Source organism: Pelodiscus sinensis, chromosome 21, assembly GCF_052426305.1.
Source record: "Pelodiscus sinensis isolate ZL-2025 chromosome 21, ASM5242630v1, whole genome shotgun sequence".
In the NCBI taxonomy this organism is placed as follows: Eukaryota; Metazoa; Chordata; order Testudines; family Trionychidae; genus Pelodiscus; species Pelodiscus sinensis.
Window position 1 is genome coordinate 9,701,887 of NC_143072.1, and position 62,288 is coordinate 9,764,174.

Genomic DNA, 62,288 nt, shown 5'->3' on the forward strand with positions numbered 1-62,288 from the left:
CACAATAAAACATTACACTGGATTTGCCTAGCAGAGCATTGCCTCATGGGACTTGTAGTCAGGCCTGCCGATGGGGGCTGGGAGAAAGGGCAATTGCTCCAGGGCTTGGTGACTACTGCAGCAGCGGCCGGAGCCGTGGGCCCTTTAAATCACTGCCAGGGTGCCAGGCAACACTCTCTGGGCAGGTCGGAAACTGGCTGCCTCCAGTCCCGCCCCTTCTGCCCAAGACTCCGCCCCTTCTGGGAGCACCGAGGGCCCAGCATGTCTGTCAACTCCTCTGCTTGTAGTTCAAGCCCCCATTCTGTCTTGTGGGCTTTACCAAGTCATTCTTCCGCTCTGGTCAGTGCTGATTGGGCCTCAGATGGAGCATTGTGTCCAGTTCTGGGCACCGCATTTCAAGAAAGCTGTGGAGAAGTTGGAGAAGGTCCAGAGAAGAGCAACGAGAATGATTAAAGGGCTAGACCAGTGGTTCTCAAACTTTTTGGGCTCCGGAGCCCTTTACATGCGTAAAAATGTATGAGGAGCCCCAGCGGTCCACTCATTGTATGTGCTGTACTTATCGATGTTTCCAGTTTGTCAGCCTCGCGGAGCCCCTGGAGATATCTCGCGGCGCCCTGGGGCTCTGCGGAGCACAGGTTGAGAAACACTGGTCTAGAGAACATGAGCGATGAAGGAAGGCTGAAGAAATGGGGCTTGTGTAGTTTGGAAAGGAGAAGACTGACAGGGACCAGGAGAGCGGTTTTCAGGCATCTACAAGGGTGTTGTTGTGTCGTTTGGAGTTTCAGAATAGGAAGAAATCAGTGGAAAGGCAGAAAGCTGGAGTAGTTGCAAGTGTCCATTTTATTGCATAGCACAGAACTAACTAGAACAAGCCCAAACCAGCTGGGCTGACCCCAGTGACAACTCAATTACTACAACAAGATCTACATCTACAACCCAATATACAACAGGTGTCACAGAGAGGGGGAGGGGAAATTGTTCTCCTTGGCCTCTGAGGACAGGACAAGAAGCAATTGGCTTCAACTGCAGCCAGGGAGGTTGAATAAAGCCACATCACTGGTCCAGCAGTGCGAGGCCAATTGTGTTATTTACGGGCAGGAGGAGTCAGGTTACCTGGGCCCGCTCCCATCACAAAGGTGAAGGTTATTTAATTAATGAGACCCTCTCATGCACCGTCCTCTCGCCCACGGGAGTCTTGCAGCAAACTCTGCAGGGGAAGAAGTCACTGTTCACCAGAACACACCGACACCAGCAGACCCAGCAGCTGGAGGCTGGAGCACATGGCTTGGGAGGAGAGGCTGAGGGAGCTGGGCTTGTCTAGTCTGCAGCAGAGAAGAGTGAGGGGGGATTTGAGAGCAGCCTGCAACTCCCTGAAGGAGGGCTCCCAAGAGGCTGGAGAGAGGCTGTTCGCAGTGGTGGCAGATGGCAGAACCAGGACATTAGGTAAAACTTCCTGCCTGTCAAGGTGGTTAAACACTGGAATAAGTTGCCCGGGGAGGTTGTGGAATCTCCATCTCTGGAGACTTTTAAGAGCAGGTTGGACAGACACCTGCCAGGGGTGGTCTCAGTGCTTGGTCCTGCCGGGAGGGCAGGGGACTGGACTTGATGACTCGCGAGGTCCCTTCCAGTCCTAGCGTTCTATGCTCTATAACCGGCAGAGGATGATCTCACCCATGATGCAATGTTGATTTCCCTCTGACCAAGTTCTCTATAGTGAAACCAGACTCTGGTTCCATGACAAAAAACGTGGTCCAGCCATGGACACTAGTCCACCGGGGAGCAATCGAGGGCACCAGATTCTTAACTACAACTGCCATGCGGCAACATGCCCCAATGAGAAACCAAAATCCGAAATCTTTAGGGTCATTCAAGGAACCAAAGTCAAACGCCGCGGATTCTCTTTCTTTCACTTGATGGGGGAACAAACCAGGGAGTTATTTGAAAATGGAGGTTTATTGGAATTTCTGCCCCATGAAAATGTTGCCATTCCAATGCTTTGTTCCGACTTGGGATGAAAATAAATGTTGCGATTTGACATGGGCTAGAAAGTCTCAGTTTCACTCTGACCCTAACCCAGCTTTTCTCGTCTGGAAGAGCTCCCGGGAGGGCAGAGGAGGTTAAGGAGGAAAATAAAACATGGCCCCCAAGCTCTGAGCAGAGAAACTGTTGCAAAAAGTATTACGTCTCAGAGGGGGAGCCGTGTTCGTCTGTAACAATGAGCCGTCTTGTGACACCTTAGGGTGTGTCTAGACTACAGGGTTTTGTCGACAGATACTGTCGACAAAGCTTCTGTCAACAAAGAGCGTCTAGACTACATCCAGTTCTGTCGACAAAGCAAGCCGCTTTGTCGACATAACAGTGTGGACGCAAAGGGCAGTGTAGATGCAATAATGCCTTCTATAGACAGAACTCTGTCAACAAAAGGCGTTATTCCTCGTAGAATGAGGTTTACATACGTCGACAAAACTGCTGAGTTATGTCGACGTTATGTCGACATAACTCAAAGGCAGTGTGGACGCAGGTCTAGTTTTGTCGACAAAAGTCCACTTTTGTCGACAAAGCCCTGTTGTCTAGACACACCCTTAGAGACTGACAAAAACATGGAGCATCGCAAGCTTTTGTGAGTAAAACCCACTTCATCAGATGGGTTGGAGTGGCTCATGCATTTGCCCATGGAAGCTGGTGACACTATGTATCGCTGTTCGTCTCTAAGGTGCTGTGGGACAAAAAGGACTAAGGGCCTAGCAGGGCTCCTATCGAGGGCTGTGAGGAGGGTCAGGAAGTGCGAGGACGGAAAGGCATCAGTACGTGGGGCCGGTGGGCTACAGAGGGTCGGCAGGAGGATCTGACAGAGAATCCTCCGGGGTGAAAGACCAGCAGGAAGGAAATCGGCTGGGCTCTGCGGGGGAATTGCTGAGGGTGCATTTGGGAGAGGGGGCGATTGGTTCTCCACAAAGCCCCGCTCGCTGTGACATCTATTTCGCACTGCACAGGTTTACCACGAGGCAGGGACGCCTGATCTGCGCCAACCCCAGCGATGCCTGGGTTCGTGAGTACGTTACCAGCCTGTCGTGAGCACCACTTCTGGCGAGGGGCCTGGCAATGGGCCATTCCCGCCGGTGCCCCTGTGCTGTGCTGCAGGCACTGAACTGTCGGCAACAGCCATGGAATAAAGCCACATCCCTGGTACAGCAGCGCGAGGCCAATTGTGTTATTTACGGGCAGGAGGAGTCAGGTGACCTGGGCCCGCTCCCATCACATAGGTGAAGGTTATTTAATTAATGAGACCCTCTCATGCGCTGCCCTTGCTCCCAGGGCCAGAAGGGAGTCTTGCAGCAAACTCTGCAGGGGAAGGAGTCCCAGAGCACACTGACACCAGCAGGCCCAGCAGCTGGGGGCTGGAGCACATGGCTTGGGAGGAGAGGCTGAGGGATTTGGGCTTGTCTAGTCTGCAGCAGAGAAGAGCAAGGGGGGATTTGAGAGCAGCCTGCGACTCCCTGAAGGGGGGTCCAAAGGGGCTGGCGAGAGGCTGTTCTCGGGGGTGGGGAACAGCAGAACAAGGAGCAATGGGCTCAAGTTGCAGCGGGGGAGGTCTGGGTTGGAGATTAAGAAAAGCTGTTTCCCTAGGCGGGTGGGGAAGCGCTGGGCTGGGTTCCCTGGGGAGGGGTGGAATCTCTATCCCTGCTTGACAAAGCCCTGGCTGGACTGATTTCGTTGGGGCTGGTCCTACCGTGGGCAGGGGACTGGACTCGATGCCTCCTGAGGTCTCTGCCCATCCTGGGGTTCTAGGATGCTGGCGCATCTATTGAGAGAACCCCCAAGTGGTGATGATTGACACCCAGAGGAGCCAGCTCTGCACTCCTGTCAGGGGTGGGGCCTCAGAAAGAAGGGGCGGGGCTATGCCATCCAGGTGGCCTGTTTGCCCCTCCCCTCAGACCCACCTGGCCCTCTGGTGGCCATTCTACAGACACTGTGGCAGCAGCGGCCGGCAGCCCTTTAGATTCGCTGGGCCCTGGGACATCTGCCCCTTTGCCCGCCCTTGTCGACGGGCTGTGGGTCCCTGAGCCCCACCGGATGCTGCTCCCACAGCTGGTCTATACACCGATCCAAAGGCAGCGCGTCTCTCCTGTCTGCCCTGTCTAACGGCAGCTCCAGCCACCGCACCTGGCTCGGCCGTGGTCGCCGCGACTCGAGATGCAAATCCCTTCCCTCCACGTGGGCACTAAGCTCAGGTTCCCCCGCTCCCCGGGAGTGATGTGCCCAGAGGGGCGCATGGACGTGCAGTTTGGAACAGGACACGGGTTTGCAGTGGCGAGAGTCATTAGCCACTGAAACCATTTACCTAGGGGTGGGGCTCCACCACTGGCCACGTTGGAATCAGGACAGGCTGTTTGTCTAAAACATCTGCTCCCGCAATGACTGGGAGGAGGCGGGGCTGGGCGGCAGCCCTCTCTCCTCTGCCACAACGCTCTGAGAGGCCCTGGCCCAGGCGTTTTGCGCCGCGCCCGGCGCTGGTGCAGCCCTGTAGGGACAGCGGCCTGCGCTCCCAGCACAGCTGAGCGGAAGGGGGCCAAAGTCACAGAGGGGCACTGAGAGCCACGGAACCAAACTGAACCCTGGGTATCCGGGAGCCCACGTCTAGCACCCCTGGGCCCTGAGTTCCTGCACCGGGAGCTGAGGCTGGGTGCGGAGCTTTGGGAGGGAAGGAGCCGTTCGGAGGCAGGGAGGACGAGGTGGGGTCTCAGCTTTCCTTACGCAAGACCCGCGCCTTGGAAGAATGCTAGGACACTGCTGAACGCCACCTGGATCGTGCCGCAGGCACCCTGGCTTCCCCGGGCCCCTGCCTCCCGCAGTGCCCAGGGATGGGGCTCCAAGTGAGCTCAAGCTGAGGGTAAATAGTGTCAATCCCCCTGGAGTGTGTGTGGGGGGCAGGACAGGCTATGGGAGAGCTACCGGTGCACTCACCGAGCTGCTAGTCCATGGGCCCCTCTGCGCTGGTTGCTCAGTTCGGGGCCCAGGCTGTGCGGACTCTGCTCTACACACGGTTCATTTCCTCATGGGGCTTTCCCCGACCGTCCTCACTGCAGAGCGATCCCCAGGGAACTTCCCTTCCAAGTCCTCCTGCCAGGCCGGGGCTCTGGTCCCTGAGCTTTGCCTCTGCCGACTGGAGGTCACCGCTGTCCGCACACCACACCTGGGCCCGGCATCACAGTCTGGGAGCTGAGGGTACGTCTAGACTACAGGCTTTTGTTGACAGAAGCTTGGTCAACAGACACTGCTGACAGAGCTTCTGTTGACAAAGAGCGTCTAGACAGGCAGTTCTGTCGACAAAGCCGCTTTGCCGACATGACAGTGTAGACGCAAGGACAGTGTAGATGCAATAGCGCCCTCTGTCCACAGAACACTGTCGACACAAGGCGCTATTCCTCGTAGAATGAGGTTTACCACCGTCGACAAAGCTGCCGCCTTCTGTCGACGTTATGGTGACAGAACTCGGCGGTAGTGCAGAGGCAGGTCTAGTTTTGTCGACAAAACCCTGTTGTCTAGACATACCCTGAGGGTCAGACAGGCCCATCGGCTCCTCATCTGACTTCCCATCCCGCGGGCAAAGCATCCCGTGGCCCACAGTTCCCCCCCACCCCAGAAACTGCTGGGCCTGCTCAGAATGCCTGCACACCGGGCCGCTGCATCCCCCAGAGCAGAGCAGGGCTCAGTGGTCCGGGCTGGCCCAGGCTGCCCCTGCGTGGCCCCCCGCAGACAGGGCCTAGGGAAGGGGGTTCCATTGCGGGGCGTAAGAAATGGACGGGGTCAGGTCTCTGAGAATCAGGGAAACAGGGAGACACCGGGGAAAGGGCCAAGTGGGCTGGACCCAGGGTCCCTCCAGCCCATCACTGCCTGCGGCCGGAGCCAGGCCCTGGGGAAGGAGTCAGACCCTGAGGCAGCTGACGTGGGATGCTCCGTCAGGCCCAGGGCTCATCCTGCCCCGGCAGTTCGAGGTTGGTTTAAACCCGGTGCCAGGCACTTTGGAGCGCAAGGAGAGAGAGGCAGCACTTCACGGAGAGGAGAACATTTTTATTCCTTGAAACCAGCAAGTGGCAGCATGTCAAACAGAAAGCTGAGGGTGGCTGGTCCATAGCCCCCCCCCCCCCCCGGCCCCCGATAAATATCAGGCCAATAATCTTACTGCATGAGCTGAGTTGTATCTGTTGTCCTAACGCGCTTCTCAGACGTGCAGACAGTGTCACGCAGGTGCAAGCCGGGGCTACTTCCCCCCTTCCTGGAATGCGACCGCCTCTGGGTAACGTCTCTGGGTGACCGCCACCTGCTCCCAAGCTGCACAGAGCTTAGAGCAGCAAGGGCAGGGGAAGCCCCGTAACCATTTGAGACCACAGAGGGAAGTCAGGGAAATAACTGAAATGGCATTTAGCCAGGCGAGGAAGAATAACACCAAACTTTTCAACTGCACTTCCCATCAGACCTCTTCACCAGAGAGGTCAGACTCATTAGCTATTTCACAACTGGGGAAACTGAGGCACCAAGCAGGGCAGTGACTTGCCTATAAAGCCCGGTATCCTGAGTCCCAATCCAGTGCTCTAACTGCTAGGTAAGACTGCCTCACAGGCAGTTACATCTATGGGCCATAGGATTTTTAAAGCCCATACGTGCTCAGGGCCTTGTTTGTGCCAGAAAGGAGGAACATCGAGAGCAGCAGCGAGTCTTTCACATTATAAACACAATAGCTGAGAAGGTCTCTAAAGTGCCAGCTAGCCGTGGAAGCGCAGCGGCGGCGTGGGAGTTCCTTGGACCGCGCAAGAGCCCCTGGCGTGGGCAATGCTCCAGGACGTGCGCCAGGTCTCCAGCAGCCCCTCACTTCATTTCCAAGTAATTCACGTAATCCTTGACCCACTTGGTGTCCGGGTTGGCGCAGACTTGTTGGTTCTTTCTGGTGACAAATCTGTGCAGAACGAGAGAGACGGGGGGTGAGAACACTCCTGGGGGTGGAATTTGCTGTGGAGTAAGCCGGGCCCGGGGAGTTGGATGCCCCCTTTGTCCATGGCCATGGTTCCCTGTTCAGGACTCCTCAAGGGCTTCAGCCCAGACCCCAAGCCCATGAATCCCAGGCCTCATGGTACCTGACTGCCCCGTGGCCTATTAAACCACGCCAGGGCTGGGAGCCCTCTAAAGGTCTATTCAGAAAAACACCCCAACGCCAGCTGCTCACAGATCCAGTCCCCCTGGGGGGGAGACTGGAAATTGTGGCCTGTCTCAGGTCAGCCTGGTTCTCTGCTTATTGCACCCCTGGGAGAAGAGCCTGCAGCCTGACCCAGCAGCGTTTGGCTGCAGTGGGGGGTCACATCCTGCTTTCCCCCTTGGGCTCTGGCTGATCCGGGGAAATGCTGTGTCAGGGCAGCGGATCTGATCCCCGGGTTCAGTGCAAATCCGAGCACCTGGCATGACAGCTACATGCAGAGCAGTAAGCGGTGGGGGCCAACCCTCTGGCCAGGCGCGTTTACACAGGAAGTGAGTCCCGTGTGGACGCTAATTCCAGTTCAGTTTAAGGCCACGTCTAGACTCACAGGGTGTGTCTAGACTACAGGGTTTTGTCGACAAAAGTGGACTTTTATCGACAAAACTAGACCTGTGTCTACACTACCGCTGCGTTCTGTCGATAGTAAGTCGACAGAAGGCGGCAGTTTTGTCGACGGCGGTAAACCTCATTCTACGAGGAATAACACCTTGTGTCGACAGAGTTCTGTGGACAGAGGGCGTTATTGCATCCACATGCTGCTTTTTCGAAAGAGAGCATCTCGACTCTCTCGAAAAAGTGGTTTGCTTTGTCGACAGAACTGGCTGTCGTCTAGACGCTCTTTGTCCACAGAGGCTTTGTCAACAGTATCTGTCGACGAAGCCTGTAGTGTAGACGGACCCCCAGTGCTGGGGGGAATGCAGAGAGCTCTCCTGTCGGCACAATGAAACCACCTCCGCCCGCAGCAGAAGCTCCGTGGGCAGGAGCAGCCCTCGCACCACACGTGCTTATGTCAGTGTAAGTTGACTCACTCGGGGGCGGACTATTCATAGACTCATAGAACCCCCGGGCTGCAGAGACCTCAGGAGGCATCAAGTCCAGCCCCTGCCCAAGGCAGGACCAACCCAACGCAAACTATTCACACCCCTGAGCCTCATACATTTTGCCAACCCAGACTGTGGTTTGCCAACACAGCCTCACTCCACGTCAAAGCAACATAAGGGCCCCCAGAAACTGCCGCCATTGAACACACTCACCTTTGTCTGCACTAGGTGTGAAATGGCGCTTACAGCACAGTTAACACCCTCGCTAGCTTCCCCAGGGCTTGTCTACAGGGGAGGTTTCACCTGGAGAGTTCTCCCTCCCCAAGGGGATACCCTATCCCCCTCAGAGCCGCCTTTTCCCAGCTTCCCTCACGCCCCTCCCCAGGCCACATCGCCTCCCTGGGAAAAGCCTCTTGCCCCGGAATCAGAGCGGCCCCGCAGGGAGCTAGAGGGTGGTCCCAGGGGTAAAGGGCACTGGCAGGCCGGCGAGGCCCCGGTACTTACACCACAGCGGGCTGGGAGCACTTGCCGCTGGTGTAGAAATAGTCCTTCAGGTGGCCCTGGGGGGGCTTCCGGGAGGCGTAGCCGAAGCAGCACACGGACGTGTCGGACCCCACTGAAAGAGATTGACCGTCTGGAGGTGAGGGGCGCAGAACAGGCGTCCCCGCACAACCGGGGTGGCTTGTCCCTCCCGCAACAGCGGGGCGGCCCCGTTTCCACACCACACACCGAGCCAGGCTCTCAGGAAGGGGAGCCCAGCCAGAGCCGTTAGCCTCCCCTGAACTCCAGCACCTACTCCACACGAGACAGATTCGACGCCCACCCCATCCCCCTCCCAGCCCCCATCTCCAGGTCCTCCAGTAAACCTGGCAAGAGCCAACTGATAATCCCAACAGCCCTGTGAGGAGACACTGAACCCAGCCTGCCGGGGGCTCCCCTCCATCCCAGAGGCAGCGAAAAGGCCACCACGCCCAGCGGCATTCAGGCTTGACAGGGGCGCTCGACCTGGGCAGAGAGGCGGGACTCACGTGGGGCGGCGGAGGCCTGGGAGCAGAAGGCCGCGACGAGGAGGATGGTGAGGGCAGCCACGGAGACCTTCATGCTGCTTTGGGGTGAGCCGCAGGAGCAGAACCAGGGCAAGGAGTCCTGCTAGACGATGATACTGGCCTGCCGGGCAAGGCCCTGGTTTTATAGGGGAGCAGCGAGGGTCCCAGCCTGCCCCATGACGTCAGCTCCCCGGCCACGATGCGCTGTGGGGAGCAGGGGCGTGAAAGCTGCTGCACCTCACCTCAGGAAATACAAGAATAGTCTTTGCAACCGGCTGAGGTCAGTTTCAACATCGCGGGGGGAAGGGAGGGAGGGGACACGGGCGGGGAGGGCTCCCCAAGGCAGGATATGAAGCAATCACTGCCTGTGTCACTGCAGGCCCAGCATCGAGCGCACCCTCGGGCAGAAGGGCTGCTCCTCCAGAGCACCATGTCCACCCTGGGGCCGCCCAATGGCCCATCTCGCCCAGGGCCGGCCGGTGTCCGTGCCCCAGAGGGAGGGAACAGAACAAGGAATCACCAAGTGACCCAGCCCCCGTCCCCCGTTCCCAGCCTCCGACAGGCTCGGGACCCATCCCTGCCCAGCAGGCTGGCCCGTTATAGTCTGGGCCTTTCCAGCGCCCTCTCGCCGGTTGGGGAGGGGGGAACCCAAAGCACCACGCTCCTTTACAGGCAAATAGACAGAGCCCTAGAGAACGGGAGGGGATAGAGGACTGGCCTGATCAGGCGTCTGTGACAGCCTCCCCCCTTTCTCTAGGCAAGAACTGTGGGCCACCTGCAGTTCTAAGGCTACATCTACATTGCATCCCTCTTGCGTAAAAACCTATGCAAATGAAGTGCGGATTAACATACTTCCATGCTTCATTTGCATGATTAATTAGGGGCCATTTTTGCACATAAGCCTATTGTGTAAAAAGGCCCCCTAATTAATTATGCAAATGAAGCACAGCAATATGCTAATCTGCGCTTCATTTGCATAGGCTTTTGCGCAAGAGGATTGCAATGTAGACGGAGCCGAAATGGACAAGCCGGTCATGGCGACCTACCCTGGAACCAGGGGCAGCCTGTCAATACAGGCGAACGAGACGGTCGCCAAGGGCGCCAAGATAAACAGCCGTTGAGGGCTTTGGAGGCGGGGGCTCCAATCGCTTGTTCCGCCTAGGGTGCCAATTGCCGGCAGCTCGTCTGGGGCCACGCCTGCCTGGAACACTCCCTCCACCTTCCTTGCCACGCCACCAAGGGCGTCTCGCCCTCCCCCAGGTCTCTGTACTGCCAGCCTCTAATTCCGCTCCTGTCTCGGGGCTGCTGGCCTGGGCGAAGCGGCGTTCAAAGCATTTCCTCCCCTACTTCTTCGGACACCTTGACCCTGGGGTCGTGTATCTGCATGGGGGGCACGCCCTGAACACCGCCCCCACCTCATCTCCCTAGTAGGTCGCCCCGAGACAGGCCCCATCTGTGCTGGGCGTCACCCGGGCCTGACTGGAAACTTGGGCCCGTCCGTGTACAGCCCAGACCTTGAATCTGGTGTGGAAGCTGCAGCCACAGTCTAGTCACAGTCCCCAAGACTTTCCGGGCTGATTAGTGACGGAAGGGGGCCTCAGTTGGGGGGCTCAGCGCGCCTCTCTTCAAAGGCAGCCGGGGTTTCAAAGGGCGGGAGCTGAAAAAAGCCCCCGTAAGGTGTCTGAGGCGGGGAACCCGCGTGTCGACACAGCCAGCAGAGTCACAGAAAATTCACAGGGGGCCAAACCGCAGGGTGGAAAAAAACTCCAAAAATTGGCTGTCTAAAGAGAAGTCTTGAGTAAGTGCTAGGAAGCCACAAGGTGCACAGAGAGACAGCGCAGTCTAATGGGCTGAACGCAGGGTGCTGGGGACCTGGTCCTGCTCGGTCACTGGCTTGCTGGGGCATGTCCGTGCCTCAGTTTCCTCCTTCTCTGCTTGGCTGTTCCAAGGGCCAGGAAGGGCGGGAGCGTGTCTCTCAGGGAGGCTGCTGCGGTAAGGCACAGTGACGACCCTCCTGTGGAAGGAACGCTTCACTCCTCCCGCGTCACGCCAGCGCTGTGGGCGCAGCCGTGAGCAGGGGGAAGTGCTGAACCTTCCGCCTGTGGTTCCCCACTGCTAGTCAGATGCTGAAAATAGGAGAGCTGGAGGGGAGCAGAGGCCGGGGTGGGAGGGCGTGAACCCAACCGGCTGTTTATAGCCTCCTCCTCGGAGCTGCCAGGCCCTGCCCCAGCAAGCGAGGAACCTCCAGGCGGAGGTGAACGGACTGAGAAAGGGATGGAAAAGAGGAGCCATGACGGCGGTTTGGCCTGGCCCCAAAAGCTTCCTTCGGAGGAAGGTGATCTGCCTGCCGGGGCGAGGGGCTGGTGTGCCCGGGCCAGGCCGTGCACCTAGCATAAGGGGAGCATAAGCCGGCTCCTGCTGGCCTGGGACCGTCCCAGCCACAAGCTCCCCCAGGACACCAGCTACGGGTCTGGGGGGACCGAAGCCCCTGAAATTTGTAGCGGGCCGCTGCTTGCTCTTCCCCTCCCCTACACCTTCAGCCCCCTGCCCCCAAGGCCCTGCCTGGGGAGGGGAGGGGCGGGGCCGAGGAGTGAGTGACCCTCTCAGACAGTGATGAAAGGGAAGAGCAAACAGCATCTTGGGGGGGGGGGCTTCAGCCCCTTGCCCTCCCTCAATAATGCCCTTGCCCCCCCATGCAAACCCCTTACACACACCTATCCCAGCCCCCTGCTTGGGCCCCTCCTCACACCCCCACCCCTGACTCCTGCACCCCCCCCACACCTAGCCCTCTTCTCTAAACCCTCCCCACAGCCCCAGCCTTGACTCCTGCAGCCCCCTACACCTCCAGCCTCCTGCCCTGAGCCCCTCCTCACACCCCCAGTCCTGACTCCTGCACCCCCCCCACCACAGTGCCCAGCACTGATCCCCCCCCCCAATGCACGCTCACATTTCTTATGGGAGCTGTCGTATCACATGCACACGCACACACACCCGCCCTGAGGGGGGGCGGTGATAGGACAGCACCTGTAAGAAAAGGAAGTTACTTCCCCCTCTGGTGCCGAGAGACCCCAGCCCCCCACTAAGAGTACGTCTACACCAGCCCCCTGGTTCGAACTAGGGAGGCTAATGGAGGCATTGGAAGTTGCAAATCAAGCCTGGGATTGACATGTTTGAAATGTACCAGTCCGGACTAACGGCCCCCGTCTACATGCGGCAGGAACCCGGTAGTTCGAACTGAAGCCCTAGTTCGAAGTAGTTAAACCTCATTCCAGGAGGAATAACGGGTAGTTCGAACTCGGGGGCTAGTGTAGACGTACCCTAACGGTCCACAAAGAGCTTGAACAGACCCAGCCATCCTGCCCCCCAGCCCCTGGCCTCTTCCCCAGCCTGCTGTCCCTTTCCTGGGCCTGGGCTGGGTGCTCTGCTGGGGGACCCCCTCTCCTGCTCTGCTGGGGGAGCCAGTGCCAAACCCTGCACCTCACCAGCTGCTTGGCTCCCTTCCCCCGCCTGGGGTTTGCCCCACACCATTTCCCGCCTCTCTCCTCACGCTGGGGGGCTCCCAGCCCCTCCCTCACCGCCTTGCCTGGAAAGCATTTCTGCCTCGCCCTCTTCCCTATGGCTCCCTCCTTGCTCCCAGCTTTGGCCTGGCTCCCCCCGGGCCTGCAGGGGCCATCTTACCCCTGGCTGCAGAGGGGAGTGCGCTGAGCAAGGGGAACTCGGGGAGCTGCGAGGGAAAGGCCCAGAGCAGATGCTGGCTCCTCCCCGCCACACAAGCATGACCCTGGCATGAGGAGGAACTTCCCAGAAATTGAAAGTCAGTGGCTGAGTGTCTAGCTCAGGGCTGGCTGGGCGCCAGCGCCCGGCCAAGGGGGAAGCGCTGTGGGCCAGGAGCTAGTGAGGAGCAGAAGGTAAGGGGCTGACGGGGGGCTCTGCCCTGGAACGCAGACCAGACTCCACGGAACGCAGCAGGCACAGAGAGTTACACCCCACGGCAGCTCCGGGGACGTTACTCCTGATTTACACCAGCGCTAGCCGGGAAGAGTGTGAACCAAAACCAGCCCCTCCAGCACGCCCCTGGGAGCCCTGGAGGGGAGAGGGGAGACAGAGCCAGCTGGAACTGGCTCCAAGTCCTGGGCCATCACACTCTCCAAAGCCACCAGCTGGAGGAACCGGAGTGGAGATCAGTGCTGCACGGGTCCGGGCCGACAGCGGGAAGGGGTCAGCTGTGGGTGTGGGGGGAAGACACAGGCAGCATGTCCGCTCTCCTCTGCACAGGTCTGGGCCGACAGCGGGAAGGTATCAGCCGTGGCGTGGGTGTGGGGGGAAGACACAGGCGGCATGTCCGCTCTCCTCTGCACGGGTCTGGGCCGACAGCGGGAAGGTATCAGCCGTGGCGTGGGTGTGGGGGGAAGACACAGGCGGCATGTCCGCTCTCCACTGCACAGGTCTGGGCCGACAGCGGGAAGGGATCAGCCGTGGCGTGGGGGTGGGGGGAAGACACAGGCGGCATGTCTGCTCTCCTCTGCACGGGTCTGGCCTCTGCTGCAGCCTGGGTCCATTTCCGGTGCAGGCTGAACCTCTCCAGTCCAGCACCCTTCTGCTCCCAGGCCCCTAGAAGAAGGGGAGAGTCCCAGGGATCCAGCAGCGACGGCAAAGGGTCTGAAGAGGTCCCAGCTCTGGTTCTGGGGCTACCGCTCATCCCCCCCGAGAGGAACATGGAGGTCTCCGTGGCTGCCCTCGTCCTGCTCATCGCAGCCTGCTGCTCCCAGGCCTCCGCCGCCCCCAGTGAGTCCCGGGGCTGCCTAGGTCTCAGAGCCCCTTTGGATGTGTAGGGAAGGGAGAAGCACCAGTCTGGTGCTGTCACACTACGGGCCGAACCTCCCTAGTCCAGCACCCTCGGGACCCAACCGGTGCTGAACCAGAGAGTTTGCCGGACCACGGGCAGTCAGTGTTGTCTAGCAGCATCAGCAGCACTTCCCCTGCTTGTGGGCTCTTGGCAATCACTGAGGGGTGTAGAGCTAAAGAACAGCCCAGCACCCTGAGAGCCAGGACTGGGGGCTGCAAACAAACTTTATGGGACTGCAGGAAACTTGGCCATGCCCAAGAGGACACCCAGCGAGCTCACATCAAGCCGGACCATGGGTGGTGCCGGGCTAGAGAGGTTCAGCCTGTAACCTACTTCAGGGGAGATGTGAACGAATCCAGGAACGCAGCCAACACGACGTTTCTAAAGGTCAGCGCTGCTCCAACGGGGCATGATCAGCCTAGCGAGGAGCAGGCGCAGGGGGAGGCTGCTCAGGGCTGTTCTGCGGAGGGTGCTGATCCCCGAGAGGCCCCTATACTGTCGGGTGCAGTGAGGTGACGATACAGGGCGGGGCATGTCCCTGGGAAATCAGGATCCCAGGTCCACACAAAGCGACAGGGAAGCTGGGCTCACTCCTCAGGGCTGCCCCCCCACGTGTGGCGCCATCTCCCCCGTGGCTCCGATGCAGAATCGGGGCCACGGGGGGACTGGAGCCGAGCAGGGGAAAGCCCTGGTGGGCGTAGCAGCCTGTGGGCTGGAGACAGTGAGCATCAGCGGAAGGGTGACAGCTCACACGGCTGTTTCTAGAGATGTCAGTGCAGGGTGGATGGAAACAGCCCACGAGGGAAACCACCGAGCTCCCCCCAGAGTGTGAAACAGGACGTCAGTCGAGAGCTCTCAGGGCTTTTCTGAGACCTCGCACAGAGACCTGGCCTGGCCCCGCCTGAGCCTTCCCTCCCGGCTTTCCTCACTCCCCTTGGGGCAGCGGGTCCGCAGGGCTCTGAAGCGGGGGCAGGTGTTACCTGCCAGCCCCTGGCCCACGGGACATTGAATTCCAGTGCACTTTAAAATCCCTGCTGTTTGTTATTTATAAGGGGAGGGGGGTCGCACTCAGCGGCTTGCGATGCCAAAGGGGATCCCAGACCCATTTCCCGAAGGGCCTCCTAGCACCTTCCGCCCACAGACCTGCCAGCCCCGGCAGGCGCCCGCCCCAAAGACGGGCCAGCCAGGCATCGGCCAGAGCAGCACGGGGCGAGGTGGCATGACGGCTGGCCTGGAGCCCCGCCTGCCAGCTCACACAGGAGGAGGCCAGGCAGTCTGATGGCTTGGGGATCGGGCAGGAATGGCCCTTTGATTTACAGAACTTGGATTTTCGATCATTTAGAACCCAGCTCTTCGGTCCTGTGTCTGTCTGACCCGCCCGCAGCACAGGGGCTCTAGGAGCTACCTAATTTCAAACCATAAACGGCCTCGTTACTCAGATTGGAAACCGAGGCACAAAGAGGCCAAGGAAGGTGCTAGAGAGCAGCAGCAGAAGCATGAGTGCAGCCTGGAGCCTCGCAGGGCAGGTGCTATCAAGGGCATAATGACCATGTGCACCAGTCTGTGGGTCTAGCCGCAGTCCCCAGCCATGCACTGAGGTGCACCCGTTCGAAGTGTGTATCTAACTAGCTAACCTGAGGCCTGCGCCTGTAGTTCTCGGAGGGCAATGCAATGTCCCTTTAGTTCAGTGCTCAGGAAATACACGTGGAGCTCCTTCCCGGGAAGCCTTCCCTGGTTTGTTTTCATGTTTCTCTTCATGTTAAATCCAATTCATTCAGGCTTTTCGCATTTGGGGGAGGCAAGCAAATCCGCACAGCGTCAGCACGGCCAGAATTTCTGACTTTCCAGTAAGTGTTGTCCATAAGAACAGCTGTCAGGAAGCTGGCTGGAAAACTGGGTGTGTGTGGAAAAATTGTGTCAGCTCTTGGTCTTTAAAGGAACAGCTGACAGGCTGTGGAAGGCAGACCCTTTCTGCAGAACAGCTAGTTTACTCAAAGGCCCATTTTTCATCTGAAATCAGTTTGGACGGAACACGTCAGCCCTGCCTTGGCGACCAGGGGGAACGACGTGTTGTGTTGGCAGATTTTTCTAAGAATGAACTTTTCATAATTTCCTTCTGTGCTTACCATTGGTTGACAGGTTAGCGTCACTGTCCTGGGGTTTCTCACTGAGACCTCTGGTGGAAGGAGAGCAGGCAAAACCCGCGCCCAGAGCTGGTTGCTCTACGGTGGGTTATGGAAGAGGATGTCAAAAAGGTTTTATAACAAGAATCTGGATGCTGTGGCATGGCCATCAGGTTCTCTGTCTTCCCAGGGTGATGAACACCTGAGAAAGTGTCACTGGAACCAGTCAGAAATGATTTGTGGATGAAAAATTGGGTTTTCAACCAAATATAATTTTTTGAGGAAAATTTCAACTTTTTATTTAAAAAAAGAAAACCTGAAAAGTGTTTGGCTAAAACACCCCAAACTGTCAAGGGTTGTCAAAAAAGGTTTTGAGTTTTGGGTCTTCAACAGGAAATTGGAATTGTCCCCAGGAAAAACCCATCTCCCCATTCTCCAGGCAGCCGCACTGGCTACAAATAAGCCATAAAAAGGAGGGCCCCTGGTCTTGCAGAAATACCCCCAGCGCGTCCGGGCCAGCCCCCCGCCGGATGAGCTGTTGTGCTCCCAGGACACGGCAGGCGGAGGGTGTGACGGCGAGTCGGGGTTCCCTGGCCCTGCACCCCCATCGCAGCAAGAACAGACTCCGCCAGCCGGTAGAACAGGGGGGTTATTGCTCCTCCAGGACACAGCCCAGCACAGACGTGACGTGGCTACAGGAGTCAGGGCCAGGATGCCTCAGCCCCCTGAGATGGGTCCCAGGGCAGGGTTTGGGAGCGAGGAGACTTGGGCTGGAACCATGAAGGAAACAGACTAAGGAGGGGCTGGAATCTAGGAGCCCTGAGGAAAGAGCCTCGTTATCAGGTGTCTGGGCTAATACCGATGTGGGTGAGTCAGTGGGAATCTCCCATCACAGTGCAGGGGAACCCCGGGTGACAGAGCAGACAGCCCCCCCCCCCCCACACTGCGTCCCAGAGGGTTCGCCCGAACGGCCCAGCTCCTCGGGCTGTGCCAGGCGGGTGTCCCTGGGCCAGGAGGTGGGTTTTAGGAGCAGGGTAGCTCCTACTCTGTTCTGGCAGCAGCCGATCAATCTGTCCCTGTGCTGGCCCAGCAGAAACACACAAGAATGAGAGGGTTGCCTGAACCCGTAGGAGGTTCCTGCCTCTCCTTCCCCCCCAAAGTCCCCAGGAACCACCCCCTATGAGGGTGACCCCCAGCATCAAGGCTGTGTGAGGGTGGGATGGCACAACCCCCCCCCGGGGGACAGGCCTTGCCTCCACCCCCACTCTCCCCCACTCCTCCTCCCCTTTCCCAAGAGTCCCCCTTTTCCAGCCCTCCACCCCCCCAGAGGGAGTGTATCCCGAGAGTGCCTTACCTCCATAAAGACAACCCCAATGGTGGATTTGCCCACGCCAAGCTGGTGTCCCACTGAGCAGTAGCTGTCAGGGGTGGCGGGCTTCACAGGACAATGGCGACCCGCTTCTCCAGGGGGTGGCGGGCTGCAGGTGGGTGCTCTGTCATCGGAGGGCAGGGGCAAGCCAGGCACACAGCCCCAGGCAGGTGGTCCCGCCAGTCGGAACTGATGGTCAGCTTGGAAAATCGCCTCTGGGCTATGGGGCACGGGGCAAGGGCCTTGCTCCCGCATCCAGGCAGAGGTTCTCAATGCTGAGCTCGGATTGCAGCTGGGGCAGGACCGTGACGCTGTGCTGAAAGTGCTGCAGAAGCTGCAGCAGGGCGGAGTGGGCCCGTCGCCTGCCCAGGGGCAGCTCTGGCTCCATGGCAAAAAGAGACAAAAATACTGTGGCGGCCAACAAAGCTGGGCAACCAGAGCACACCCTGCAGAGCTTTGCTGTCCCTCGCAGGGGTGGCAGCCCGCAGCAGAACGGCCTTCAAACGCGCCTCTCAGAACGCCTCAGCCAGCAGCACCCGGACGTAACGGCTGCCCTCGTGCCCAGCCAGAAGTGGTGCCGGGTGGCCTGTCACGCGAGGGAGCATCCAGTGAGCGTGGGCACTCGTCCGAAGGAAGCCTGCCGTCTAGACGTCCCCTCAGTCACACGCCCATTCACCTGGGCTCCCGCAGCCGCCGGGCTGGGCGACCCTCTCCGAGCGCACGAGGCCACAGAGAGCTTGACCGGTCTGAAAAACAAAAATAGCAGCAAAAATTATGGGGAGAGGGTTGACGGAGAGAGGGGGGGTGGATCACCTCGCACCCCCCCAGAATTTCTTCATGCCCCCCCAGTTTGGGAACCCATGAGGGAACCCCCCAATTGTGGCAGGCACACTGTGAGTGTGGGCTGCAGCCGAGGCCTTGCCGCTGGCAGTGGTAAGCCCTAGGTTAGCAGCTCATTGACTTTAGCCAGTGGACATGCTCCGCTGCCTCAGGCTGCATGGCTAGGCTCGGCCACCCAGCGCGATTCCGTAGCGATAGAACCCACTTCCCCCCTTGGCTGAGTCCTGCTCCCCTCGCCGTCCTCGGCGCGCTTTGGATCCCCCCTCTCCAGTGCAGCCGCCCTTTCTCGGGGGGCCCCTCCTCTCCAGCGGTGAGACAGCCCCTTCTCGGGGGACCCCTCCACTCCAGCGGTGGTGAGACAGCCCCTTCTCGGGGGGCCCCTCCACTCCAGCGGTGGTGAGACAGCCCCTTCTCGGGGGGCCCCTCCACTCCAGCGGTGAGACAGCCCCTTCTCGGGGGTCCCCTCCTCTCCAGCGGCGGTGAGACAGCCCCTTCTCGGGGGTCCCCTCCTCTCCAGCGGCGGTGAGACAGCCCCTTCTTGGGGGGCCCCCTCCTCTCCAGCGGCAGTGAGACAGCCCCTTCTCGGGGGTCCCCTCCTCTCCAGCGGCAGTGAGACAGCCCCTTCTCGGGGGACCCCCTCCTCTCCAGCGGCAGTGAGACAGCCCCTTCTCGGGGGTCCCCTCCTCTCCAGCGGCAGTGAGACAGCCCCTTCTCGGGGGACCCCCTCCTCTCCAGCGACAGTGAGACAGCCCCTTCTCGGGGGACCCCCTCCTCTCCAGCGGCAGTGAGACAGCCCCTTCTCGGGGGACCCCCTCCTCTCCAGCGGCAGTGAGACAGCCCCTTCTCGGGGGACCCCCTCCTCTCCAGCGGCAGTGAGACAGCCCCTTCTCGGGGGACCCCCTCCTCTCCAGCGGCAGTGAGACAGCCCCTTCTCGGGGGACCCCCTCCTCTCCAGCGGCAGCGAGACAACCCTTTGCGTACCATTCGCAGGTGGGTGGGGAGACGGCCGGGCGTCATGTCACGCCTGGGATTTTAAAACTGAAAACTGCCACACCGCCGCCGCCACCGCGCACAGTTCGCAGACCGGCCCCGCAGAAGTTAGGGGAGCAGGGGCAGGGGCAGGGGCTTGGATGGGCTGGGAGAGGAAGGGGCTTGTGCGGAGGGGGAGGGAGAAGAAAGGGGAAGGCCCCAAGAGGCAGGGTGGAGGAGAGACACATGCCAGGGGGCCAAGTACAGACAATGAGGGAAAGGGCAGGGGGGAGGTGTCAGTAGGAGGGGGACAGGGTGATGTGGGGAGACGAGAGGGGAAGGGCATTGGGGGCTGGAGGGGAAGGTGCTGGGAGAAGGCTTGGAAGAAGGGGTGGGCATGAGGAAGGTGGAGATCGAGCAAGACCTGTGAGGGCATAGAGGGGCGGGGGGGGAATAGGGGCAAAGGGTGGTGAGGGGGTGGGCATCAGGGAAAAAGAGGGCAAAGGGCGCAGGGGCAGCAGGCACCAGGGGAGATGATGGAGCAAGGGGAGGAGACATGGCAGCAGAGAGAAAAGGGAAAGGTTTATAAAATATTTATTAATAACTTGGTCTGCTGCCCACGGCCAGTTTGTTTGCGCCACGCGGTGCAGTTTGGGTTTATGTGGGGATAGACACGTGGCCAGCGAGTGGGAGCCAAAACAAAAGTAGCCAGTGTAACGATCTTCTGTTTTAGTAGTTAAATTCTTGGACTGTCATTGCTCATGAAAAGTGCTGTCACATGGGTAGAAATGGGGTAAATGTTGCATTTTATTAATATCAGCAGAACTGACTTAAATGGGGCCTGTGTGTTGTGTGTCTTGCCTTAATCTTTGTATTCATGCCTGTCAGTGTGAGAGAAGCTATTTGTATATATTTGCTTGCATATGCAACCACACTTACGTTGAGGCCCTCAGCATGTTCTGTAAGTATCAGTGTGGCCCCCGGGGCTTCCAAAGTTGAGTTGCCCTAGCTCATCCCTGACAGTGTCTGTCTAACCTGGTCTTACATATCTGCAATCTAAGCCCATTGCTTCTCATCCTAACCTCAGAGGCCAAGCAGAACAATTTTTCTTCCTCCTCCTTATGATACTTATAGATACTTGAAAGCTGCGCTCATGTCCCTTTTTGGTCTTCTCTTTTCCAAGGTAAACAAGGCCAATTTCTTCAGCCTTGCCTCATATCTCATGCTCTCTAGACCTTTCATCATTTGTGTCGATCTTCTCTGTACTTTCTCCAGTTTCTCCACGTTTCCTGAAATGTGGCGCCCAGAACTGGACATGATACTCCAGCTGGGGCCTAATGTAGATGGCTCATTCCCTGCCTAGGGGATGTGAGACTGGGCGGGTTAATTTCCAATCCTCCTGTTTATTCTTTTCCTAAGTCAGGAGGGCACAGTAGTTCTGATGGGGGTTGGAGAGGGGACGGAACCAAATCCAAGATGAATGAGCCCTGGGAAGTGGGCCCATTGAAAGGAGATGGAACCTGTGGATGCCTTGGGGGCAGCAGCAATGGCCTGCTTTGGGAAGCCCCGTCTTTGAAGGTGAATGTGGCAGCACTGAGACACCACCCAGAAGCAGGCGCCACAGACACTAACTGCAGATTCATGGGACGGCTCTCACAGATCTTGCACATGCATAAGATGATAGATCTGCGGGGCATTGGTGTAGTGAGGGGGCCGGAGAGGTCAGTTGCCTCCAGGAGAAAAATAATATAAAATTTAATTAAAAATAGATGTCACACGTTTTTAAAAGGAATACCATATCTCCTGCCTTTTGTCTATTTTTGTCTCTTTAGGCCCCCAGTTAAAATTTTCAAAAGCACTTGAGTAACTAAAGTCATTTTTGAAAATTGAACTTGGAAATCTAAGCTCAGATTTTCAAAGGTAATTAAGCTCCTAAAGAGACAGTTGTCAATTTGGATCCTTAAAGATATCTATGGGCATGTCTACACTACAGCACTAATTCGAACTAACTTAGTTCGAATTAGTTAATTCGAACTAAGCAAATTCAAACTAACGCATCCAGACTAAAAAACTAGTTCGAATTAGCATTAGTTCGAATTAACTTTGATAGGTGCTACACAGGCAAACTGCTAGTTCGAACTTAATTCGAACTAGCGGAGCACTTAATTCGAACTAGGTAAATCTCATTCCACGAGGACTAACGCCTAGTTAGAATTAAGCAGTTTGAATTAAGGGCTGTGTAGCCACTTAATTCGAACTAGTGGGAGGCTAGCCCTTCCCAGCTTTCCCTGGTGGCCACTCTGGGCACCACCAGGGAAACTCGTCTGCCCCCCTCCCGGCCCCGGAGCCCTTAAAGGGCCACGATCTGGCTACAGTGCCCGTGCCAGGTGCAAGCCTGCCAGCACCCAGACAGCAGACCCTGCACCTGGCACGGCACGAACCAGCTACCCGCTGCCACCCAGCCCTCCGCCTCTTCCCAGGACCAGGCTGGCAGCTCCCGGGAGCCTGCCCAGGTCCGCAAGAGGCGGGCGCCCGCCTGGTCTAGTGCGGAGATCGTGGACCTCATCCACGACGTCCACACTAAGCACAGGAAAGTGGCCGGCTAGGGCAGGAGAGCTGCCAGCCTGGCCACCCAGGAGCAGGTTTGCATGAAAATCAGGGTGGTCCAGTGAGACCCCCGACCCTGAGCCCTGAGCTTACAATGGCCATACTGGGTCAGATCAAAGATCCATCTAGCCCAGTAGCCTGTCTGCCGACAGCGGCCAACACTAGGGACCCTGAAGGGGATGGACCGAAGACAATGACCAAGCCATTTGTCTCGTGCCATCCATCTCCAGCCTTCCACTAACAGAGGCCAGGAGCACCATTTCTACCCCCTGGCTAATACCACTCCATGGACCCAACCTTCATGACTTTATCTAACTTCTCTTTAAACTCTGTTCTAGTTCTAGCCTTCACAGCCTCCTGCAGCAAGGAGTTCCACAGGTTGACTATTTGCTTTGTGAAGAAGAACTTTCTGTTATTAGTTTGAAGCCTGCTACCCATTCATTTCATTTGGTGTCCTCTAGTCCTTCTATTATGGGAACTAATGAAGAACTTTTCTTTATGCACCCTTTCCACACCACTCATGCTTTTATAGACCTCTATCATATCCTCCCTCAGTCTCCTCTTTTCTAAGCTGAAAAGTCCCAGTCTCTTGAGCCTCTCTTCATATGGGACCTGTTCCAAACCCCTGATCATTTTAGTTGCCCTCCCCTCTCCCACCCTCTCTCTTCCCCTCTCCCACCTCCTTTTCCCAGTCTCCCCGAGTTTTGTTCAATAAAGAGAGTTTCAATAAAGAGCACCTATCAAAGTTAATTCGAACTAATGTCTGTTAGTTCGAATTAACTTTGTATTGTAGACATACCCTGAGGGAGTAAGGGAATTGCAGGAGGAGTTGGTGGTGGTTCAGCGGGGCAAGGCTGCTGCAGAGCCAGAGAAGGGTGAACTGCTGCTTAAGGAAGCTCATAGGGAGGAGAGTCCTGGCAGTGCTTGTAGCAAGCAGTTCGCTGTGACTGAGGGAGGTGACAATGCCTGGCTTGGAGAAGGCATTCAGGAGAAAGCTCTGCCTGTAAAGGGCAGCAGCTTGGTGTGTGAGGCACTTGTTTCAGTGCCTGCTGGACAGAATTTGTTTGTTAACAGTGACTCCACTGACTTGGGTTTAGAGAAACCCAGTGTGGATGGTGCGGGAGAGGTCTCAGAGGGACTGAGGCAGGGACAGCCAGAGAATTGGAGCAGGCTGATAACCCAGTGACTGTGTGACCAGCTTGCTGGGGAGTCAGTGTGTATGGAACAGGATTATTCCCAGGTGAATAAGGAGAGTGGGAAGTTAGTGTCTCAGATTCAGGAGAAGGACTGTGTAGCTAAGTCTGCAGAGCAGAACAGCTGTGTGGTCACTCTCCCTAGGATGCAGGAGATGGCGATTAAGCTCCCATCTCTGGACACGGTGGACGCTCATAATCAATCAGGGAAGTTGACATCTGGTTCCATGTGGAGACAGAGGTTGGAGGTGGACAGAGGAGAGACTTGGGAGTCTACAGCTTACTGCTGTTACCCCACTGAGTGGGGGAAGGGGGAGAATTCCAGGGCCATTGTGAGCCAGGGAGTCACGCCCAGCCAGCCCTTTGTCTTGGTCAGGCCAGAGGTTTCAGGCCTGGAGCCCAGAGGACAAGGGGGAGGGGCAGGACTTGCTTTGACAAAGAAGATTTGCAGTCTGAACCTGAAGGGCCAAAACTGCAATGGTGTGGGGCCAGAGAAGGGGCATGATGGAGAATTTCAGTATACACCTGAGATAGAATTGTTCTTGTTACTGATGTTAATTCTTGTAACCAATGTATTATTGTTGCAGACAAATGTAAATGTATACAGTGTGCATGATCTTATGGAAATACCACGTAATCTGTCTGGAGATGTACCAAACGACAGACAGAAATGTAAATGTACACGTAATGTAAAGGGACATTGTGATCTTGCTATTTCATGGTTAACACTTGTAAATGGTCTTGGAACTTCTTACAGGACAAGAAGGGTTCCAGCCAGAAGGTCCTGTGTGAGAAGGGAAACTGAGGCACGCCACCATTTTTGTTTTTGTGGCTAAATGCAAAAATGCCTACATGATTTGGGGTGAGAATACCTGCATTCACACAGTGTTAATTGTTGTTCAGAGAGTTGCCAGAGCTGGCCTGGATAAATTCACTATTTTCTTCAGCTCAGGGCAAAATCACCTGACACACTTATGGATCATGCCGTAGAAGCAGACCCAAGTAGCTGTGGTTTTTACCAAGTTCTACCTTGGGTTGGTGAGACAGTGCAAGGACATGGTTGTCAAAAGGGCAGACCTTGCAATAATGAAGCCTGTTTTAGGCACACTGGGTTCTCATACTCTCATTCAGCTCTGTACTGTTGTTTCTGCCATTGGGTTAGAACACAGAGCCAAAGCATGGGGAGGCCTGTGATGCCCTCAGTGATGTTACTGGCATCACTTCCTGCATCAATTTTGCGTTGGGGGTGTCACGTTACTGGATTTTGAGGGGAGCAGCCAGATTGCTGCTACATCCATAGGTGGGGGTGTTGGCCCCAGAAAATGGTATAAAAGGGGCCATGTGGGGTGTTGAATAGAAGCTCACTGTCTGCTAATCCTATGGACGCTGTTTATGTGTTTGTATAATATCTATGTGTGCAATTGTAAGCATGTACTTGTGTGGATACTGAATATTTCCCTGCATATGGTTGAGCATTGGGCAGGGCCCGGCCTATGGACATGCTAATCAGCAAGGCCCTGTGGGAGAATGGCACTCAATGGGCCAAGGTGTGACGTAGTTGGGGTACCTGGCTGGTTTCTATGCTGCTGGCTCTGGGGTAACCCCCACTGGCTGCTGTGGGTACCACGACCCAGCAAAACAGGATGAGTCACTATGCAAACGAGTATGGCCAGCCACCCCCCATGGAGAGGAACAAAGGAAGGTGGAATGCTCCCCTGGCTGAGGGGCAGGGCTGGAAGAGGGTGAGTTAGTTGGTGTCTGGGAGCATGGAGGAGACAGCCTAGGGAAGGGGCTGGAGTTTAGGGGCCCCCATCTGAAGGGGGCCTGAGGCATCCTAGCCCAGCTCTGTGACCAGCTTACATCTGTGCTGTGCTGTATCCTGGAGAGGCAATAAACTTCCTCTATTCCACCGGCTGGTGCAGTCTGTTTGTGCCATTTCGGGGTGCAGGAGACGGGGGACCCCCAACGCGCCGTCACACAAGGACACACCTAAAGAATGAGTGGTGACTCATACCTAAGGGATACCAGCAGGGAACACAGGGATTGGCCATGGGCCAGGTGACCTGCTGTAGCCAAGAAGAGACCAGGAAGGAGGGATAAATAGGCCATGTGGTGGACTCCATCTTGGTCTTCAGCTCAGCACTTCATCCCAGAGGCAGCAATGCAGGGATCCCAGAGCCAGAAAGACCTGTGAACCCAACCTGATGCTAGGATGCGCAACAAGCACTCTTAAATCAGCAGCTGTAACATCTCTGCTAGAGCCTGCATCGAGAACTGGGAGATTCGGTGCATGTAACATACTATCCTTTAACAACCTTACTCTCATGCTTTTCTTTCTTGTAATAATAAACCTTTAGCTGTTAGATGCTAACGGATTGGCCCAGCGTGATATGTGGGTAAGGTCCAGAGGGCAAATTGACCAGGGATCTGTGGCTGGTTTCTTGGAACCGGACAGGACTTGTTCGGGGTAGGTGGAATTGGGTGCTAGGACCCCCCACCTGTGTATGAGGCCCAGGGCCATCTGAGGCACGGATTTTGCTGGGGTGTCGGAGGGGTTTTGCTCGTGAGGCTTCAGGCAGGCAGCTAAAGTGCTCTGTGGGACTGGTTTGTGGCCTGTTCGGAGAGGTCACCATTCTGGGGGCTGTAAGGAGCCCCGGATTTGAGCAATTCGCCCTGAGCAGATGCCCTCAGCTGTACCCAGACACGGCCCGGTCCGTCACACCAGTCTCCCCGGGTTTTGTTCAATAAAGAGAGTTTCTATTTTTGAACAAACGTGTCCTTTATTTTGTACATCAGGAAGGAGGGCTAGGGAGGGGTAAGTGGAAGGAGGTGAGGGAGGAATGGGGTACGAGCCCCAGATGGGGAGGACTGGGCTGGCTCTGCGGGCTCCTCGGGGTGGAAGCTCTCCTGCAGCCCCCCGATTGACCCCCCCCTCCCGGATGGCAGCCTGTGGCAAGTGCAGCCGGGCTGATGGCCGAGTGCTGTGATGTGCCAAGTGTGGGCACTCAGGGAACTCCAAGCCAGGACTGCTTTGCAAGCGGGGAACCCCTGAGAACTGTCTGTCCGGGGTGGGGGTCGGATCCCTTTAAGCACAGCCCTCGGCTAGCCTGAGACAGCAGCTCCACGCTCTAAGTCCTAATCTGATACCCTGCCAGCACTGCTTCTGGCCAGCCTTAACCTCAGTTCAGGGTCCACTCAGTGTGGACATACTAGTTCAAATTAGCAAAACGCTAATTCAAACTAGCTTTTAAGTCTAGATGCGCTAATTCAAATTAGCTTAGTTCGAATTAGTGCTGTAGTGTAGACATACCCATAGAGACAATGGAGAATGGGGTGAGTCCGTGACTAGGGTTAATGACTGGTCAGGGTGACTGACTATTATCAGCCAGTGGTCTGAATGAGCTATCTACTGCCACCTGTTAATCAACTGTAGGAAAAGGCTTCATGAGCAGACCTTATTTATATAGACAACCTACTTTGCCACAATTAAAAAACATAGCAAGAGACCTAAAAAAGAGTCACCGTGGCTAAAAAAGAGTCACCATGTAAAAGAAGCAGTGAGGGACAAAAAGGTATCTTTTAAGAAGTGGAAGTCCAATCCTAGTGAGAAAAATAGAAAGGAACATAAACACTGTCAAATCAAGTGTAAAAATGTAATAAGAAAAGCAAAAAAAGATTTTGAGGAACAGCTAGCCAAAAACTCAAAAAGAAATAACAAAAGGTTTTTTAAGTACATTAGAAGCAGGAAGCCTGCTAAAAAGCCTGTGGGTCCCCTAGATGATCGAGCTATAAAAGGAACAATCAAGGACGATAAAGCCATTGCGGAGAAACTAAATGATTTCTTTGCTTCAGTCTTCATGGCTGAGGACGTTGGGGAGATTCCTGAATCTGCACCGTCCTTTGTGGGTGATGAATCTGAGAAACTGTCCCGGATTGAAGTGTCATTAGAGGAGGTTTTGGAACAAATAGAAAAACTTAATGTTAACAAATCTCCGGGACCGGATGGCATTCATCCAAGGGTTCTAAAAGAACTTAAATGGGAAATTGCTGAGCTATTATCTGTGGTTTGTAACCTATCCTTTAAATCGGCTTCCGTACCTAATGACTGGAAGGTAGCCAACGTGACACCAATATTTAAAAAGGGCTCTAGAGGCGATCCTGGCAATTACAGACCGGTAAGTCTAACTTCAGTACCAGGCAAATTAGTTGAAACAATAGTAAAGAATAAAATTGTGAACCATGTAGAAGAACATAATTTGTTGGACAAAAGTCAACATGGTTTCTGTAAAGGGAAATACTGTTTTACTAATCTGTTAGAGTTCTTTGAAGGGGTTAACAAACATGCGGATGTGACGGACCGGGCCGTGTCTGGGCACAGCTGAGGGCATCCGCTCAGGGCGAATTACTCGAATCCGGGGCTCCTTACAGCCCCCAGACTGGTGGCCTCTCCAAACAGGCCACAAACCAGTCCCACAGGGTACGTCTACACTACAGCGCTAGTTCGAACTAACTTAGTTCGAATTAGTTAATTCGAACTAAGCTAGTTCGAACTAGCGCATCTAGAACTAAAAACTAGTTCGAACTAGCGTTTTGCTAGTTCGAACTAGCGCGTCCACACTGATTGGACGCAGGGGGGCATTTAAGGGCAGCTGAAACCGGTTCTGGCAGGGCATCAGGTCAGCAGTTGCTTTGTGTGGCTGCTGTCTGAGGCTATCTGAGGCTCGTGCTTAAAGGGACCCCCCCTGGACAGCCGGTTCTCAGCTTTTCCTGCTTGCTTGCCAACCTCGCCGAGGGACAGCAAAGCGTCGGTCTCTGTGCCCGTCTGTGTCGGTGCTTCCCTTCGGGGGGGACCGCCGCAGGTGGCAACATGGAGCCACGGCTCGCCCTGCACCTTCTGGTGCACGTTCTGGACTTGCTGCTGCAAGCCTGCCAGCAATGGCTCGAGGCTGCCTGGCACCACCTGGGGAACGTCAGCCCCCTGCCTCTCCGCCTGGCCGCCCTGGGGGCCGTGGAGGAGCCGCGGCGGCGCCCCGGCACCGGCGTGCCCCGCCGCATCTGGCGTCTGGACACCAGCAGCGACTGGTGGGACCGCATCGTCCTGGAGCGCTGGGACGACCGACAGTGGACCCAGAACTTTAGGATGAGGAGGGACACCTTCCTGGAGCTCTGCGAGTGGCTCGCCCCTGCCCTGCAAAGAAGGGACACTCGCATGAGGCCCGCCATCCCCCTCCAGAAGCGGGTGGCCATCGCCCTCTGGAAGCTCTCCACGCCGGACAGCTACCGATCCGTCGGGAACCAGTTCGGCGTGGGGAGATCCACTGTCGGAGCAGTGCTCATGCAGGTACGGCGCTCGTCGGCCACCGAGCCGGGGGGGAAGGGGGCTGCGAGGAGGGGATGGGCCGCCCCAGGGACAAAGGGGGGGGCGGGAGGAGGCGAAGGCGCCCCGCACCGGAGGGGTCGGGCTGTCCCGGCCGTACTACACGCCGCCAGGGGGGTTGCTTCCGGGAGTGGGGCGCGGGGCACTGCCAGGGCACGCACGCTCCCAGCCACCCGGGCGCCCCACTGATTGACGCTTTGCTGTGTCTCTCTCCGCAGGTGGTCAAGGCCATCAACCGGGTGCTGCTCCGCAGGGTGGTCCGCCTCGCCGACCCGGATGCCGTCATCCGGGGATTCGGCGCCCTCGGCTTCCCCAACTGCGGGGGGGCCATCGACGGGACGCACATCCCCATCCGTGCCCCGGAACACCAGGCGTCCCGGTACGTGAACCGCAAGGGGTACTTCTCCGTCATCCTGCAGGCCGTGTGTGACCACCGGGGACAGTTGACGGACATAAATGTGGGCTGGTCCGGCAAAGCACACGACGCCCGGGTGTACCGGAACTCCTCCGTGTGCCAGCGGCTGCAGGACGGGACCTTCTTCCCCGACCGCCACATCAGGGTCGGGGACGTGGACATGCCCGTCTGCCTGGTGGGGGATGCCGCCTACCCACTGCAGCCCTGGCTCATGAAGCCCTACACGGGACACCTCAATCCCTCCCGCCAGGCCTTCAATAACAGGCTGAGCAGGGCCCGCATCGTGGTGGAGGGGGCCTTCGGGCGACTGAAAGCCCGCTTTCGATGCCTCCTCACCCGTCTGGACCTGGCCGAGCACAACATCCCTCCCGTGGTGGCGGCATGTTGTGTGCTCCACAATTTGTGTGAGCGGAAGGGGGAGGCTTTCTTGCCAGCCTGGATGGCTGAGGCTGACCGCATGGCTGGACACTACGGTCAGCCCCGCACCGCCGCCGTCCGGGAAGCCCAGCGGGGGGCCATCCGGATCCGGGAAGCCCTGCGGGACAGCTTCCAGGTGGAGGAGGAGGAGGACTGACCTCTCCCTGCATGCCCCACCGGGGCCTTCTTCCACCCTACCCCCCCCCTTCCCCTTTCCCCTCCCTATCTACTGTACAATAAAGACACCTGTTTTTCCAACAAAAATGTCTGTTTATTTCAGAGAACTGGGGTGGGGGAGGGAGGAATGAAGGTGGGAGAAGGGAGGGGGAAACCTGGGACGAGGGAGCTGGAAGGGGAGGGGAGGGAAGGGAGGAAGGGAAAGGAAAGCTCAGGGGTGGGAGTCTGGGTGCCTCTCCCGTCTCGCCACACTGCGGGTCCGGGGGCGTCGGTGGGGAATGGTTGTGGAGGGGGGGGCAGAGAGGACAGGGGGTGTGGAGGAAGCAGGAGCGGAAGCAGGAGCGGAAGCAGGAGGAGCAGGAGGAGCAGGGGGAGCAGGGGGAGCAAGAGGGGGAGCAGGGGGAGCAAGAGGGGGAGCAAGAGGGGGAGCAAGAGGGGGAGCAAGAGGGGGAGCAAGAGGGGGAGCAGGGGGAGGAGGAAATGGAAAGCGGTCTAGCAGGCTCTGGAGGTGGCCTCGCAGGGCACGGCCCTGCTCCTCCAGGGCCTCCAGACTCCTCTGGCGCAGCCTGAGGTCCTCCTGGACCCAGTGGTCCTGGAGACGGAGCTGTCGGTCCAGGAACCGGAGATGCCGCCTCTGGTAGTCCTCCTGGTTCCTGGCTGTCCTGCTTGCCCGGGCGCGGGCGGCTGCTGCAGGCGGTGTGGTGCGCCCTGCAGTCCCCGGTGCTGCAGCTGTGGTGCAAGAAGACCAGCGGTCAATTACCCCAGGGGCCCAGGTGTGTGAAACCCAGCTCCCCTCTGCAAGGCCAGGGCCCCTGCAGGATCCCCAGCTGCTGCTCCGTAGTGGGCAAGGCCCAGGCGCACGGTCCCGGGGCTCCCTCTCGCCCCAGCCCCCCGTACACATAAGGGGAACACGAGGGTACTCACAGGTGGACGCCTCCCCGGCCTCTGATGATGCAGGCGAGCGGCTCTGTGGGGTGCCTCGGGGGTCCCGGGTCCTGGGAAGGCTGGCGGCAGGCTCCTGGCTCTCAGAGCCCTCTTCCTCCTCCTCGGTGTCCAGGAGCGGTCCCTCTGCCCCGGGGTCAATCACGTCCCGGGGGGCAGGGACGGCATGAGGCCCCAGGATGCGGTCCAGGGCATGGAAGTGGGGGCAGGCCTCCGGGTCAGCCCCTGGCAGGCAGGCCCGGGAGTAGGACTGCCGCAAGTCTTTAATCTTGCAGCGCACCTGCTCCCGGCTGCGCTGGTGGCCCCTGGCGGCCAGGCTGGCAGCCATGCGTCCGTAGACGGCCGCGTTCCGGTGGCTAGTGCGGAGATCGTGGACATTTGAGGCTTCCCCCCAAACCTCGATGAGGTCCACGATCTCCGCACTTGACCAGGCGGGCGCCCGCCTTTTGCGCCCCCGGGCAGGCTCCCGGGAGCCGCCAGGCTGGTCGTGGGGAGCAGTGGAGGGCTGGGAGCCCTCGGATGGCTGGCTCATCCTGTGGCAGGTGCAGGCTGTGCAGGCACGGGTGCTGGCAGCCTTGCAACTGGCACAAAGTGAGTAGCCAGCCCGTGGCCCTTTAAGGGCTCCGGGGCCGGGAGGGGGGCAATAGAGTTTCCCTGGTGTTGGCCAGAGTGGCCACCAGGGAAACCTGGGAAGCCTTAGCCTCCCACTAGTTCGAACTAAAGGGCTACACAGCCCTTAGTTCGAACTAGCTAGTTCGAACTAGGCGTTAGTCCTCGTAAAATGAGGTTTACCTAGTTCGAACTAAGCGCTCCGTTAGTTCGAATTAAGTTCGAACTAACGGAGCGCTAGTGTAGCGCATAGGAAAGTTAGTTCGAACTAACGTCCGTTAGTTCGAACTAACTTTCTAGTGTAGACATACCCACAGAGCGCTTCAGCAGCCTGCCTGAAGCCTCCTGAGCAAAACCCCTCCGACACCCCAGCAATATCCGTGCCCCAGATGGCCCCGGGCCTATACACAGGTGGGGGGGTCCTAGCACCCAATCCCACCTAACCCGAACAAGTGCTGTCCGGTTCCAAGGAACCAGCCACAGATCCCTGGTCAATTTACCCTCTGGATCTTACCCACAAATCACGCTGGGCCAATCCTTTAGAATATATATCTAAAGGTTTATTATTACAATAAAGAAAAGCATGAGAGTAAGGTTGTTAAAGAATAGTACGTTACATGCACCGAGTCCCCCAGTCCTCGATGCAGGCTCTAGCAGAGATGTTACAGCTGCTGGTTTAAAAGTTCTTGTTGCACATCCTAGCATCAGGTTGGGTTCACAGGTCTTCCGGCTCTTCGATTCCTGCAATGCTGCCTCTGGGATGAAGTGCTGAGCTGAGAACAAAATGGCATCGACCGCATGAACTCTTTATACCTCCTTCCTGGCCTCTTCTTGTATGCAGCAAGTCACCTGGTCAGAGGCCAATCTCTATGTTGCCTGCTGGCTGCTCTCAGGTGACAGCCCCCATTCTTTGGGTGTGTCTTTGGCCCATCAAGTGCCATTGTCCTACAGGGCCTGGCTAATTAGCCTATTCATAGCAATGCTTAACCACATTCGGAGAAATATTCAGCTTCCACACAGATTACAGATTCCTACCTACACACATAGACATTATATACTCACATAAATAGCGTACATAAGATCAACAAACAATAAGCTCCCATTCAATACCCCACATGGCTCCCTTTTATACCAATTTCTGGGGCCAACACCCCCACCTAGGGGTGCAGCAGCGATCTGGCTGCTTCCCTCCAATTCGGTAATGTGACAGCAGACAAGGGGGATCCAGTAGATATAGTATACTTGTATTTTCAGAAAGCCTTTGACAAGGTCCCTCTCCAAAGGCTCTTGTGTAAATTACATGGCCATGGGATAAGAGGGAAGGTCCTTTCTTGGATTGAGAACTGGTTAAAAGACAGGAAACAAAGGGTAGGAATAAATGGTAAATTTTCAGATTGGAGAGGGGTAACTAGTGGTGTACCCCAATGGTCAGTCCTGGGACCAATCCTATTCAACTTATTGATAAATGATCTGGAGAAAGGGGTAAGCAGTGAGGTAGTAAAGTTTGCAGATGATACCAAACTGTTTAGGATAGTCAAGACAGAAGCAGACTGTGAGGGACTCCAAGAAGATCTCACCAAACTGAGTGATTGGGCAACAAAATGGCAAATGAAATTTAATGTGGATAAGTGTAAAGTAATGCACATCGGGAAAAATAACCCCAACTATACGTACAGTATGATGGGGGCTAATTTGGCTACGACAAATCAGGAAAGAGATCTTGGAGTTATCGTGGATAGTTCTCTGAAAACTTCCACACAGTGTGCAGCGGCGGTCAAAAAAGCAAATAGGATGCTAGGAATTATTAGGAAAGGGATAGAAAATAAGACCCAGAATATCTTACTGCCCCTGTATAAAACTATGGTACGCCCACATCTTGAATACTGTGTACAGATGTGGTCTCCTCACCTGAAAAAAGATATTTTGGCCTTGGAAAGGGTTCAGAAAAGGGCAACTAAAATGATTAGGGGTTTGGAACGGGTCCCATATGAGGAGAGGTTAAAGCTACTGGGACTTTTCAGTTTAGAAAAGAGGAGACCGAGGGGGGATATGATAGAGGTCTATAAAATCATGAGTGGTGTGGAGAGGGCTGATAAAGAAAAGTTATTTATTAGTTCCCATAATAGAAGAACTAGAGGACACCAAATGAAATTAATGGGTAGCAGGTTTAAAACTAATAAAAGGAAGTTCTTCTTCACACAGCGTGTTGTCAACCTGTGGAACTCCTTGCCAGAGGAGGCGGTGAAGGCTAGGACTATAATAGAGTTTAAAGAGAAGCTGGATAAATTCATGGAGGTTAGGTCCATAAAAGGCTATTAGCCAGGGGATAGAATGGTGTCCTTGGCCTCTGTTTGTCAGAGGCTGGAGACGGATGGCAGGAGACAAATCGCTTGATCATTGTCTTCGGTCCACCCTCTCTGGGGCACCTGGTGCTGGCCACTGTCGGTAGACAGGATACTGGGCTAGATGGACCTTTGGTCTGACCCAGTACGGCCGTTCTTATGTTCTTACAAAGATCAGTAGACACACTTGCTGTGTCAAGGTGATCAATTTTGGCTCTTTTGGGTTGAAATTCACCTAAGACTTGGAGCTGGGAGAATGAAATGTTGTTATCCATATTGTATGATTAAAAGACCTGAACTTAATATGACCTGGCTTAGGGTCTTCCATAACTTGAACACTAAGCAGAAGATGGTGAGTCACATCTAACTGAAAGTCACAGAAGATGGAAACAGGTTTTATTTCTGGTGGTGTAGTGTCTGTTTGGGAGTCCTCAATGATATCTGACACTTTACATCCAGGCTGTGTCTACATTGGCATCCCTTTCCGGAAAAGGGATGCTAATGAGACACCGTGGATTTGCAATTCCGAAGGGGATTTAAATATCCCCCGCGGCATTTGCATTTACATGGCTGCCGCTTTTTTCCGGCTTGGGGTTTTTGCCAGAGAGAAGCGCCAGTGTAGACGCGATTTTCCGGAAAATAAGCTCTTTTCTAGGAGATCCCTTATTTCTACTTTCAAGTAGGATCTCCCGGAAAAGGGCTTATTTTCCGGAAAATCGCGTCTACACTGGCGCTTTTCTCCAGCAAAAACCCTGAGCCGGAAAAAAGCGGCAGCCATGTAAATGCAAATGCCGCGGGGATATTTAAATCCCCCGCGGATTTGCAATTCCAAAGTGTCTCATTAGCATCCCTTTTCTGGAAAGGGATGCCAATGTAGACACAGCCCTTGTCTTGTCTCAGTGATGGCTTGAGCAAAACTCATTGATAAAATCTTGTGTAGACTGACCTTGGACTCAACATGCAGGCAATATGTGTTGAAGGGCAGTGCAAAGGAGGCAATGGTGGTGAGGTACCATATTACCTAGTGAAATCATTAGTGCTGAAATCACTAAGGACTGGAATCTGACCCCAGAACTGACACTCTTAACCAAGACTCCATTTTTGCTATTTAAAAAGTAAATCAATGTAACAGAAAACTGCAACGCTCTCTGGTAAGTTTTTAAAAATCAAACTTTAAACTTCATAGAAAAGATTGGATAGTTTGACCTACACTTAAGGCAACTGATTTAATTTTGTGTACAATTTTGCATAATAAAGGATGGCATTTTTTTAAAATGTTCAATTATATAGATATACATTTTGATCAGATCTACTTGATGTGATAGTTGCGTGTGGCTGTGGTTTGTTGTGGGGTTTGTTTGGTTGGTTTTTTTTGCCCAATAAAAAATCCTGGGGGGGAAGGGGGGGGGGGGCCCACCAAAACAGTTCGAATTGGGCCCCGCACTTCCGAAAGCCGGCCCTGGTAGTGAGGGATGGCAGAACAAGGAGCAATGGGCTCAAGTTACAGTGGGGGAGGTCTAGGTTGGAGATTAGGAAAATCTATTTCCCTGGGCGGGTGGGGAAGTGCTGGGCTGGGTTCCCTAGGGAGGGGTGGAATCTCCATTCCTAGAGGTGTTTAAGTCTTGACTTGACAAAGCCCTGGCTGGGTTGATTGAGTTGGGGTTGGTCCTGCCTTGGGCAGGGGGCTGGACTCGATGACTCCTGAGGTCTCTTCCAGCCCTGGGATTCTGTGATTCGATGACCACGCCCTGCCTTTTCCTGCCATGCTGCAGCCTCCTCTCCAGTCAGGAATGCTTCTCTTTGTTGGTACTTGTGCATCGTGACCACATCATTCCTTAGCCTTCTGCGGAATAAACTGAATAGCCCGAGCTGCTCTGATTTCGAGCCATTCCTGGAGCTCTGCCTGAAGCCCAAGCAGTCACCTCTATGAAGCAGGGCGGCCATTTTGGGGCTGACCACAGCCTCTTTTTGCAAGGTGGCCTCCCAGAGACTAAGGCTGGGTGAGGGACATGTGAGTGCCTCATGCAAAACACCGGGTGCTGATGATGTTCTGCCTCTGCTGCATGCATGGAGAGCGAGCACCCCAGTCCCAGCATGCCCTGCGGCTGGCTGTCCCCGTGACGCACCATTGCACGTGGGGAAGCCATGAGCAGAGGTGACGATGGCCTTATACAAGGTGCTGAGCACGTGTCAAGCCCCTTTGTCTCCCATGGCAGGGAATGGCACTTGGAGGCATTTCCAGAACTGGGCCATTGTCACCGTGGGGCAGCTAGCGTGCACCTCACGGCTGCTCGAGAGACGACCAGGGATGACGGATCCAGAGGGCAGGCGTATTTTATAAGAAGCGAGTGTCAATAATGGATTGGACCCAGTCCAGGCTGAAAATAAACATTTCACTTCTCTGCCGCCAACATCCCATTTTTCAATCAGTTTCCTTCCATTTTACAAAACCCAGAGCCAAACCGCGTTTCTCCTTCCCGCAGCCCCGCTGCCCGGCCAGGCTTTCCTGCTTTCCAGCTTTGCGCAACCCACAAGGAGGCAGCGCGGTTTGCACTTCCAGAAACGCCGATGATGCAGCCTCTCTCGGAAACGATTGGGGAGTAAGAGGAGGAGTCCTGGGCCCGTCTGCGCTTCACACAAACTATTCTGGGACTTCCTCCATCCCGGCTACTGCTTGGCTCTTCTGCAGAAATAGCCTAATTGCCCCATGCCGTCACCTCCAGAGTACACTGGAATTTCCACAGCTGGGGGCTCCGCCCCCCCACCCCCCGCTTCCAGGCCCCTATAAGAAGGGGGAGAGTCCCAGGCATTCGGCAGCGACAGCAAAGGGTCTGAAGAGGTCCCAGCTCTGGTTCTGGGGCTACCACTCATCCCCCCCCAAGAGGAACATGGAGGTCTCCGTGGCTGCCCTCGCCATCCTGCTCATCGCAGCCTGCTGCTCCCAGGTCTCCGCCGCCCCAAGTGAGTCCCAGGGCTGCCTAGGTCTCAGAGCCCCTTTGGATGTGTAGGGAAGGGAGAAGCACCAGTCTGGTGCTGTCACACTACGGGCCGAACCTCCCTAGTCCGGCACCCTCGGGACCCGACCGGTGCCGAACCAGAGAGTTTATCAGACCATAGGAGGTCAGTGAGAGGTGGTTAAGGAACTGGTTAAAGGGAAGACTACAGCAGGTCATATTGAAAGGTGGACTGTCGGGCTGGAGAGAAGCTACTAGCGGAGTTCCTCAGGGATGAGTTCTGGGACCATTGTTATTTAATCTTTTTATTACTAACCTCGGCACTAAAAGGGGGAGTGTGCTAATAAAGTTTGTGGATGACACAAAGTTGGGAGGTATTGCCAGTTCAGAAAATGATCAGGATATCGTACAGGAAGATCTGGATGATCTTGTAAATTGGAGTAATAGTAATAGGATGAAATTTAATAGCGAGAAGTGTAAGGTTATGCACTTAGGGATTAATAACAAGAATTTTAGTTATAAGCTGAGGACACATCAGTTGGAAGTAACGGAGGAGGAGAAGGACCTCGGAGTCCTGGTTGATCACAGGATGACTATGAGCCGCCAATGTGACAATGTGAAAAAGGCTATATAGCCTTGGGATGTATTAGGCGAGGTATTTCCAGTAGGGATAAGGAGGTGTTAGTGCCATTATACAAGGCATTGGTGAGACCCCATTTGGAATACTGTGTGCAGTTCTGGTCTCCCATGTTTAAGAAGGACGAATTCAAACTGGAACAGGTACAAAGAAGGGCCACTAGGATGACCCGAGGAATGGAAAACCTGTCGTATGAAAGGAGACTCAAGGAGCTTGGCTTGTTTACCTTAACCAAAAGAAGGCTGAGGGGGGACATGATTGCTCTCTTTAAATATATTAGAGGGATAAATACCAGGGAGGGAGAAGAATTATTTAAGCTCAATACCAATGTGGACACAAGAACAAATGGATATAAGCTGGCTAGTAGGAAGTTTAGACTTGAAATTAGGCGAAGGTTTCTAACCATTAGAGGAGTGAAGTTCTGGAACAGCCTTCCAAGGGAAGTAGTGGGAGCAAAAGACCTATCTGGTTTCAAGATAAAGCTAGATGGGTTTATGATTGGGATGGTTTGATGAGGTAACATGATCTTGGCAATTAATTGACCTTTCACTATCAGTGGGAAATAGGCCAACGGCGGGAAGATCGGAGTTATTATAGAGAACTTTTTTCTGGGTGTCTAGTTGGTGAGTCTTGCCCACATGCTCAGGGTTCAGCTGATCACCATATTTGGGGTCAGGAAGGAGTTTTTCTCCAGGGTAGATTGGCAGAGGCCCCTGCAGCATGGGGTACGGGTCACTAGCGGGAGGATTCTCTGCATCTTGGGGTCTTTGAACCATTGTTTCAAGGACTTCAATATCTGAGTTATAGGTGAGAGAATTATTCTAGCAGTGGGGGGTGCAATTCTGTGGCCTGTACTGTGCAGGGGGTCAGACTAGATGATCATAATGGTCCCTTCTGACCTTAAAGTCTATGAGTCTATGAGTGTTGTCTAGCAGCATCAGCAGCACTTCCCCCACTTGTGGGCCCGTAGCAATCACTGGGGGGTGAGTTAGAGCTAAACCCTGAGAGCCAGGACTGGGGGATGCAAACAAACTTCACGGGACTGCGGGAAACTTGGCCACCCCCCTGCCAAGCAGCCGCCCGGCGAACTCACATCATGCCAGACCACGGGTGGTGCCAGAGCAGGGTGCCGGGCTAGAGCGGTTCAGCCTGTGCTGAGCTTTTTGGGGGTGTTTTGGAGTCAGGCAGGGGAGTTCTCTCTCTGGGAAAGGTGGGAGCAGAGCGCTGATGCAGGAGAGGGCCCGGTCGTCTCTTCCACTCCTAGGTCCCCAGTTCAAAGCCTCCTCTGGGGATGTGCCCCAAAGCCCGGCCCATCAGGTGGCCGTCTGGTGACCAGGTGAACTGGGCCTGCGGGCTCACTCCTTAGAAACGTGGAGGCCGCATCCCCGAAGCTCTCCTGGTGCTGGGCGTGAGTGGGCCCCGACGGACGAGCTCAGCCGAGAGGCAGGCCGTGGCTATTCCGCTCCCAGGGGGCTGTCCAGGGCTCTGCGGCGCCTGGCTTGTGAACACACCGGGTCTACGGGCCTGGTCCTGCCAGATGCAAGGCCCATACTGACTTCTGCCGGGCGGGCTCAGAGAGCCCTCAGTCCCCGGCCAGGCTGGTAGAGGAGCAGGCGGGGGGTTAGCCTCCAGCCTGGGCTGCACAGGTCCCCCCGCTGTCCCTGCTGAAGCGTGCCTGGAGAACACGAATGGCGGCATAACCGTCCTCAGGTGCCAGCACCACTGCAGCCACGCAGTGCTGCCCTCGGGCGGGGCTCCCTGGCACCACCTGGACTCAGCCTCACCCAGCTCCTTTCGTCTCTTGCAGTTGGCTCCGACCTGCCGACGGCTTGCTGCTTCTCCTACACGGCCCGGCAGATGCCCCGCAGCTTCCTGAGGGACTATTACAGCACGAGCAGCTTGTGCTCCCAGCCGGGCGTGGTGTAAGTGCCCAGGACAGCACCCTGGGGTCCAGGCACCCTCCCGGTGTAGGGCCCTGACCGGGTGGAGGCGACAGTCTGGGGCTGCTGCTTCCGTTTCCCAGCGGGAGGAAGGGCATTCAGAGACTAGCCAGGCGCCAGCTGCACCCGCACAGCCAGAGCGCCAAGCCGGGCCGGGCCGTCCTGGGGGGAGGGGCTGGCCATGGGTCCCAAGCCCACGGAAGGTGGAATAGGACCTGCCCACCCCCACAGGGCTCAAGTTCAGGAAACAGCATCACACCGGCAAGGAGCTCCCGGGCGCCCCTTTGAGAGCGAGAAGCCCTGAGCCCACGGCGCCCCACCACAGGGCTGACGTCCCTAGGCCCCCTCCTAGCAGCCGACACCCAAGCTGCCTCTGGACAGAAGCCACCAGTCCCCCTCCCCCACCACCAGCCTTGGCCCCCCCACACACACTCTGGGCCCTGGAGTTTTTATAGCCCGTTTGGAGGAGGAAGTGGGGGTCTGTGGGAATTTGCCAATGAGCATTTAGGCCCACGGAGATGCCGGGGGGGGGGGGGGGCACTGGAGAGAAATGCCCCCACCTTTCCTCTGACTCCACCCTTCCTGTCCCGTTCCCAGACTCATCACGAAGAAGGGCCGGGAAATCTGCGCCAACCCCAGCAAGTCCTGGGTTCAAGAGTATGTCAGCGACTTGGAGCTGAACTGAGCCGGGCCGGGCACCAAGCTGCCTCCTGCGGGCGTGTAAACCCTGCACGGGCACCATGCCCTCCCCCAAGCCTGGACCCGTGTAACTGCCATGTAAGGCCAGCTATTTATCTAGTGCCTGGAGCGAGCGGGGTGCCGCGGGGCCGGCGCCCTGCACAGCGCGGGCGGGCAGACCGGTTAATGTATTTGCGCTTTCGCCCGGCTGAGCCGTGGCCGGGGCGGCGGGGACAGAAAACACGATGCTGCTTTTCTCAAATAAATATTTTCATACGAGCTCTGGGTTCTGTGGGACGGGGAATTCTGGCACGGTCCTGGGCCAGCGCTCACCTCACAGCCGCCACAGCCTAGGGGCCAGCCATCCCCGCATGCAGAGGCTCATGGGACTGCCCTAAAGCCAGTGAACCTACCCCAACATCACCCGGGGGGGGGGGGGGTTCCCCAGAACCAATAACAGGGAGGGTTTGAATCCAGGTCACACTTCATCTATGAAACACCCCTTCCCCCCCAGCACCCTCCTCTTCTGCAGGGTTTTGTCCCCAGGCAGGGGGCTGGGCTGCCAGGTCACTAGGAGGGCGGGAGGCCTTGCGGGGTAGATTTGTGGTGCACAGCCAGAGGAACCGTCCCATCATCGGGGGCAGCCCCGGTCCAGATGCCACGTCTGCCTGCTGAGGTGCCAGGAGGAGGACCAGGCAAGGGGGGCAGCACTCAGACCCGGTGGGCAGAGGGACCAACGGGGGAATGTGGAGAGGGTCTCGTTTTAGCCATGACCCGGCTCTCTTCATGCTCAGAAGCTCAAAGCAGAAACGTGGGGTTTTGCAAAACACAGATTGTAAATCACAAAGCTGTGTGGGCAGGGGAGATCCTGGCCCTGCTTTGACACTTTCGCCCCATAGCTAGCTGCTCTCGGCATCTGCCCCCAGCCAGCAGGGCCGCAACGTGCCTGGATACCACCCACAGGGAGCCCCAAGCAGAATGGGGGAGGGTGGGGAGCGAACATTTGAACAGCCAGGCTGGGTCAGTCCAAAGATCCATCCTGCCCCATGTCCAGTCTGCTCACAGTGGCCAACACCAGATGCCTCAGAGGGAGTGAACAGAACAGGTAACGTGATCCCTCCTCTCATCCATTCCCAGCCCCTGACAAACAAAGGCCAGGGACACCATTCCTACCCATCCTGGCCATTGATGGACTGAACCTCCATGAAGCTATCTAGCTCTTTTTTGAATCCTGTTAAAGTTCTAGCCTTCACCACATCCTCTGGCGAGGAGTTCCACAGGTTGGCTGTGTTGTGTGAAGAAAAACTTCCTTTGGTTTGTTTTAAACCTGCTGCCTATTAAAGCATGAAGGCCACAGCTCGGGCTGGTGCTGCTGTGGGGTTGTGGGTGGAAGAAGTGAGCGGAGCAGGACAGGCTCGGCGGTCAGGGCTGTGTGCTTGCGGGCCACTCTCGGAGCTGGCAGACCGAGGAAGCCGCTTGCCTCAGGCAAGTTTCAACATGGAGCAAAGTCTCCTCATGGTGACTGGGAGCATCCGCCTGAGCTGGCACCTGGCCGTGGTGGAGGGGGGCCTCTGGGCAGGGCAGGGTCTCCTCTCCCCAGTGGAGAGCTCCTGGTGGCTTGATCGTCCTCACGAATGCAGGAAATGGCACCTGGACACGGGGACTCGGGTCACAATCACAGGGCTGGAGGGTCCTCGAGTGGTCGTCTGGTCCCACCCCTGCATGCGCGGCCGGACCGAGCCCCACCTAGCCCAGCCCTGACAGGCGGTTGTCTTGCCTGCTCGGAAAAATCTCCCATGAGCAATTCCACAGCCGCCCTAGGCAGAGCGTGCCCTCCCCCGACAGGCAGTTTCCCCAATGGCCGCCCTCAGCCGCCCTCCCCTGGGCCTTCTCCAATAGCCCCACATCTCTCCCTGCCTGATTCCTGACAGGCAGAGCCCAGCTGAGACCCCCCAGGCCCTAACTCCTCGCTGATCCCGGCTCCCCTGCCTGGGACCAGCCGCTCCACCCAGCTCCCTTGGCCGCCCCAAAGACAGGCCTGTGGGCAGAGCTGCAGAGCGGGAGCCGCCCGCCACGGAGCTGTGTGGAGCCGCGCTGGAGAGAGGGGGGAGGATGAGGAACAGCGCTGGGACTGACCTCATCCCCTCCCTGCTTCCTCATGCGGCATGTGGGGGCCACGTCCCGCGCTTAGGAGCCAGCCCAGCCCACAGTGCGTTCCCCACTGGCCGGAGCAACGCAGCGCGTCACTACAGGGCAGCCCACAGCAGCCTCTCCCCACCCCTCCGGGACGCTGCGGCGCTTCCACTGTCATGAGCTGAGCTCATGAGCACGAGCCGGGTCTGGAGCCCCCGGGCCCAGCGATCGGATACCCCCGGCTAGGGCATCTCCCCTCCGCACAGCTCTTGGCTGCACAGCAATTCGCCCCAGGCCATTTCTCTGAGCAGTGTGGGGAGTTCGCTGAGATGCCAGCCCCAAATGTGGGGACCCAAATCTGAGCTCTCCCCGCTTCAGGGCTGGGGGGGAGCAGTTTCATAGAATCATAGAACTGGAAGAGACCTCAGGACTCACCAAGTCCAGCCCCCTGCCCACGGCAGGACCAATCCCAACTCAATCAGCCCAGCCAGGGTTTGTCAAACTGGGACTTACACAGCTCCAGGGATGGAGATTCCACCCCCTCCCTAGGGAACCCAGCCCAGCGCTTCCCCACCCTCCTTGGGAAATAGATTTTCCTAATAACCAACCTAGACCTTCCTCACAACAACTTGAGACCATTGCTCCTTGTTCTGCCACCACTGAGAACAGCCTCTCTCCATCCTCTTTGGAACCCCCCTTCAGGGAGTTGCAGGCTGCTCTCAAATCCCCCCTCGCTCTTCTCTTCTGCAGACTAAACAAACCCAAATCCCTCAGCCTCTTCTCATAGGTCACATGCTCCAGCCCCCAAATCATTTTGGTCGCCCTCCGCTGGACCCTCTCCAATGCATCCACATCCTTCCTGTAGTGGGGGGCCCAGAACTGTACACAATACTCCAGATGTGGCCTCACCAGAGCCGAATAAAGGGGAATAATCACTTCTCTAGAGCTGCTGGAAATACGCCTCCTAATGCCCCCTAATATGCCATTAGCCTTCTTGGCTACAAGGGCTGGAGATGAGTCAACAGTGTGCTTCTCCTCCACTGGAATCCCCAGGTCCTTTTCTGCAGAACTGCTACTTGGCCAGTCGGTCCCCAGCCTGTACCAATGCTTGGCATTCTTCCCTCCTAAGTGCAGGACTCTGCACTTGTCCTTGTTGAACCTCATCAGATTTCTTGTGGCCCAATCCTCTAATCTATCTGGACCCAATCCCAGCCCTCCAGCGTATCTACCTCTCCCCCTAGCTTAGTGTCATCAGCGAAGTTGCTGAGGGTGCCACCCATCCCCTCAGCCAGGTCATTAATAAAGATGTTGAACAAAACTGGTCCTAGAACAGATCCTTGGGGCACTCTGCTAGAAACCGACGGCCAACCTGACATCGAGCTACCCATTGGGCCCCACAGTCTAGCCAGCTTTCTATCCATCTTACAGTCCATTTATCCAATCCATACTCCCTTAACTTGCTGGCAAGAATATTGTGGGAGACCGTATCAAAAGCCTTGCTAAAGTCAAGTTATATCACATCCACTGACTTCCCACATCCACAGAGCCAGTTACCTCAGCATAGAAACTAATCAGATTGGTCAGGCACGACTTGCCCTTTGTGACTCCATGCTGACTATTCCTGATCACTTTCCCCTCTTCCAAGTGCCTCAAAATGGATTCCTTGAGGATCCCCTCCAGGATTTTTCCAGGGACTGAGGTAAGACTTACTGGTCTGTAGTTCCCTGGATTGTCCTTCTTCCCTTTTTTAAAGCTGGGCACTACATTTGCCTTTTTCCAGTCATCCGGGATCTCTCCCGATCTCCACGACTTTTCAAAGATAATGGCCAAAGGCTCCACAATGACATTTGCCAACTCCCTCAGTACCCTCGGATGCATTAAGTCCGGACCCATGGATTTGTGTATGTTTAGCTTTTCTAAATAGTTCCTAACCCGTTCTTTCCCCACCAAGGGCTGGCCACCTCCTTCCCATACTGCGTTACCTAGTGCATTAGTCTGGGCGCTGACCTTGTCCATGAAGACAGAGGCAAAGAAAGCCTTGAGTACTTCAGCTTTTCCCACATCGCCTGTCACTAGGTTACCTCCCTCATCAAGTAGGAGCCCCACCCCCTCTGTGATCACCCTCTTATTGCTAACATGCCTGTGTCACATTACCGAATTGGAGGGAAGCAGCCAGATCGCTGCTGCACCCCTAGGTGGGGGTGTTGGCCCCAGAAATTGGTATAAAGGGGGGCCACGTGGGGTATTGAATGGGAGCTTATTGTTTGCTGATCCTGTGTACACTATTTATGTGAGTGTATAATGTCTGTGTGTATAGGTAGGAATCTGTAATCTGTGTGGAAGCTGAATATTTCTCTGAATGTGGTTGAGCATTGCTATGGACAGGCTGATTAGCGAGGCCCTGTAGAACAATGGCACTCGATGGGCCAAGGACACACCTAAAGCATGAGGGCGGAGACCTAAGAGCTGCCAGCAGAGAGAGGCTGAGGACCAGGTGACCTGCTACATACCAGAAGAGGCCAGGAAGGGGGTATAAAGAGGCCATGTGGTCGATGCCATTTTGTTCTCAGCTCAGCACTTCATCCCAGAGGCAGCATTGCAGGGATCGAAGAGCCCGGAAGACCGGTGAACCCATCCTGATCCTAGGATGCGCAACAAGAACTTTTAAACCAGCAGCTGTAACATCTCTGCTAGAGCCTGCATCGAGGACTGGGAGATTCGGTGCATGTAACGTACTATCCTTTAACAACCTCACTCTCACACTTTTCTTTCTTGTGATAATAAACCTTTAGATATAGATTCTAAAGGATTGGCCCAGCGTGATTTGTGGTAAGGTCCAGAGGGTAAATTGACCAGGGATCTGTGGCTGGTTTCTTGGAACCGGACAGAACTTGTTCGGGATAGGTGGGATTGGGTGTATGAGGCCCGGGACCATCTGGGGCATGGATACTGCTGGGGTGTCAGGGGTTTTGCTTGTGAGGCTTCAGGCAGGCAGCTGAAGCGCTCTGTGGGACTGGTTTGTGGCCTGTTTGGAGAGGTCACCAGTCTGGGGGCTGTAAGGAGCCCCGGATTTGAGCAATTTGCCCTGAGCGGACGCCCTCAGCTGCGCCCAGACACGGCCCGGTCTGTCACAGCCTGTAGAAACCTTTCTTATTCCCCTTCACATCCCTTGCCAGCTGCAATTCCAATTGCGCTTTCGCCTTCCTGATAACTCCCCTGTATTCGAGAGCTAGACATTTATACCCCTCCCTGGTCATCTGTCCAGGTTTCCACTTCTTGTAAGCTCCTTTTTTGTGTTTAAGTTCACCAAGGGTGTCCCTGGGAAGCCGGTCTGGTCTCCTACCATATTTGCTTTTCTTGCTGCGCCTTTAATAAAGCTTCTTTAAAATACTGCCAGCTCTCCTGGACTCCTTTCCCCTTCATGTCAGCATCCCAGGGAATCCTGCCCATCAGTTCTCTGAGGGAGTCAAAGGCTGCTCTTCTGAAGCCCAGGGTCTGTATTTTGCTGCTCTCCCTTCTTCCTTTGGTCAGGTGGCCCAGTTTCATTGAGCAGTTTCAACAAATTGGGGGGCGAGGGGGAGAGTCCTTTTCTGCCATTTTTCCCGGGGAGACAAATCTCCTTTCCTGCCCAGCCCGGAGAGCAAGGTCCCGGAGTGAGTCACGCCTGCCAAAAGCATCTTCTCCCAGCCCTGCCTCGTCAGAGCGAATGGCCAAATGCCCTGCGCGGGGTCCATGCCTGTCCTCTGTGCCCCACCGTCCCCTGGGAATAGGAACATGCAGAATTCAGATATGCTTTATGCACAACAGGGCAAGACACCAACCCCCGGAGAGCCTGGGACCCCGAATGTGTCCGCTGTAGTGGGGTGCATGGAACACAGTGCCCCGCGCTGCCCCAGCGCCTCCTGCTGGACGCTCAGGGAACTAGCTCATTGAGCCCTGGAGCGCCCCCTTTTGGATGGCATCTCACCTGCTTTACCTGTTTGTTCTCCACCTTGTAGCAGGACACACATACCCCCTCAGACCACAGCACCTTCCCCTCTGGGCATTGCCCCATGGCAGGGCCACCACCCTCTGGGGATCATCCCCTCAGGGAACCACAAGCCCCTACAGCTACCTGGCCTCAGTGTCCCACTGTCAGTAGTCATCTAGCCCCTGCCTCAGGTGCAAACTTCAGCCTGACATGGCCACTCCTTATGGGCAAAGGAGGCAGACCGGCTGCCCTGCTACAGCTCTAGTATCTCCCTGCCTTTCCCCAGCATAGCTCTGTCCCCGGTTCCCTGGGCTAGCAGGCAGCTTGACCCACCTCCCTCCAGAGCTAGCATGAGAGTGAGCTGGTCTGGCCAGCCATCTCTTTTATACAGCCCTCCTGGACCGTAATTGGCTGCTGCAAGGCCTCTCGTGATTGGCCCTTAGCTACAGCCCTCTCCCAGGGCTGTTTTAACCCTTTTTATGCTTGGAGCGAGGTGACCACTCTGCTGTAGTGGAGCTGGAAATATGAAGCGTGACCCTGTCTGTTAATTTAGACCTTCTAGCACAGGGGTTCCCAACGTGGGGTACGCGTACCTCCAGGGGGTGCGCGAAGCTTGCCAAGGGGGCATGGGGAATATTTGGTAAATAACTAGATTATCCTAATTGAAATATTCCTAAAGTAGTCGTGTGAGAGAAAAAAGTGGTTTCTAGAGTCTAGACTGTATTTCCTTTCCTATTGAATGGGGGGACGGGAAGGGTTACTGAAAGCCAAGGGGGTGTGGGGACTGAGAAAGGTTGGGAACCCCTGGTCCAGCAGAAGCCATGAGTGGCACTTAAAGAATGAACAGCTCCATGCTCAAAGCAAGGGCTTCGGTTTTCCTGTAAGCCTGGCCTGTGATGGGCCCTCCGAGGACATGAGGCTGGACTCCAGCCTGTATTTGGTCTTTCTCCAGGGGGATGGGGAGACTGAACCAACGGACTCCTGCGCTGGGAGAATTCTCCTTAAGAATGATGGCCTTCAGCCAGCTTGGACTTGGCCAGGGGCCTGAGCCACATGACTGGCTGGTCTGGGACACAGAAACTTCCAGCGGGGAGAACTTAAGGAAGGGAGCAGCAGGAGCTGGGGACACCCTCAGTGACACACTCAGCTAGGGTCAGGCCTGTGGGACCTCTCCTCAGACAAGAACCCTGAGCTTTCATTGACACTCGTGCAAATCCCGAGGAACTCCTTCCAGGCCAGTGGAGCAGCTGGAGATTTACACGCATGAGCGACAGTAGAATTTGGCCTGGTTTGCCTCATGTGGTTCTTTCGTCCAACTTCGGCTGTCCCCTTGGGAACGGCCGCTTTCCATGGGGTTCGGTGTCCGAGGGGCTTTGTGGGAACTGTTGGGATGCAGGATACTTCTTGTTAGTAATACAAATCTCCTTTGTGCGTTATACCCCCAGGAGCGTAGGGAGTGAGGGGCTGGTAGAGCGTTGCAGTAAGCAGATCTGGTGTAGAATCATAGAACCATAGAACACTAGGACTGGAAGGGACCGTGAGAGTCCTCGAGTCCAGTCCCCTGCCCCCACGGCAGGACCCAGTGCTGTCTAGACCATCCCTGATAGACATTTCTCTAACCTGCTCTTAAATCTCTCCACGGATGGAGATTGCACAACCCCCTGGGCAATTTATTCCAGTGTTTAACCACCCTGACAGGCAGGAACTTTTCCCTAATGTCCAACCTAAACCTCCCTTGCTGCAGTTTAAGCCCATTGCTTCTTGTTCCCGTGCAAATGTGGAGGAAGTGGATGTGGATTCAGGGTGGCGAGATAAAGCAATGGAGTAATTGCGTGTGTGACTGTGGAGCAAGCCCCTTCTGCAATAAGCACGATGAGGTCACGGTCACATGAGCAAGGGTGGAAGAGCTCAGTAAATGGAGCGTCATTCTAGATTCAAAGGGGACTCAAAGAAAGTGCACAACAGTGCCTTGGCTCAGGGTGAGTGAGCGAAGGGTGAGCATCAGAGAAGCATGTGACGCGGTTATTAGTATGGGGGGAACCTGATCTAATTGTATAGCAACTTCAGAGCATTTTACACGTGTGGGCAGCACCACCCGCATTTTACAGATAGGGAAACCGAGGCAGAGAGCAGGGAAGTGACATGTTCCAAACCAAAGTCACCTGCCTCTCATCACTAGACCACGCTGCCTTGTCTCACCTGCAAGGAGGAGGTGAGCAAATCCAAAGCCATGCAGGGGTAGGCAGCGAGAGGACACAACGGGGGGGATAGGAGCATCCAAGGCATTAAGACGCACGCTGGGCTGAGTGGATCCATGCAAGGCCGGATCCCCAGGCTCACGGTGCATGCGCGGCTCCACCCCCCAGCACGCTGCACACTGTACAGCTGCGATCGGGCACGCAGCACCTGATTGCAGCTCTAAGGGGCGCTGAGTGGCCCCCGGGCACGCGGCGCCCCTTACAGCTGCCATCAGGTGCCCCCCATAGGTTGGCGCCTCGGGCAGCTGCTCAGCTAGCCCCCCCCTTAATCTGACCCTGGATCCATGCAACATGTCCATGCACATGTCCCCACGACGACTCTGTGCCCAGAAACAACAGGCCCCGCCTGGTAGACATGACAAGTGAAACCAACCAGTTCCTACCCCAAGTCTCTGCTAAGAGCCCTGGGGCAAGGGGACAGGAAAATATTCAGTGCAGCTATTGGGCAGTGGCTGTGTAGCCCATGGGCCGGCTGGGTAACTGCCCTGTTCCCCAGGAGATGCCCTGCCCACGGAGCACGCTCACACACATGGAGCATGTTCACATGTGCACAGAGCACACACAGAGCATGTTCACATGGACAGAGCACGTTCACACGGGCACGGGTTCCCAACTCCATCCTTACCTGCTAGAAGAGCGTCCAGCTGAACCCATTCCCCGCCTGCAGTCTCTGCTAACCTGGTGCTGTCTGCAGGGGCCGAGAGTTAACCCTTTGCCCTCCCTGTGTATGGCGGGAACTAGTGTAGTGCAGTGCCTGGCGGGTGGCGCTTGCCGGGGGAAGTGCTGTGGGGGGGCTAGGTGCCTGTGAGAGGAGCTGGAAACTGTCAATGGGGCCGAATTTTCCCCAACGGGCTGGTGCTGCGCTGGTCAGCTTTGTTCCAGGCCCGGTCCTAGTGAGCCAGGCAAGCACAGGGTCCAGGACCGTGCCTGGGACGGGAGATCAGTCCAGCCAGGATGTGCAGTAAGGAAACCAGAGAGATTTTACACCAAACATTTTATTTTCCAACCCCCGAGCGTCCCCTAATACTGCAGCACCGAGACCCAAACACATTCCGCCGCCTGCTGGTTTGTGTCTGTCCCAGGGATGCAGGGGCGGTCGTGTGACCACCTGGATGCCTCCCATAAATAGAACTAGCGATAAAAAACGGTGGCGCCCGCGACACGTCTTAAGTAGCTTCCCAGGCTGTGGCACAGGTCCAGCGTGCGCCTGTTCTGTGGCAAGGGGGTTAGCAGCAGAAGGCTTGCTTGTGTCGGCTGGATGGGGGTCTCTCCGGGGTCGGCTGAACGTTGCCCTCAGCTGGCCAGCTCCTTGGGGCAGGAATCGCCTGCTTGCCCCCGCACCGGCACGACGGGGCGGCCTGGGGTAACCATAGCACACCGAGGCAGCGAGTTCGGGCCCCGTGCGGCTCAGTTCCGATCCAGCTGGTCACGTAGCCTTTGGACCCAGGCCTCGCCGGGGTCAGCACAGATGGGCCGGCCTTTCTTCGTAATCAGCCTGCGGGACAGGAAAGAGACGGCTTAGAGAGAGGGAACAGAGTCTCCCCACGCCTGCCGGGCAGCCAGGAGAGCCGGTCCCTGAAGGATCCGCCATCAGAAACTGATTCTGGTCTGGGACATCTGGCCTGTCCCCTCCCCAATTCAGCTGCCATGTCGACGAAGGAAAGCACTCCCGCAACCTCCCTTCCTGCCCCCTCCCACACCCATCACCCCGGGGGGGAGTAGATCCCACCCCAGGGCCCTAGAGGCGGAGCCCTGGGGATCCCTTCTAGCTGGCCTGTTCTCTTACAGCAGGGAGAGGAACCCTTGGCTCTCAGAGTCTGCACTGGGCAGGGGGCTCTGCAACGGATGATTTAGGGACCTGGGACCCCCGGATGTCCCCCCGTTGGACCCAGGAGCAGCAGCCCTGTGCTGTCCTGCCCCACACCCAGGTGTTTCTAAGCTGGAATCAAAGTACCGTGGCTGGCCCGGGCCAGCAGACTGGGGTCATGGGGTTAACCATCACAGCACCCCCGCTGAGCCCGCACACCCCAGCCAGCACAAGCGGCCCGGCCGCAGGGATTTCACTGCAGGCAGACACTGAGCAAACGGTGCCCCTGGCAGGCAGCCATCCGCCGCAGGGCTGGGCACACAAGCGGGCCTCGACAAGCCTGCACCCCCGCTGCCAGCCGCTCCCTGGGTGCAGGAGCTTGTACTTACACGATAGCAGGCAGGGTGCACTTGCCGCTGGTGTCGTAGTAACCCAGCACCATTCTGCGTGGGATGGGGCGGGCCGAGTGGGAGAAGCAGCAGGAGGTCTGTCTGTCCAATCCCACTGAAGGATGGAAACAGACAACATGAGTTCCAGTGCGGGGGGAGGGGGGCATGGTGGGGTGGGGGATAGGACAGAGGTCTATACAATCATGACAGCTGTGGAGAAAGTGAATAAGGAAAAGTTATTTACTGGATCCCATAACATAAGTACTAGGGGTCACCAAATGAAATTAATAGGCAGCAGGTTTCAAACAAACAAAAGGAAGTTTTACTTCACCCAGCACACAGCCAACCTGTGGAACTCCTTGCCAGAGGATGTTGTGCAGGCCAGGATTTTAACAGGGTTCAAAAAAGAACTAGATAAATTTGACCATGTTGAAACTTGCCTGGAGCGAGTGGCTTCCTCCTTTTGCCAGTTCAGAGAGTGGCCCACACGCACACAACCTCTGACATCGGATCCTGTCCTGTTCCACTCACTTTTTTCACCTGAAACCCCCCAACAGCACCTGCTCCAGGCTGTGGCCCTCACACTTTAATAGGCAGCAGGTTTAAAACAAACAAAAGGAAGTATGTCTTCATGCAGCACAGTCTACCTGTGGAACTCCTTGCCAGAGGATGTGGTGAAGGCCAGGATTTTAGCAGCATTCAAGAAATAACTAAATCAATTCATGGAGGTTAGGTCCATCAATGGCTCTTAGTCAGGATGGGCAGGGATGGTGTCCCTAGCTTCTGTTTGTCAGGGGCTGGGAATGGGGACAGGGAAGGGATCGCTAGATGATTCCCTGTTCTGTTCCCTCCCTCTGGGGCACCTGGCGTTGGCCGCTGTGGGCAGACCGGACACTGGGCGGGATGGACCTTTGGTCTGGCCCATCTGGCCGTGCTTACACGAGGGAAAGCAGCAGCAGCTAGAGCAGCCTGGAGGCGAGTGGGGGGAAGTGGTACCCCCAGGGGAAGTGCCCCCCCATCCAAAGAGCAAGGCTGAGGTTCCCTTCCCAAATGGCCATTTCCGAGAGCGAGGCTGGACTCACGTGGGGCGGAGGAGGCCAGGGAGCAGAAGGCCGCGCTGGCGAGGACGGCGAGGGCGGCCACGGAGACCTTCATGCTGCTGTGGAGGGAGGATGAGCGAAGCCGGAGCCAGGGCTGAGCTGTGTTCCGCTGCGGCACTGGCACCCACAGGCTGGGCTCCCTTTATAGCAATTCCCAGGCTGAGCGAAAGCGAAAGGGAGCGGAATTTCCTGAGCGGGGGAGGGGAGGGGAGAAAGTCCCAGCAGGAGCTGAGTGAGGAAGAAAAGGGAAACTTGCTGCAGGATCTCGGGGGGATGACAAGCAGGCAGAGCAAGCCAAGCTCACTCAGAACGTTTCTCTCATCCCTGCCGGCACAGCAGGAAACGGAGCAATGCCTGGAAGTCACGTGCAGCCGCGGGGAGTTCTCCTGGCACAAGCGAGGGACTTTCCCTCCGCACGGGAGACGTGTGTGTCTGGAAAACCAGGAGGCCTCTGGGATATGCTGCTTCTGAGCTGAGCCAGGCCCGCGGCTGAGGAGTCGGGGGGTGAGGGAGGTACGACACAGCTGGCACGCCATGTGCGGATCCCTCTGCCCCAGGATGGCCCTGCCAGAGCTGCGACTCAGGGTTTCGGAGCATTTGGCAAAGACGCAGGCACGCAGCCAGGGACGGGGGTTGCTCTCCATGTGGCTCTCGCTGGCTCTGCCTGGATTTCACTGGCTTCGCATGCCAGCTGGGGGCGTTGGCAGGGAAAGCAGATGTCAGGCCACTGGGGGCGTGTGGCAGATCCCTGGCAGGAGGTGAGTTGTTACCTGCCGGCACCATGAGTAGCCCCTGTCCTGCTTCTAGCTTTGGAGGCCTGCAGGGCAGCCCTAGCATCTTGCAGACAGCAGCTGTTGTGGGGCAAGCAGTGTTAAATGGCCACCCCACTGAATGCCCTAGGACCGGGCCTCACCCTTGACACACAAACAACATGGGGCATGAGCTGGGCGGTTCCCAATAGCCCCCAGGCACCCACATGTGCTCGGCTTCCAGAACACAGAGCCCCATGGGCCCCAGGCTGTTGAAAGGGCCCAGCCCTGTTCCACTGCACTGCCGCAGGACTGAGAGATTTGCTCCCAGAAGTTTTCTGACCTTCCTTAAGAGCCGGGGCTAGAGACGGGGAGCAGGCCGGGTGCCTCGGGGGGCACAGGGTCCTGGGTCACTGATTGGTGCCATTTCTGCGTCACTTGGCCGGGGGTGGGGTGGGTTGGCCAGTCAGTTTTTAGGGCCATACCTGTCCACACCCCGGCAGTAGGGGCCAGCTACTTTGGCCTCAGTGAGGTGGTGCAAGGCTTGGAGGTCCAGGGAGATGCGTGGCCGCCCCACGGCCTGTCCTGAACCAGGGCGCCGAGCTCCGTGAATGCTGGGACCCGCGTTCGGGTTTTACGTTTTGTCCGGCTCCGGCGCGAGGCTCAGTGTTGGGTGGTGACGGCCTGTCAGAACAGTCTCTCGCTGAGCAGGAGGTGGGGAGGCGTATCTGGACTACACGGAGCCCCTGGACCCCGGCCCCTTTCATCCTGTGACAGGGCAGGAAATGCGGGTTCACAGTCTGCCGCTGGCTGGGGCCCACGTGGCATCTCAGCACCTCTGCTACCAGCAGCCACGAGGCGGGGCAATGTCCTGCAGAGCCTGGCAGCTGGTGTCACCCTGAGCAGCCTGTTCTCTGCTCTGCAAGATCCTCAAGGGATCTAGCGCGGTGTCCCAAGGATCAGTTCTGGGGCCGGTTTTGTTCAATGTCTTTATTAATGACCTGGATGAGGGGATGGATTGCACCCTCAGCAAGTCTGTGGATGACACTAAGCTAGGGGGAGAGATAGATACGCTGGGGGGCAGGGATAGGGTCCAGAGTGACCAGGACAGATTAGGGGATTGGGCCACAAGAAATCTGATGAGGTTCAACAAGGACAAGTGCAGAGTCCTGCCCTTGGGATGGAAGAATCCCAAGTATTGGTACAGGCTGGGGACCGACTGGCTAAGTAGCAGTTCTGCAGAAAAGGACCTGGGGGTTACAGTGGATGAGAAGCTGGATATGAGTCAACAGGATGCCCTAGTAGCCAAGAAGGCTAATGGCATATTAGGTTGCATTAAGAGGAGCATTGCCAGCAGATCCAGAGATGTCATTATTCCCTTTTATTCGGCTCTGGTGAGGCCACATCTGGAGTATTGTGTCCAGTTCTGGGCCCCCCACTACAAAAAGGATGTGGACGCATTGGAGAGGGTCCAGCGGAGGGCGACCAAAATGATTAGGGGGCTGGAGCACATGACCTACGAGGAGAGGCTGAGGGACTTGGGTCTGTTTAGTCTGCAGAAGCGAAGAGTGAGGGGGGATTTGAGAGCAGCCTTCAACTTCCTGAAGGGAGGTTCCAAAGAGGATGGAGAGAGGCTGTTCTCAGTGGGGACAGATGGCAGAACAAGGAGCAATGGGCTCAAGTTGTGGTGGGAGAGGTCCAGGTTGGATATTAGGAAAAACTATTTCCCTAGGCGGGTGGGGAAGCGCTGGGCTGGGTTCCCTAGGGAAGTAGTGGAGTCTCCATCCCTAGAGGTGTTTAAGTCTCGGCTTGACACAGCCCTGGCTGGGTGGATTTAGTTGGGATTGGTCCTGCCTAGGGCAGGGGGCTGGACTTGATGACTCCTGAGGTCTCTTCCAGCTCTATGAGTCTATGACCTTGGGAGCCTGGTGCACCACGAATGGGATCGGTGGGAGCCCCGGTGGGGGTCTGTAACAGGGCAGCACTCACCTCTTGTGAGCGCCCCGTCTGGCCAAGTCACACTCACTGCCCACCTGTGATTCCAAACAACCCCCTTCCGGGGTACATGTCTACCCGGGGCCCATCTCATGCCCTCTGAGTCAGTGCCCCCCAGCTTCCCTCCTGGAGACAGCTTCCTTGCCCTGGCCTCCGGGCTCTGTTTGAGTCCCATCACAGTCCATCAGTCTCCTGTAAGCGCTCCACACGGAGCTGTCCAGGGTGCTGGCACTCTCTCCACCAGCCAGTTTCCGGTCTGCACACCTTGAGGTCTCCGGAGGAACTGACTGCTGCCTGGTCCTGCAGCTCCTTTTATCAGGCCTTCCTGTCTCCTGATTGGCAACTTCTCCTGCATCCATTCCAGCCTGCTTGAAGGACTTCTCTCTTGTCCTTCTGGGGCAGTGTGTGGCAGGACCATAGGGCCTCCGGCAGGGGGTCTCAAGGCCTGGCCCGCCCTGTCACAGGATCCCTTCGCTTTCCTAGCACATGGTGCAGGCAGCTCTGAAGGGCACTGTCTAGACAATGAGCCCTTTGAGGAGAATACAGACATTCATAAAGAACAACGAGGAGTCCTGTGGCACCTTATAGACTAACAGATTTATTGGAGCACGAGCTTTCGTGGGCAAAGACCCACTTCGTCTATAACATGCCACAGGACTTCTTGCTGTTCTTGCAGATTCAGACTAACACGGCTCCCCCTCTGATACTTAAAGACATTCATGAGACCCCAGGCCTGCGAGCTGGAGTCAGACACGGGATAGGGGTGGGAGGGCACCCTCCCTACCCTCCCAACATCACTATCCTGCACTCTCCCTGGCGCTGGCAGCAGCCTCCTTCCAGGCCAGGGGCTCTGGGCAGCCCATTATACAGGTTGGTGTCCTCAGGCAAGTGGCTCCCAGGTCCCAGAGTGGATACTTGAAGTCTGACCCGCCTGCTGCCCCGACTGGCCCTGGGAGAGGAGCAGCCATTGTCCCCGGCCAGCTTGTCTGTCCATCCTCCCAGTGCTGCTCTCTGCTGGCTGGGCTGGCTCTGGGCTCCGGGCTTGCCGGGGGGCAGGGCTGCCTGAGCCCATAGCTGCTCTGTATCCCCCCCGCCCCCGGCTTGGGGGCTGTTCCCTGTTACAAGCAGCGACCGTCCCTTTGCTCTCAGTCGGTTCCGCATTCAGCACAGCGTGTGCAGGCGCCCTGGCTGGCCTCGTGCTGGGCGGCTGCCGGGCCCTTGTCTTCTCTTGGCTCCTTCCTGGGCCTCCCAGCTCCTGCCAGCAAAGGGCCCCTAGAGGGCCCAGGAAAGGGGCGGGGATGCTACCGTTAGTCTGGACTCACAGGCAGCGAGTTACATGGGCCCGTGGGGCCGCGGGACCAGGAGTATTCCTGGCCAGGCTCCACCAGCCCTACCTGTCACCCCCATGTGCTCCTCCCACCCTGGCATCCACCAGCCCATCTGCTGCCCCAGGGCCATTCAGAAGAGCCCAGAGGCCGCAGCTGCCACCACTGGCAGTGTAGCAGGACTGCCCGCAGCTGCCAGCACCTCCCTGTGGCCATGTGTGTGTGAACATGGCACCCTCACCCTGCATCCCACTCCTGCCAGAGCCTACACCCTCTTCCCCACCCCCATCCTGACACCAAAGTCCCTCCCAGAGCCAGAGTCCAGACACCCCTCCTGCATATCTGCCCCCTTCCCCCACAGCCTGTACCCCACACCCAGGCTCCACCCCAGAGCCTGCACCCCAATTCCCCTGACTCCACCCCGGAGCCTGCACCCCTCCCAACCCCCCCTCACCCCAATCCCCAACTCCACCCCAGAGCCTGCACCCCTCCTTACCCGTCTTGCTCCCCAAATCCACCCCAGAGCCTGCACCCCTCCTGCACCCCAATTCCCCAACTCCTCCCCAGTGCTGCACCCCTCCTTACCCCCCTCACCCCAATTCCCTGATTCCACCCCAGTGCTGAACCCCTCCTTACCCCTCCTGCAACCCAATCCCCGACTCCACCCCGAGCCTGCACCCCAGAACCTCTCCAGCACCCAATTCCCCCCAGAGCTCCGTCCCTCATGCATCCTGCACCCAAATTCCCTCTGAGAGCCTGCACTTCCTCCTGACCCGCCCCCCCGCCCCCCACCCCCAGTAGGGGCCTCCTACTCCTTCCCAGAGCCTTGGGCAAGTGTGTGGGGGGGTGGAGTCGGGGGATTGGGGAGGAAGAGGGGGCCTGCCTCCCTGCCTGGAGCAACTTGCTTCTGTGCCAGGCAGAGGAAACCCAGCGGTTACTGCAAAGCTGCAAAGGGGCTTTTCTCAGCCTGTCCCCGAAAAGGGAGATGGGCGGGAATCGGGGGGAAGCGACAGCGGGGTCAGGAAGAGAACCCGCGGCCTCCCGTGAGGCTGGGAGAAAGTGGCTGGGGTTGTGGCAGCCGGCCGCTGAGGGAAGCAGGGAGCCGTTTGAGGAAGTGCTGGCACTGCAGGGTCAGGTGGCGGGAGGAGTGCAGCAAGCCGGCAGCTGCGGCCCTCGGCTGTCGCCAGGCGCTTGCCCTGGCCCCCGAACCGGCTTGCTCGTGGCCTGCCTTTGCTGCTGAGGCTCCCTCAGTGCCTGCCCCTCCTCCCGCTGCCCCACAATGAATACAGAACCTGCCCGGGGCTCCCAGCCAAAGGGGGCAGATTGCGCCTTTCTATGAGTTCTCCTGGCTTCCCCTGGCAAGCCGAGTGGGCTTTAGCCTGGAGCCCGGTGGGCTGGCGGGGCATCGACCTCACCAGCGCTGCTGCTGCCAAGCCCACATGACTGGCAGGGTTTATTCGGCCTGCTCCAAGGGTGCTTCTGCGTCTCTTGTGGGCGTGCCCGGAACTCGCACGCCCCACCGGCATGGGGAGCAAAGGGGTCGCCAACAAAGAGCCACCCTCCGAGCCCTTAACTTTGGGCCCAGACAGCCCACGAGCCACGTCCCGAAGGCCCCAGCAAGCCCTGGAGCAGCGTGGGCGAAGGCCAGGCCCGGTGTCCTCGTCAGAGTGAAAATGTCTGTCAGGGCGTCTCCAGTCGCTGTGGCAGAGCAGAGCGGGGGAAGGGGGATGAGCAGCCGTGTCTAGACCAGAGAGCTCAGAGGAGTGTGAAAACCACGCGCCAACACACCGGCCGTGCCATGATGCTGGTGTGAACAGAAGTGGAGCAAATGAGCAACAGGATGTGAGCTGAGCGGGTGGGGGGAGGGGGCAGCCCATTCAAAGGCACATTCACTCACCACTGATTAGACCCATTGCACAGATGGGAACTGAGGCACAGGGAGGCTGAGTGACTTGCCCACGGTCACACAGACAGCACAGGAGAGAGCCTTGGCACGGCTGGCCACTGAGGGCTGGACCTGGGCCGGCTGTCCGGACATCCCAAGTGGTCATGGGAGCCCTGTGCAGGGTGAGTCTCCTGCAGGGCCAGAGGAGCTGCCTGGAGCCAGACACTTCACAGCAGAGTGGCTGCCAGGCGGCAGGTTTGAACCACACAGGCCGGTGTTTGAGCTTTCTGGCCGGGAAACAGACTGAGACAATATCAATGTCGGGGATTTTTGAAGTCGGATGGAATGTCGATTGTGATGGAATGTCGATTGTGACGGAATGTCGATTGTGATGGAATGTCACGTGTGTCCGGGGTTGCTGTTGAAACCATCTGGCAACCCTAAGCAGAGCCCGACCAGCTGCGCCCTGGCTTCAGGCTCCCTCCGGGACGAGGGTGTTTTCCATCGACAGGGCAGCCTGTAGATGAAGCTGCTTTGCTGCTGTTGGGTTGAGATCTCACCCGGTCCTAGGCCAGCTCCCCGGGCTGAGGCAGGGCCAAGTCTCCCCGGATCACAAAGGGTCCTTCGATGGCAGAGATTCCTTCTTCGCCCCTTTGGGCCCTGCAGCGGGGGAGGGCCACGCAAGGCAGGCCGGGCAGCCCGCGGGCGAGAGGCCAGACGGTGGCTTTCCCAGAGGCCTGCGACACGTGTGGGACTGTTTGGGTCCCTCCCCCTTGTCCCTCTTCTCCTGAGCCCTGAGTGGGCAAAGTCCCCGGGCAGCGAGCGAGTTTTGACCCCGCGGCATGGGGCCCAGTCACACCTGCAGGCCCTGGCTCTGCCCCTCAGAACCGTCCAGGGGTTCTCTGCACACAGACACTAGGCAGAGCTCTCCCATCCGCGCAGGTTCCATGGCGCCCAGACAGCCTGTGACGCGGGGGTGGGGTCTGCTCTGTGACCGGCGTCCCCCTGCGCGGGGCTGCGATTCCACTGACTCACCCGCACGTGGACTAGCCCAGACACGAGTCCCAGCCTGAGTAGAGAACGAGGCTCTTTCCCCAGGGGAGAGACACAGGAAGGAGGCGGAGACGGACGCCTGGTTTGGGGCAGGGGCTGGGAGCAAGGAGTCTTGGGCTGGAGCCATGAAGGAGACAGGCTAGGGAGGGGCTGGAATCCAGGGGCCCAAGGACCCATCTCAGGGGGCTGAGGCATCCTGGCCCTGACTCCTGGGGCCAAGTCATGTCTGTGCTGGGCTGTGTCCTGGAGGAGCAATAACCCCGCTGTTCTACCGGCTGGGGGAGTCTGTTCTTGCTGCTATGGGGGTGCAGGATTGGGGGACCCCGACTCGCCATCACACAGGTGCATCTAGGCCCGCGGGAGAATTGCCCCAGGATCCGGCGCTAGTCTGAAGAAGAGGTCAGGTCGCAGAGCTGCAGCTCTCCGATCCCCACCTGCACCAGGGAAGTCAGGGGCAGAATGGATGCACATTGCTCATCAAGTGTTTGGTTTTGACTATAAAGGGCTTTTCGGGCAGGGAGAACATTCGGGCAGAACATTTTCATATAGGTCAACAAATTTCAATTTTTCGTCCAAAGAACATTTTTTGGTTTTTCTTTTTCTTTCTGTTTTGCCGTTCTTTTCCACTGGAAGAAAGGGATGACGGGGAAGAAGGGGAAAGGCTATTGGTGTTGGGAGTATTTTTCTTTGTTTGTCTTTTTCCATGTGCTTCCGTTTATTTTGCAAACTGACATTTTTCAGATTCTGTATTTTGTTGTATTTCAACAGCTACAGAAAAGAAAAGAAAAGAAAAGAAAAGAAAAGAAAAGAAAAGAAAAGAAAAGAAAAGAAAAGAAAAGAAAAGAAAAGAAAACATTTTTTCCTAGAATATTTGTGGCAGAAAATACTCGGCAGGGGGGTTGGTTTTGGTCAATCCCAGTCAAGGGCAAGAAACTCACAGCCCCTCCCTCAGTGGAAATGGGTGTGAGCCTGTGGGCCTGTATGAAAAGACGCGTTTGCAGACACACTTGCCACAACATCCCAGAGCAGGAGGCTCCCAGCCTGGGGCAGTTTGTGAGAAACGCTAACGGGCCAATGGCGTCAGAGGGCCATTCAAGCCCTGCTCATTGCTGGCTCCCGGAGATCTCTGGTGGCTGCGTTCTCCCCTTCACTCTTCCTGGGCCCCAGATTCTCCGCCTGACTCTTGGCTTCCTAGTCACCCTGTGTCGTGGAGTCACCCTGGAGTGGCGCCCGAGGCATCTCGCCATGCAGAATCCCCGCTATGTCCCCAGGGCTGTCAGGAACGTGGCTCTCGCCAATTCCCATTTCTCCCTTCGGACACCCCCCCTCCCGCTTTGCAAGGGGCCGTGTGGGGCGTGGCAGCGCCCGGCAGGAAGTGCAGAGGCAGCTGGGGACCGGGCCCGCCACCCACGTCCCCGAGCTGTGAGATGAACGGAGCCTCGTGGGCGAGCTCCGGGGAGGTGACAAGCCGCGGGGCCAGACTGAGGGAGTCCCAGCACGACGGGCTCCGGCTGTGGCACAAGGGCTGAGCCAGCGTCACACCTGGCAAAGGAGAGGACGTGGCGCCAGCAATCGCTGAACCAAACTCAGGGTCTCAGAAATTAGCCCAGCAGGGAGGGGCGGCTCTTCTGCCCAGCATTCCCCTGCGCGCCTTTGGCAGGCTGGAGCCAGCTCCCTCATCTGGCCAGCCACCCCGGAGCCTGGACCTTCCTCCGAACCCTGAGAGATGCCCTGGCCAGGGAGAGGGAGCCAGACGCCAGCACTGCCGGCAGGGCCTGTGGCTGAACGCCAAACACACCACTTGGTCTCTTCCCGCCCCTTCGCCTGCTTCCTTTCCCCTCTCTGCCCTGCTGGCATTCGGCCTGGCAAGCGCCTGGCTTGGCCTGCCCGGACAGGCCCTTTGTGACGCTGCTGTAGCCTGGGATCAGGAAGAGCAGCTCACAGCACGGATGTAAACAGCCCGAGGCAGGGCCTGCGGCGAGGCTGGGGAGACCGTGCCAGGCCTGTGGAACCTTCTGCCAGTGGAGTGGGCAGCATCGGGGCGGGGTTCAGCAGCGAGGGGCTCCTCTTATCGATACTAACAGCCCCCGCCCAGGAAGAGGGGGATGGCACGGCACCGGGCGGGTGTAACGGTATAACCCCGCTCCCCGGCAGGGACTGAGTCCGGCTCCTACAAGTAACACGTGTCAGGAGGGAAAGGGGGCCGAGCGTTTATTTGGAAAAACGCCCCGAGCGCTGTTCCTACCATGTAACCCTAAGCAACCCCCCCACACAGTAAGTGGGGCACCAGCTCTTGCCTCAGTTTCCCACTTTGTAGTATGAAAAGTCAGTGAATGAATATCCCCAAGGACAGGCCACTGCCCATTCCTTCCACCGGTCGACCTAAGCCCAGGCAGCTCTGTCTGCACGCCGGAGCAGGGGGCAAAGGGAGTCCTAGGGTCAGGAAGCCTTTTCCTCTCTGCCGCGCTGCCCCTGGTTAGCAAGGGAGGGGCTGCTGCTCACGGAGGCAGGCTGAGCATCGGATCCCCGGGCTGGCAGAGCCCCCAGGAGTCACTGCATCCAGCCTCCTGCCCAAAGCAGGACCAGCCCCAGTGAAATCAGCCCAGCCAGCGTTTGCCAAGCTGGGATTTACACACCCCTAGGGTTGGAGCTTCCACCCCTCCCCAGCGAACCCAGCCCAGCGCTTCCCCACCCGCCTAGGGAAACAGCTTTTCCTAATATCCAACCTAGACCTCCCCCCTGCAACGTGAGCCCATTGCGCCTCGATCTGCCATTAGCCACCACTGAGAACAGCCTCTCGCCAGCCCCTTTGGACCCCCCTGCAGGGAGTCGAAGGCTGCTCTCAAATCCCCCTCGCTCTTCACTTCTGCAGGCTACACAAGCCCAGCGGTCTCAGCCTCTCCGCATAGGTCATGTGCTCCAGCGCCCTCAGCATTTTGGTCGCCCTTCGCTGGACCCTCTCCAGTGCGTCCCCATCCTTCCTGTAGTGGGGGGGCCCAGAACTGGACACAACACTCCAGACGTGGCCTCCCCAGAGCCCAATAAAGTGTAATAATCACATCCCTAGCTCTGCTGCAGTGCTCCTCCTAGCGCCCCCAAGCCGCCGCTAGCCTGCTTGGCTGCACATGGCCAGTTCTGCTGCCCTTCACTCATACAATATGGACGTTTCATCACCCTGAACTTAGCAGCCAAGTGGTTTGTAACCCAGCGCCAGCCACGCTGGGTCGCTCTGGCAACGTGCCTGGGCAAAGCTGGTTGCTCGGGAGCCTTTTCCCCCCGGTTTGCCTGTCGGGAGAGCTCGTCCTGTGTGCAGCAGGGAATGCCAGCCCCTGACACCGACGCTGCATCACAGCCTTTGCGTTTTCTCTCCCGCTGTGTGTGCACGGCCTGTCGCGTCTTCTAGGGAAGGGGATCGGCCATAAGAACATAAGAGCGGCCAGACGGGTCAGAGCAAAGGTCCGTCCCGCCCAGGGCCCTGTCTGCCCACAGTGGCCAGTGCCAGGTGCCCCAGAGGGAGTGAACAGAACAGGGAGCCATCAAGTGATCCCTCCCCAGTCCCCCATTTCCCGCCTCTGACACACAGAGGCCAGGGACCCCTCCCTGCCCATCATGGCTAATAGCGATCGATGAACCTGACCTCCATGAATCTATCTAGTGCTTTTTTGAACCCTGTTAAAGTCCTGGTCTTCACCACATCCTCTGGCAAGGAGTTCCACAGGTTGACTGTGCACTGCATGAAGAGAAACTTCCTTTTAAACCTGCTGCCTGTTCATTTCTTTTGGTGATTCCTAGTTCTTCTGTTATGGGTCCTTTGCAACTGCAGCAGTGACAACTGCTCTAGCCCATCTCAAGTAACGGCTTCTGCTCTGGCCATCTTCCACAGCCTCTAGGAGACTGCCAGGCCAGGGCCTTTTCCTCCCACAGACTCTGCTGCAAAGGGACAGGCAGAGGGAACCCTGCTAATGGGGAAGCCGGACTTCACATTTCAAAGGCTTTACTTGTTTTCCCCTCTTTGCTGGAGCTTTACTGCCAGGGGAATGGTGATGTGGCCATGGCGCTGGGCAGGCTGAGGT

General features: G+C 57.0%; 5 protein-coding genes across 6 annotated transcripts in view; 2 read left to right on the top strand and 3 right to left on the bottom strand.

The window, feature by feature from the left end:
• The window catches only part of LOC102463449 (C-C motif chemokine 3-like), a 4,032-nt gene extending 838 nt beyond the window's left edge, over positions 1 to 3,194 (top strand). The window contains exon 3 of the mRNA XM_006115865.5: positions 2,994 to 3,194. Coding sequence (XP_006115927.2) covers positions 2,994 to 3,075 — 82 coding nt within the window. The 3' untranslated portion in view covers positions 3,076 to 3,194. The remainder of the gene's footprint in view (positions 1 to 2,993) is intronic.
• Positions 3,195 to 5,802: 2,608 nt separating this feature from the next.
• Positions 5,803 to 9,807, bottom strand: LOC102463713 (C-C motif chemokine 5-like). Its single transcript, XM_006115866.5, has 3 exons — positions 9,099 to 9,807; positions 8,575 to 8,686; positions 5,803 to 6,955 (listed from the first exon to the last, which is right to left on the bottom strand). Exons 1-3 carry the CDS (start codon positions 9,169 to 9,171, stop codon positions 6,868 to 6,870), a joined length of 273 nt encoding a protein of 90 aa, XP_006115928.3. The 5' UTR covers positions 9,172 to 9,807; the 3' UTR covers positions 5,803 to 6,867.
• A 19,736-nt stretch (positions 9,808 to 29,543) lies between these two features.
• LOC149521910 (uncharacterized) lies at positions 29,544 to 31,294 on the bottom strand. Its single transcript, XM_089772087.1, has 2 exons — positions 30,374 to 31,294; positions 29,544 to 30,178 (listed from the first exon to the last, which is right to left on the bottom strand). The coding sequence occupies exons 1-2, from the start codon at positions 30,921 to 30,923 to the stop codon at positions 29,661 to 29,663; spliced, it is 1,068 nt and encodes a 355-aa protein (XP_089628213.1). The 5' UTR covers positions 30,924 to 31,294; the 3' UTR covers positions 29,544 to 29,660.
• Positions 31,295 to 36,169: 4,875 nt separating this feature from the next.
• Positions 36,170 to 39,931, top strand: LOC102463959 (C-C motif chemokine 3-like). The gene is made up of 3 exons (XM_075904421.2): positions 36,170 to 36,303; positions 38,741 to 38,855; positions 39,471 to 39,931. Exons 1-3 carry the CDS (start codon positions 36,231 to 36,233, stop codon positions 39,556 to 39,558), a joined length of 276 nt encoding a protein of 91 aa, XP_075760536.2. The 5' UTR covers positions 36,170 to 36,230; the 3' UTR covers positions 39,559 to 39,931.
• An 8,477-nt stretch (positions 39,932 to 48,408) lies between these two features.
• LOC106731489 (C-C motif chemokine 4-like) lies at positions 48,409 to 51,987 on the bottom strand. Of its 2 annotated transcripts, XM_014569926.4 has the most exons (3): positions 51,191 to 51,978; positions 50,109 to 50,223; positions 48,409 to 49,407 (listed from the first exon to the last, which is right to left on the bottom strand). In XM_014569926.4, the coding sequence occupies exons 1-3, from the start codon at positions 51,261 to 51,263 to the stop codon at positions 49,320 to 49,322; spliced, it is 276 nt and encodes a 91-aa protein (XP_014425412.2). In that variant the 5' UTR covers positions 51,264 to 51,978; the 3' UTR covers positions 48,409 to 49,319. The 2 variants fall into 2 exon arrangements, with proteins under 2 accessions (XP_014425412.2, XP_014425413.1); XM_014569927.4 differs by lacking the exon at positions 48,409 to 49,407 and having other exon boundaries at positions 50,105 to 50,223; positions 51,191 to 51,987.
• Between the last annotated feature and the right edge of the window lie 10,301 nt (positions 51,988 to 62,288).

Coding starts and splice junctions, on each gene's coding strand:
- LOC102463713 (XM_006115866.5), bottom strand. CDS start 9,171: ATGAAGGTCTCCGTGGCTGCCCTCACCATCCTCCTCGTCGCGGCCTTC. Junction 8,687..9,098: donor CCAGGCCTCCGCCGCCCCAC/GTGAGTCCCGCC, acceptor AATCTCTTTCAG/TGGGGTCCGACACGTCCGTG. Junction 6,956..8,574: donor TGCTCCCAGCCCGCTGTGGT/GTAAGTACCGGG, acceptor CGTTCTGCACAG/ATTTGTCACCAGAAAGAACC.
- LOC149521910 (XM_089772087.1), bottom strand. CDS start 30,923: ATGAGCCAGCCATCCGAGGGCTCCCAGCCCTCCACTGCTCCCCACGAC. Junction 30,179..30,373: donor GGCCGGGGAGGCGTCCACCT/GTGAGTACCCTC, acceptor CTTGCACCACAG/CTGCAGCACCGGGGACTGCA.
- LOC102463959 (XM_075904421.2), top strand. CDS start 36,231: ATGGAGGTCTCCGTGGCTGCCCTCGCCATCCTGCTCATCGCAGCCTGC. Junction 36,304..38,740: donor CCAGGTCTCCGCCGCCCCAA/GTGAGTCCCAGG, acceptor CGTCTCTTGCAG/TTGGCTCCGACCTGCCGACG. Junction 38,856..39,470: donor TGCTCCCAGCCGGGCGTGGT/GTAAGTGCCCAG, acceptor TCCCGTTCCCAG/ACTCATCACGAAGAAGGGCC.
- LOC106731489 (XM_014569926.4), bottom strand. CDS start 51,263: ATGAAGGTCTCCGTGGCCGCCCTCGCCGTCCTCGCCAGCGCGGCCTTC. Junction 50,224..51,190: donor CCTGGCCTCCTCCGCCCCAC/GTGAGTCCAGCC, acceptor TCCATCCTTCAG/TGGGATTGGACAGACAGACC. Junction 49,408..50,108: donor TGCACCCTGCCTGCTATCGT/GTAAGTACAAGC, acceptor CCTGTCCCGCAG/GCTGATTACGAAGAAAGGCC.